This window comes from Crocuta crocuta, unplaced genomic scaffold (genome assembly GCF_008692635.1).
Source record: "Crocuta crocuta isolate KB4526 unplaced genomic scaffold, BGI_CrCroc_1.0 scaffold666, whole genome shotgun sequence".
Classification (NCBI taxonomy): domain Eukaryota; kingdom Metazoa; phylum Chordata; class Mammalia; order Carnivora; family Hyaenidae; genus Crocuta; species Crocuta crocuta.
Genome location: NW_027528879.1, coordinates 21265 through 93353, shown reverse-complemented (window position 1 = coordinate 93353; position 72089 = coordinate 21265). Strand labels below are relative to the sequence as shown.

Below are 72089 nucleotides of genomic sequence, written 5' to 3'. Positions count from 1 at the left end.
TGAAATAATCAAATGACGCTCAAATGCACAATTACACTGGATACTAAGGGCTGTCTAGTAGAAACAAAGATTTCTACAAGTGCACATAACATGGGATTTTGCTCTAATCTAGAGGAGTCAGGGAAAGTTTCCTTAAAAAAAAAAAGGGACCATTGTCACTGCAGTGAGGAAAATGTATTGAGACAAAGAATAGAAGAAATAAATGCAAAAGACCTTTTAGGACATTATAAAAGTTTCTAGGACAGTATGGTAATAATTTGATCCAAATTGGTAGCAATCATGATATAATTAACTTGATTTGAGTACCTTGAATATACTTTAGGCTAGGAGACTATGGCTTCATGAAGACTCTGACAAGCTCACAGGTTACCCCTCAGGTGTTAATATAGGCCTAGAGTCTGGAGTGGAGACCTGTTGGTAAGGACAGAGTATGTGTATTTATTCATCTGGATATATTGGAAGGCCTGTAACTCACTAGGCACTGGGGAAATAACAGTGAACAGACAAGGCCCAGTCACTATTACTAGGACGTTTACATTTGATCACCAGCAAAACAGTTAACAGATTTTCCCCCTCTTTACCATTTATTCTCAAACTGAGCTTCTGACTTCCACCGAAGGTCTCTCTGAAACTCAGGCTCTCCTCAACCCAGTATTGTACAGTTCTTTTAAAAATATAGAGCTCCATTCTTCTTATTTTAATCTTACTCCTTTATGTTTCTTTTTATATATCTTACTTATCAAACAAGGGTTTTATTTAGTCGCTTAGATATTTTTCAGTGGATACATTTTTTAAGCATAATTAACATACAGTTATATTAGTTTTTGGTGTACAGCATAATGATTCAAAAGTTCTGGGGGCGGCTGGGTGGCTCAGTTGGTTAAGCGTCCGACTTCAACTCAGGTCGTGATCGCATATTTAATGGATTTGAGCCCCGAATCAGACCCCCTGCTATAAGCAAAAAGCCCAATTTGGATCCTCTGTCCCCCTCTGTCTCTGCCCCTCCCGTGCTTGGGCTCTCCTTCTCTCTGTCTCTCTCAAAAATAAAAAATAAACTTAAAAAATTCTCTACAGATCTCAAGGCTCATCAAGATAAGTGTGCTCTTCATCCCCCTCCCTTTTTTTCCAGCATTTTGTGGATTTTAATTGTATCTAGGAAATCAAGACTCCTAATTTTAGTTTAAGTTTTACTTTGGGAGGCCCCAAAATCACTGGAAATGAAAATGATTTAAACTGTTGGTTTGGAAGCAAGCTGTAGCAATTTATTTATATTTATAGCTGCACGCAGCTCTGCCTTCTGTTACTCCAAGTGTGCTTTAATTCCCATCCTAAATGATTCCCCAGCTCTTACTCTTTCTCTCAAGGATTTCTAAACCATACCGACAGATTTACAGTGCTCCTCGATATCTGCTCTTATCCCTATATGGTATCGTTTGTGATTGACTCTAGGATTTGTTTTCCAGAATATCCAGGCTAAGTACGGCACTTTGCCCAAGAGAGAGGCCAGCCACTAGGGATCCAGAGGGACCAGAACAAAGAGCATACATCTGCCTCTAGCTCAGACACTCCATCATATTCTGGTCATCAGCAGATCTTCCCCCACAGTAAATGAATGCTTTGCTGATCTCAGTCCCATTGTGACCAGACCCACAACTATCTACAGGTATTGCTATAAGAAAAGGGAGGAAAGGGAGGGAAAGGAGTAGAAAATCCTGGGATACAAGGTCATGTAGGAAAAAAGAGATTCTCTTTTAATCCACATACCACCATCACCAACTCTTATAAGGCCATGGTTGGAATCTAGAATCTTTTGAATTCCCAGTGACATTCTTTAGAAGATAAGTATATTTCTAATTTTTATGTCTTATTGGGTGGTATCTTTAATTATAATTAATGTTGATACAGTTGTTTCTAGCAACAGTTCCTGATTGCTCAGACAAAACTTTACAATGTTGTTAAAACTCAAGTGTCCTAATGTCCCCATAACGTGGAGATTTTTCATGTACATTATTCCTCATGGATCACCATTCAGTTTCTACCTGAAAACTCCCACTGATAGTGAGCTTCTGGTGTCACAGGACTGTCTTTTCTATTTGAATTTGTGATAGGGTCATTTCCTCTATTGGACTAAAAGGTATCTTTTAAAAATTTTTAGCATCCTTTTTTTGGCCAGATGTCTATTTCTTGTGTCACTGGTTTTTTGTTGTTTTTTTTTTCCTCTTTAGTATTTGAGGATAAAGTTATTTAGGACCATCAAATATTCCTTTGTATGGTGTCAGTTAAGGCTATTCTTTATCCTAGTTAAAATTCTTTCCAAGAAACAACCAAAAAGAACATTACTTTTTCCATATCTTACTTAAACTTTGTACTTAAAGAAAATGAAGAAAATTTGCATTTGTAGAATATCAAAACATTCAAAGAATTATGCCATGAACATTGCATGTTTTATACAATATTGAAATTTAATGATGGATTTAATCTTCCCTGCAAGCTTTGAAAGGTAAGCCTCATCCCGATTTTCAGAAAAGAAAATGAAGCTTTGTCTTAAACAGGTTGAGCAAGTCACTTAAGAGGCAGGACTGAGATTGTATCCCTAACATGTGTTATCTCAAAGACTTTGCTATTTTAACTATACCAAGTTACCTTCCAGGAAGTCTACCTACCCTGTGGCTCTGGTATGCTTTTTGCCAAATGCAATTGATAAATGAAATACTTAGATTTCAGTTTATGATGTATAAATGCAACAGTAGTATGTTAGCAGATATGCCACTCTACTTGGGGCTCCTAAACATTTGACATTTATACCTGAGACTGCTTCTCCCTTCTACAGTGAGAGTAGTCTTGGATTATTTCCCTCCACACCTTAAGTAACTGAAGCATTTGATCATGAGTTTAAGCAATATAATTATAATTATCACTATAAGCTACTAGGATACCCAGCATTTTAGGTGCAAATGATGCAGTGATTTCAAAATGTCCGTTGTTTCTTTCTCTCTAGGAATCAGACTTTGAGGATTTCAGATTAGGGATGTCCTCTTGCAACAACTCCATTCCTCCACCCTTGATATTTGTCCTGGCTGGAATTCCTGGCTTGGAATCTTCCCATAGCTGGTTCTCTGTGCCTTTTTTCGTGGTATTTGTCATTACAGTGATTGGGAATGCCATCATCTTATGTATCATCAGGGTGGAGAAGAGTCTTCATGAGCCCATGTTTCTCCTCCTGGCCATGCTATCTGTTGTTGACCTGTTCCTGGTCAGTGTCACTGTGCCCCGCATGCTAGGAATCTTCTGGATGAATGCCAAAGACATCAGCTTTAATGCATGCCTCACACAGATGTTTTTCATCCCTTCCTTTTATGTCATGGAGTCTGGAATCCTCCTAGCCATGGCTTTTGACAGATTTGTGGCTATCTGGTACCCTCTAAGATATACAACCATTCTTGCTAACAACATACTTATGAAGATGGCACTGGCTGTCTTGGCAAGGGCTGTAGCAGTGCTGACCCCAGCACCCATCCTGGCAAAAAGACTGGAAAGCTTCCAAACCCATGTCATCTCTTACTCCTACTGTGCGTACATGGCTGTGGTGCAGATAGCCTGTGGAGACATCTCCAACCATATTGTCTATGGTCTCATGGTTATTGTAACATCTGTGGGATTTGATTTGCTTTTTATCATTCTGTCATATGGGCTGATCCTTCATGCTGTCTTTCGGATTCCCGCTTGGGAGGCACGGGGCAAAGCTCTCAGTACATGTGGCTCCCATCTTTGTGTCATAGCTCTCTTTTATTCTCCTGTTGTCTTCTCTGTCCTGGCCCAGGTTTTAGGCTACCATATGGCTCCCCATCTCCAGATTATCATTGACAATCTCTACTTCCTAGTGCCTCCCATGGCCAACCCCTTGATTTATGGGGCCCGGACTAAGCAAATGCAGAAGCGGGTACTGCGGATCCTCTGCTGTCATAGAAACTGAGGATGATATCTGAGGTGGACAGGAAACCTGTGATATGGAGCTGGAAATCTTGTTAGGTTGAAGGTGGAGATAACGGCTGCCTGATTTCAGGCTACATGGGAAAAGGAATAGCTAAGGCAAGAGAAGGACCCAGTGAGTGTGGGCACGTAACTGAGGCATATTCTCTCCATCAGAATGTAGTTTTTACGAAACTCTCATGACCGGAACCCTCCCCAAATGTTTAAGTAAGTGATAAATAGGAGATATTTTGTTGTTAATTCTATTATTTAATCCCATAAGAGAACATAAATTGTAAACTCATTTTTCCAAATGATGTAAAAAATGAATTTAGTTATACATTCTCAAGATCTATGGGCAAAAATAATTATCTAGAATTTTTGTTGATTCCATGATTTTTCTTCCACAGCTATGTTTCAGATATTTTACCAACATAAAATTATATATCATGAAAAATAGTCCTAATGGGAATAAGCATGTATAAATACCTATAATCATGTCTAAGAGTATTGAGCTCGTTTTTGTCTGAATGGTTTTAATAAATAAGAGTCATCTTTAGAGAGTTACTATTAGTATGTAAATATGGAACCAATATACAGGACTTGGTAGGTAAGTTTGTTTGTTTGTTTTGGGTTTTTATTTTTGGTAGGTAAGTATTTTACAAAGGGGAAAAGAAAAGACCTTTAACAAAGTTATTTTTTTCACTAGCTTTGTTTTTTCCCTTCCACCTACCTGACCTCATATACTTTCACACATTCAAGACACCCAAATCTGTATCATAAACCATGAATTATGTCTGTGTTCCACAAAACAAAAACCCATTGTAATAGCCTTGTGAACCACTTTTCATATACACCTTTAATTTAAATCTTCCCAACCTAAACTCTCAGTCGCCTTCCCAGCTTGATTGCCCCTCTGCATTCCCCAATTTTGTTCTTTTAACTTGAGTTAAATTAAATAAAAAGCTTGAAATTACTTAGTTGTTTTTACTTCTTTTCCTTCATCCAACCAGTGACCAAAATGTCCCTGCACATTTCCAGTCTCTTTTTCTCTACCTCATACTTTCATCAAAGTACTGCAGATTCTCCTAACTTTCCTATACCCAGTGTCTCTCATAAGTTGTTATTAGCACTGCAACACTATTGTCTTTCCCAAGCAAATATCTCATTTTGTCCACTTAAATCTCAGCAGTCTATTCCTCAAGACAAAGTGTTAACTCCCCAGCAACCAAGTTATTGCATGACGTGACTCCAACCTGCCTTGCCAGGTGCTTTACTTTCACTAAATCATAGTATAAAAATCAATCCAGCTAAAGATGACTGCTTTATTTGTGAAGAAATGACACATTCCTTGCTAGTTTAGCACCTTCTTTATGGCAATTTCCCTTGGTCTTTCTTACTCGAAATTCTTCCCATCTCACACTTCAATTTGTTTTCCTTAATGCCTGCCTTAAGATGATATCAACCAGTCATTTTCTGTATTGCCAGACACTACATTTCCTTGATCTGTCCTATACTTCAGATGCAAGTCTACATACCTTGCCATTATCCTTAATTTCCTTAAGGGATATGCCCAGAAACTGAATTTTGCAATGCAGATAGTAATCTTCTTTGTCTTAGTCTTAGTTCTTCAAAAACAGTATTGAATATCAGCTCATAAACCAAGGGATGACCTTACATGTAAATCATACCCATCTTCCCATCTCCAGTGTTCACAATTTAGATATCCCTTGGTCTAACTGGATCACATATCAGACAGACGACATTTATGTCACACAAATGTATACAAATATGCATGCTTTTTCTTTCATATATATGCTTCCAATCATCTTATTTGTCTATAAACATCACTTTCTCTCAGTCTTTCTCTGAAATGTGCTATCATATTCATATTTATACGTTTGTACACCACACCTGAGAAACACAAGCATTCATAAGAACATGTATGTGCACGTGTATCTGATGTACATGTTAATTACAACCATAAATATGCAAAACCACTATTAAACTCCTCGCAGTTTGCCTGAACAAGTTTTCAGAGACCTAAGTTTGCTCAGATAAATTAATGACTCCTCTCAGAATGCCACTACCACATGCTGTTTATCATCTTTTGGGATTTATTTTATGCAATACTTCCTGTATAAGCCTTCCTTGACCTCCCCCTTCTTCTTTTTCTCTATTCGGGTTCTTTTTGTTTTCTCCAATGTCACTTAATCCTTCCTTGATTGTACCACATATTACTTAATATGATAATTTCCTCTTTACATGATCTTTTTCTATACTAAAATGAATGTTTTCTCTTTACTTGTTTTCATAGTATCTAGAATTTCTGTGTTATAGAATATTAGTTTAATAAATACCTACTGAATAAATTGTCTCATTTCAAATAACTTCTTTGAGGAAGAAACAAGATCATAAAAGAATTCACAGACTTATATATTCAGCCCATACCCTGAAAATAAAATAAAGGAAGGAAAGATAAAAAGAGGTAGAGAAAGGAGACAGGGGGTGGGGAGTGATAGAAGAAAGAAGGGAAGGAGAGAAGGAGGGAAGAAGGAAAGAAGCATTTTGTTTGGCCAGAATTCTTCTACATAGAAGATCTTTTTATAGTGAAATCTCTTCGACTCACTGAATATTACGGCATGTTCTTTCACCTTCAGTGTACCATTGGTGTTCCCTCAAATATAATTCCCCTTCTCAATTATTACAATTATACTTTGCTAAACTATAAACAACTCCCAAATTAAGAGTTTTGGTCTCTCTGCCCCTTCTCCCCCTCAAAAATAAATAAACACTAAAACATATATGTGTGTGTGTGTTTTATATATATATATATAGTTTATATATTTTTTCTCCATGTATATGTTTTATATATATGTTTACATGTATTTATATGTTTTATATGTGTATATATATACACACACACACATATATGAAAAAAATGATGTTAACACCTAGATTCTGCAATAACAGAAACCCCTAGAACATGAAGCACTGGCTTTTGAGTGGATGGACAGAATCTTGAAGGGTACCAATAAGACTGTTAACGAAGGCATTAAATAGAATGACAAAATTGTTATTTTGTACCAGAGAATAAAGGGGTCTGTGGATTGTGGAACAACTTTTTTGAAGGTAGAAAATAAAAAATATGCCTAATGTATTGGTGGGTTTGATGAAGAAATGTCCAGATAATGTTGAAAGCACCACTTGTAATAAAATATGTATAGAGAGAAATGAGTTAAAGAAGTAAGTGTTTAACTTTCAAACACTATTCATAACAACCACAAAAGCCTCAGGTATTTCTGAGTTTGAACACAAAATTGTTTCTCATTCACTTTTTCTCTAGACATATACTCTTAAAGTATGAGCTAGCTTCTGGATAAAAGTATGCATTTTCAAGATCCTTTACTAGTCAGAAGAACTGCATGGTTAGATTGAAAAGAACGGGCATCTCAGAATGAAAAGAATGACTGGAGTCCCCAACCTACAGGCTTAGTAAGATAAAATTAAAATGTGGCCCACTTCTTCAAGAAAATGAATGACGATGCAAAGTACGGGGCCTAAGTCTCAGAAGGTAAAGTCAAGAACCACAAAGAAACAGAATTATCCTCATGGAGCAGGACAAGAACTTAATAAAGAAGCTGAGAATGTATGCTTTAGATTTTAGGATACTAGGGACCAGCAACTCCCATGCTCCATCCTTCTTCCTCTTTTGGAATGGGAATGTTTTTGCAGTTTTCCTATTGCTGTACTAACATTATATGTTGGCAGTATAAGAGGCAGAAGACTTATCTCTTTGGTTAATAGATATTCAGAGAAAGAGGAAACGTAATCAAAGAACTATATCTAAGGAACCAAATACTGAAAGTCTCACCTACATCTGGATATGATTTAGATGATGAAATTCTGGATACATATCATAATAGGATGAGACTTGAAATTTTAGAGGAGGTGTTAAATATACGTTGCATATATAGGGATGTGAACTATTGTAAACAAAGAAGAAACTATGCCAGACTGGCTCTGTTTAAAGATGGCTATAACAGTATTTCCTGGTCTATAACAGCAACATCATTGCTCACCAATGATGATTTTCTAGTGCTTCCCACATTAGGTTTCATACGTATAATCAGTCCACTCTCAGTTTTTTGAATTAGTTTTATTCTCTAGAAATTCCAAGGCCGCCAAAGTGTTTTGGATACAGAGATTTATAGAGATTTGTGAGAGCTGGGACACACAGGCACACATCTCTTCCTTTCCAAGACCACATGCCTAATAATGCTATACAATAACAATCTTCTTCCCATTACTCAAAAAGTTAACTTCCCTTCTGGTCCCTGCTCCACTGTGAAAAGACTCTCAATCAACTCTAGTTTCTATTACAGGAAAAAAAAAAAGTTGGATTGAGTACAGTTACGGAATGTAAAGGCATATGGAAGAAAGAAACACTCAGATATTCTCACTGATTAAATACACCAACAACCATTTGTTCACTAGTTCATATTCTTACCTACTGAAAATAATGATCATTCCTTACAGCTCTGACTCAACCAGTGTTACTTACAGCTGCTGTGATTTTCTTTTAATTCCTTCTGCCACATGAAGAATGTCCATCCATGTAGAGGATTGCTCAATTGCTATTTGAAAATCTCTGATAGAGAGCTTCCACCCCCACACACACACAATGGCACTATGTGGTGTAATTTACATAATTCTCACTATGGCAGTGTCTTTCCCTAGAGTTCTTAGCAATAGTGAGCTAAAATTTACCTTCTTTTTATCACCCACTCCTGAAATATACAAAATCTGTGGTCACTAAACAAATATTTTGTCTAGCATATTCTTCTTACAATTGAAGCGACAGTTAGCAGAGCTTTCAAATTCTTCTTTCATAAAGGTAAAAATTCAAAGTTCCTTAACAACACTAGTCACTTTCAATTCAAGTGTGTTTAGTTGTTTAGTTCGTAGATGACTTACAAGGTTTTCTACCCCATAGGGAAGAAATAATATTCTTCCTTTTTAAAAAAAATGTAAATTAAAGAAAGGGAGGATGAGCACTGGGTGTTATATGGAAACCAACTTGACAATAAACATTAAAAAAAGAAAAGAGAGGGAGAGTGTGAGCTGGGGAGAGGGGCAAAGCAAAAGAGAGAATCTTTCTGCACTCAGTTTGGAGCCTGATGTGGGGCTTACTCTCATGACTCTGGGATCATGACCTGAGCCAAAATCAAGAGTCAGATGCTCAACGAAGTGAGCCACGCAGGTGCCCAAATGCTTTTTTAGTACCAATTAGGCAAGAGATTAAATTATGGCATTTAACTATTTTATCACCTTTGTAAGATTTGTATTATTATTTTTTCATCAGTTGAAGACACTAAAGCATAAACTTAAAGCAATGTGTCCAAGGTCACTTCTAATAAGCTCTGAATGTATCTCAGATATGCAGTACTTCAAAGCCTTTGATCTTTGGGTTATACCAGCTTACCTTCTTACATGCCATTGTCATTTAACTGTGTTTTCCCTTGTACCAAACACAGCTAGCATTTAAAGCTCCTTGATCTGACTAATGTCATCAGCCAAGAACAGTACTGTATTAATCTTTAAAAATCTGGGACACATAAAGTTTGACTCAAGCAGTTTGAAATCAACAAGAGAGAAGAAATATTTTTTCCAAAATATGGAAAATACGGAAAATTTGGCTGCCTAATATTTCATTTTAAAATGAAAACTGGGACTGTTGGTGGAAATTGGTATAGCCACTATAGAAAAGAGTATGGAGGTTCCTCAAAACACTAAAAATAGACTACCATATAATTCAATACTTAATTATACTTAATACTACCATATAATTCAGTATAATTCATACTTCAGGATATATATCCAAGGGAAATGAAAATACAATCCCAAAGAGATATCTCTACTCCCATGTTTATTACAGCAATATTAACAATAGCCATAATATGGAGACAATCTAAGTGTCAATCACTGGATGAATGAACAAACACACATATACAATGGAAGACCATTCAACTATGAGAAAGAAGAACATCTTATTGTCTGCCACAGCATGGATGGACCTTGAGGGCATTATGTTAAGTGAAATAAATCAGGCAAAGACAAATACTGTATGATATCACCTATATGTGGTATCTAAAAAGAACAAACTCATAGAAGCAGAGAGTAGAATGATGGGCTGGGGGATGGTGGAAAGGGGAGATGTTGGTCAAAGAGTACAAGCTTTCTGTTATAAGATGAATAAGTTCTGGGGGTCTAATGCATATTATAGTGATTATACCTAGGAATACTGTATTATATACTTGAAAGTTGTTAATATAGTACATCTTAAATGTTCTCACAACAGAAAAGACATGATAATTATGTGACATGATGCTGGTGTTAGCTAACACTATGGTGGTATCATTTTGCTATATATGTGTATTGAACCAACATATTGTACATCTTAAACCTCAACAGTATTATTATGTCAATTATATTTCCACAAAGCTGGAAAATAAATAAATACAATATAGAATTTAATTCTGCTGTGATTATGAAGTAGGTGCTTGAGTCAGATTACACATAGGAATTTCTGTCTAACTGACCTCACTTGGTCATTGGTCCAATGGCAATCTTATGATTTGAAAGGCATGGACATTGATTGGAAGTTTTATAGAATTTAACTTCAGGTTTTCCCTAAAATTAATTTCAATTAGAAGTAATAATCTGTCCACGTATCAAAGATTTCCTTTAGGATGTTTCAAATTTATATTACTTTTTTAAATAGGTATTTTTATTTCCATTCAGAGCAAGAAGCTATATATCAAGAGGAGTAGAAAGGGAATATAAATTTTATTATAGCAAGATTTTCTTTAAAATATTAAAATTTTATAGTAGAAGCAACAAAAAATACACCACTAGTGTTTCCTTACTTCTAGTTTTCCTTATATCAGGTGGCTATCATAACAATGACTTCATTGCATTTAATGCCTGTCTTTGCTATTACTGTTAACAATTTTAATAATGATAATAACTATCTTTTAAGCACTTTATCATTATGTGCTATGCTTAAAACATTTTAAATTGTTATGTTCATACAATAGTCCTTTAAGGGAATTATTATTATCCCAATTATAAAGATGAGGAAAACCAGGTTTAGATAATTAAAACATTTTTAAGTTTTCTTTTTATAATGCACAGCTATTAGATGGTAGAGTCAAAAGTCAAGTTTACATCTGTCTGATTAAAATATCCATGTTTTTAATCTTTTTACAATATTGTTTTCCTTGAGAGAATTTCCTGGGGGCAGGGACTGCATGAACATTATTTAAATCTTTCATAGCCTTTCATACTATGTACACAATATAGATACTGGGTTTAAACAAAATGAATGAATTAATAAATGGATAAATAGATGAATAGCTCTCGTACCTGTTTCAAATTTTGGTCAGATAGTGGCAGGAGGATTGAAAGTTTCCTTCACTAATATATTCCATACTTTTTTTGAAGACAGCTAGTTTACTTTATTTGGCGATCTCACTCTTTTGGTCTGCCTTTTGTATATCTTTCTTTTAAAAGGGTCTTAGATGGAATTCTAGTCCCACAAACATATAACAGAATCTTTCTTACTACAAAAAATTATTTTAGGATAAGAATTCAATTCACTGTGTCTCAATATTTCTTGTCTGAAGACAGGCAAGATAATACCGAAAAAAAAAAAAGTCACCTAGTGAGCCTTATCTTGTCTGCCCGGGAAACTAAGGGTGCCCCCTCCTTCCCAGTAGAAAGGCTATATGAACAAATTCAATTTTCCATTGGCTCAGGTAACAGGGAAATTCTCCACATATTGGAAATCTAGTGTTTCCATTTGCTCTTCTAAACAGCTGGTACTTTAGAATTCTTCCCATAAATGTCTGACTGCTTAGTACCTGAGGCCTATGTATCAATTCTTCTACAGATATATTTGATGGAGATTCTTTCTCTGGAGTACAGTCCATGAAGCATCCAGCATTGTTCCATACCTTGTCTACCTCTGAAATCATGAAGCAACTTAGACTATGTCTTCTGTGGTTTGTTTTTTGCATGTTTACCCAATAAAACATTTTCTTAGCTCTATTTTAAAAGACAGCCCATTTACCCTCAACCTGCTTCATATATTGCCTGTAGATTGTGTCCTCATTTCAGTGGATTCCCATGATTCTCTCTCGGAGACATTTTTCTCACCTCACATGCACTGTCCATAAATGGTACATGTGAGAAGTGTTGGGAAGGTGATATTTTAGTAGTTACCATCTAACAAGAGATGGAGATTTCTAGATAACTATGCTGTTTCTAGCCCCTCATGGGGACAGTTTCAAGATGTGATCCTTAACATTTCCAAGTAATCTCAACAGGAAAGAGCTCTGGCAATCCATAGCAGTACCTGCTCAGTCATGCACACATTAACGTCTTACTTCCCTTCACTGTCTTACTTGCTCAGTCCCTTGCAAAATATTTTTTCTTGAATCGAGTCCCAAATATACTACATACACTAAAATTATTGTTTTGGTTTGCTTTTGGTGAAACCTTTGATAGACACTCTTATGCCATACTCACCTGTTTATGTACTGGGATCATCATAGAGTAAACTTTAGTCTTCTTTTCTTACTGTAAGAAATAGTATAAGTCATTAGCTTGACCATCAAGAGGAGGACAAACCACTGTGGTAAATAGAGAAACCAACTGAGTTAAGATTATTGGTGTCCTTATGTTGATAATAATGGTAGTGTATATGCTCTCAAGCCACAGAGAAGGACAAGACAGTCTGGCATGAAAAGGAACTAAGGGAGATATATGGCTTAACTTCAAAGTTTTTGGATTTTCTTCACTAGCTTCTAAGCCCTTGTGAGCAGTTTTATATCTCTCATCTGAGAATTTGCTCAAATTGATGGATTACATCTCAAAAATCTTCAAAGTACCTCTTAATAACATTTGGTGGGGGGGAGTTCATAGTGAGTTGCCACACCATTCAGAGAATTAACTCCTTCCAACGCCATCACAATCTAGTCAATGGCAACTCTGAAAAGTTGAATTGTGTATTTATCCACTAAAAGGACTATAGTTCTACAATAGAATAAAACCATGTGTCAGATTTTGATATACTAATACATAATTCCCTACGTCACAGTTCTTTGTATAGTTTGATCACTGAGGAAGACACAGATGAGCCTGCTTTTTCCTAATCAAGTGCTCAAGGACGTTAGATTCACAGACACTGGCATATACTTCTCCAGCTTTTTATGAGTTATGATGATGGTGTTTTAAAAATGTGAAATCTTGGTTAATAACATTTCATCATTTTAAGTAAAATGTGTTAGTCAAAGCTCACTTTTGCCTTGACCTCCTGTATGAGGTCTTCTCTGATTCCTTCTAAAATCTAAATAAGTTGCTTCTCACATGTGAAAGTAGATCTTTTCTTATTCTCTTACCATGGCCTAAATAACATTAAATTATATTTGCTCAGTATTTTATATTGTAACTATACTCTCAGCTTTTGAAATCATAGAATATGTCTTTGTCACTGTTACACATCAGAGGATAAACTGCCTCTTGGTATTGAAGAAAGATACAAAAGATGTGCAAATGAGGAAGGAAAGAAAAAACAAGAAAGAAATGATAGAAGGAAGGAAAGCAAAGAGAAAAAATGAAGGAAGAAAGGAATAGAGAGATGGGAGAGATGATAGGAATTTGAGATGTTTATATACTTGTTACTCAAGTTTATCTCACCTTCTGATTTCTCTTGTTTGGGGAATATAAATTATTTAGGGAGATCCTTATAACATAAAAGTATCACCAACATAAATATAGTACAAGTAGTTTCTATCTTAAATGGGTAAATATATATTTTCCTGGTATCATACTATACTTGAATCACTTCTGGGTGTCAGGCTTAAGAATATAAATCTGAGCAATCCGCATGCGGATCTCCTTGGTCTTCACACCATAGATAATGGGGTTAAGGGCAGGGGGCACAAGGAGATAGATGGTAGATAAGAGGATATGAACATAGGGTGATACATGTCCAAAACGGTGACTGAAGAAGGAAAAAAACGCAAGGATATAAAACTCCAGGAAGACAACAATATGGGCAGTACAAGTATTGAATGCTTTGAGTCGTGCCTCCTTTTGGGGAAGACGAAAAACAGCCTGGAATATCAGAATGTAGGAGATCAAGACAAAGATCATGTCAAAACCTAGAATTGCAAAGGCCACAAAAAGCCCATATGATTTACTAATATGGACATCTTCTGCAGCCAGCTTGACCACAGCCATGTGTTCACAGTAGGAATGGACAATGACCACAGATTGGAAAAGTTGTAGGCGTTTAAGCAGAATGGGTAAAATTCCAACAAGCACCGTTGCCCGGATTGCCACCATCAGTACGATTCGAACTATAAAGAGAGGTGTGAGGATGGATGTGTGCCGTAAAGGATCACAGATGGCAACATAGCGATCAAAGGCCATGGCCAGCAGGGTACCAGATTCCATGCCCTGCAAGGCGTGGATAAAGAAGAGCTGAGTGAGGCAAGCATCAAAAGCCATGGAGCACGAGCCAAACCAGAAGATGGCCAACATCTTGGGAGCAATGGTTACACAGAGCCCTAGGTCAGTGGCAGCCAGCACTGCCAGAAAGATGTACATGGGTTGGTGAAGACTGCGTTCTGTATGGATGATGATTAACAAGAAAATGTTCCCCAGCAGAGCCACCAGGCACACTCCAAGGAAGGGAAATCCAATCCAAAACTGCACATGCTCTAGTCCAGGAATCCCAATCAGGGTCACTGTCTTTGGGTTCAGATATGACATGTTGGTAGATCCCATCAAGCTGATAAATCCTTTTCTCTCCACTGACTGTGATACCTATTCAGAGAAAAATTATGGATGAAAAGGAAGGGAATTCTGAACATTTCTTCTATAATATGAAAAACATGGATGGAAATATGGTCACTGCTTTGACTTTTGGGGAATCAACAAGTCAGTATTAGAATAAGATTGTTGAATATCTTTTCCCAAAGCCAGTGTGTGTGTCTGCATAAAGCAATTGTAGAAATGGAATTTATGATTCCAAGATCATTGATCTTGCTAGGTTCTGAAGTGTTCTCAGATGATGCTACAGAGGACGCTATGAGCTCTTTTGTCTATATTCATCTTCAAACTCCAGACACCTTTCAGATTAGATGAAATCCCTCTGTGGCACTTGATGTCATAGAATAGATTCTCAGTCCTGTAGCCCTGTCCATTTTTTCCAAAGCTCAGAATCTCCAGAAAGTGGAAACCTTTCCCAGTCTTCTCATTTTCTGTGGTTTAGGGAGTAAAATACCTTCCCACAAATCTTAGAAATTGACTCTCAGAGTGGGAAATAAGGAGATTTGTTCCTTGTGCAAATACTGGTTGAGCTGACTATGTGCAGACCCATTATCCAGGTTCTTGGAAATGATATGGAGGAGTTGTTCTTTTATCAGCAGAGGTAGAATGTATTTGACTCACTGAGATAATTCTGTTTGGTTAACTTTCAAAGTGGATATGTAAGCAGAATGGGGTGGATGGTGATGTAAGTACTCACAGATCCTAGAGAAGACAAAAAGTTGTGAAGATTGATAGGAAGTCAATTGAATAAAGAGGCACCATAAATTAGGATAGAATGGTAACCTACAGAAATAGATCTATTGGAAAATCAGTGTAGCTTAAATATTTTTATGATATTAGTGTTTTTCAGAGGCAAAAAGGCAGGGTTGGCTGTGAGCCACTCTACTGTCCTTAAGGGAGCTGGAGGTATCCAAGGTGCTTTCATTCATTTTACTGGTGTTAATTTTGGTCAAGAAAATAATTGCTCCTTTTGATTGTGCTCTCCCACTTCACACCCACCTCAAACTTCTGGAATATTTATAATTTGCTCTCTTTCCTTATAAATTTATTCAGTAAATCTTAAGATAACTTTATGTACTCTTTTTTACTTTTTCATTAACCATTCTACAAGCTTAAAATCATCCAAAAGTTTCATTGTGTTTTCTTTATGATTTTGTTATAGCTAAATCATTGAATAGGGAATACCACTCTGAATGAGATTTTGTACATTTTTCTTTGAAGGGAAACTGGAAGGATTACTGCTACAACATCATAGGAAAAAAAAAAAAGACCAGATCACAATCAGTAGGAATACAGATGTGGCTATAACTAAGAAGTCCCTAATGCAATAAAATCTAAAATACTTTACTAGCTAATGCAGAGTAGGAGATAATTATATGACCTTCTATAGCTATATATCAATAGACTATGACCAAGGCAATAAAAAACTATATATTAAAATAGTTAGAAATTTTGTGAAAGGAAATTACCTATGATGGGGCGCCTGGGTGGCTCAGTTGGTTGAATGTTTGACTTCAGCTCAGGTTATGATCTCATAGTTCATGAGTTTGAGCCCTGCATTGGGCTCTGTTCTGACTGCTCAGAGCATGGAGTCTGCTTCCGATTGGATGTCCCCCTCTCTCACTGCCCCTCCCCTGCTCATGCTCTCTCTCTCTTAAAAATAAGTAAACATTTTTAAAAAGTTTTTTAAAAAAAGGATATTCTGTATGATGTTCAAATAAATGAGGTTAGGTGAGGAAGCAGTGGATTCTCTAGAAGCGATTGCTGATAAACATGAATATATCTTTTAAGGTGACATGAGTAGACAAAGGCAGAGCCTAAAGGAACAGTAAAAGGCAATATATCCTAGATATATTTATAAGTGCCTGACAGTGTAAGGATAAAATGCTAAATAATATAGCATATATTACATGTAAAAATATAAAAATATATTATATATAAATATATAAATACAAACATATGTTTGCATTATTTGTATATTTATAATACATAAAATAATTATAATAATAAATAATGATACAAGCAAAATAAATATGTATTATATAAAATAAATTTATATTAGACAAATACATATTTATATAAACATTTGTATATGTAATTTATATTATATAAATATGTAAGAAAATATGAAATATGTAAATGTAAATAAAATAAGCATCAGTAACAAAAATTAAATTTGTATATGATAAAATATACATTATATACAATGTTTTATATATGATATTATATATATGTAATTTTTTGTATATTATGATGCTTTGATAGCTTACAAAAAATTTCTGGCTGACGGAGACCCACCCCTTTCTGGCTGAGTTAGTTAATTCTTAGAGATAACAAAAGGCCGAGCTAGAATCATACCTTTGATATGCAAACTAACCAGTCCATAGTTCCTTTATCTGGTCCACTCCTGTCCAGAAGCCTTATTCCTCTGCCTTAATCATCCTGGCGCCAAGTACAGGAAACTAGACACTGCATCTCTAACCCAAAATCTGCCAAATTTATTCAAACTACCCAATTCTAAACTGTTCACATTTCCCTTCCTTCCTTTCCTATGGAAATACCAACAAAAGCCACAGCTTAAGTACTTAAATGCTCTGCCTTCCCCCATCTCTCCTCCTCCTCCTTTCCTCTGTCTTCTGATCACCCTGGTGGTTTTCTGTTCAGCCCTGGAGGGCCTGTGTCTCCTGTCTCTAGGACCTATTGGTATGATGACTTCTGTTTTCCTGAGCCTCTCCACTGTTTCTTCTTGAAGCTGTACCAGACTGATAATCTGATAAAAAGATAAAAAATAGTATGAAAATAACAAGATAAGAATTTAGAAATATATCGACTATTGCTGGCTCTATGATATGTTACATGGAATCTTGCCCAGTTCCTTAATTTCACTCAATTGTAAATGGGAGTAATAATAGCACTTAACTCATTGAACTATTGGGAGAACTGTTTTAGTTTATAAGTGAAGAACTCAGTACAAAGCACGGAAGAAAGTAAGCGCTCAGTGTTGGGAAGTTAGTGCTTATCAGAACCTGTATAGAACTTCTTAGAAGACAGACACATCACTGCCTTCTTGAGAAAGACAAAACAAAAGGTAAAACAAAAATAGAGAAATGAGAGCGTCTGGGGGCTCAGTCGTTGGGAATCTAACTCTTGATTTTGACTCAGGTCAGGTCATCATCTCACAGTTGGTGAGATTGAGCCCCACATCAGGCTTGTGCTGACACATCCCCCACTTGTGCACATGCTGTCTCTGAAAATAAATAAACATTAAAAAATATATAGAAATGAGAAACTTACTGAAAATAAGAGTTGATTAAAACTTTATGAGATGTTGAATAAACTCCCTCAATTTGATCTATGGGATTGGACATTCATGTAAGCAGATGAAATGATCCTTGTTACAACAAAAAATGGCTTCTTAGTCATGGGCAGACCATGGTGGAGTCAATATATTTCACTGATTTAAATTAATTCGACCACTTCACCTGAGAAATAATCATGTCCTCTTTTAAAGTCTTACTAGGTAGGGGCACCAGGGTGGCTTAGTCAGTTGTGTTGGACTCTTGATTTTGGATCAGGTCATGGTTTGTGAGTTTGAGTCCTACATTAGGCTTCGCATTTACAGTGTGGAGCCTGCTTGGAATTCTCTCTCTCTCCCTCTCTCTGCCCATCACCACTGCTCAAAATAAATAAAAATTAAAAAAAAAAACTAAAAAATAAATATAAAGTCTTAGTAGGTAGATGGAAAACCCATGAATAGGAAAACTAGTTTCTAGTAGTTTCTAAGACCATAAAGGCATGCATCTTATGCAATCTTTCTGTATTAATCAGATCAGAAAAATGTTCGTTCCTGGTCCCTGAGTAAAAGAGAAGGAGAGAAGAGTAAGAAGAAATGGAGGCAGGGTAAAGTATAAGAAATAAGAGACAAAAACACTAGATTTTTGATGTCCTAGATAAAGAGAAAACTGTATTTCAGGGGATGGGTTATGAGCTATACTTAGAGTGGCAACAAGCCCAGATAGTGAAACTAGTAAAGGCAATAAATAGGACGTTCCCATCTTTGACTTTCTCTTCATATCTTATAAGCTTTCCTGCTCAGACTGCAAACACACACACACACCATTCAAAAACACAGATTATCTTCATATTTCTGGTAAACCAAGCAAAGCTAGAACTTCTTCATACTGAACATTAGTGAAGGGGCTTGAAAACCTTATTTTTTTTGCCCTGCCACTAATTAACTGGGATGAAAGCTCATAATTGTCTTCACATGGGATTAAGAAGATGGTACTTAGATTACCTTTGTATCTCTTCCATCTCTCATATTATTATTGACAAATATACTTGGGTCTGAGAAAATGTCAAAGAAAAGTATGTTACTGAAAGATGCAGGATTAAGATAATCTAACTCACTATCCTTTCCATTTCCTCTTAAAATTTGCTACAATTGGAAAGATTGAGCCATACTCAGGTCCCAGTTCATGGAATAGAAACTCACCAAGAGAAAAAGAGAGTTAGATGGATGAAACAGCTTTCTCTTTTTCTTTCTTTCTTTCTTTCTTTCTTTCTTTCTTTCTTTCTTTCTTTCTTTCTTTCTTTCTTTCTTTCTTTCTTTCTTTCCTCTCTCTCTCTCTCTCTCTCTCTCTCTTTCTTTCACTAGGCTTAAGATTTGGAAAGGAACTAATAGCTAAGTATCTTTTATCATCTGTATTTAGCTGTTGCTTTTCTTGGCCTTTGAATTTGAGATGATCCCAGGGCAATTTTCAGACCTGCCCTAGAGAGCTCATCACTTGTCTGAAACTCAGCCCCATTTTGAAGGAGAAAGGTATCCCTTGCCTGAGAGATAGCCAGAAAGCACTATTACTGCATAAGAAGTTATTTTCAAAGAATTAGAATCAGGAAGTCTCAAATTATGGTTCAGATCATGGTGAATCTGAGATCATTAGAAACCTGTGCGGGGGGGAACATCTAGGAAATAGAAAATTTGTAGATGGAAAAGAGGGAATACAACAGTTTAGTTCACTCTCTGGCCTGTGGCCAGACTTGTGGCTTAAGGGAACAGAAAAGATACTTATCTTTATATATACAACTCAGCATGCAAAATTATGTTGGAGACTTAAAATTGAAGCTAAAGGACCTCTACAGAAATTATCTCACTCTTTTTGCTAAAACAAACGTTTCATTTCCCAGTTACTCTTGTTTTCATCACAGCATTATATTGTTTCCTTTGTCTCTATTAAGTATCAGACTCATTTTGTTGAGGCCACTCACGCTTATAATTAGCAACCTGAGCGAGTGCTTTCTAGTCTCCATGGAAGTTATTACCATGTTCATAACTCCTTTACATGACTAACACCTAACTTTGAAATTATTTACTATATTTATTTTATGCCAACATTGTCAAATGCTTCACTTTTTAATTCTCTCACTATTCTTTCCTTGTGGATTAATTTTAAAAATGGATATTAGGTTCCCCTAGTGATGAGGATTAAAACCCTAGAAACAAGCCTCTCAGTCTCTCTCTTTCTGAATGTGTGTGGGTGTGGGTGTATACACACGTGTGTATAAGGGTACACAGAAGGATCGGAGAGCAGGTGAACTGCAATAGTGTGTTCCAGTGTAGGGTAAGTGTGGGCTTCATGGATACTGGGGGAGTGGTGTTGACGTCAACGAAAACAGAAAATGCAAAGACATTGAAGTTGAACATACAATGCATGTTTGGTAGCTAGCTGTAAGGAGACCTAGGGAACTGGAAAGTAATAAGCAAGGGGGATTCACTTATAAAAGACAATTTCGAGGGGTGCCTGGGTGACTCAGTCAGCTGAGCATCTGACTCTTGATTTTGGCTCTGGTCTGACCTCACAGTTCCTGATCCAGCCGCACATCGGGCTCTGGCCATGACACCATGGAGCCTACTTGGAATTTCTCTTCTCTATCTCTCTCTGCCCTTCCTCCACTCCCCACTCAGACTCTTTTTTTCTCTCTCAAAATAAATAAACATTTGAAAACTAAAATAAAAGATAATTTTGAGAGGTAAGAGTGATGCAATTGTAACACCTAGGCTCTCATTTACAAAAGAAAAAAGAAAAAAAGCGAGAAATCGAGTTTGGTTTTATGGGAGGGAAGTGTTACTGTTATGAACTGTATTTAAGTAAGATCCTTGGCTATTTCTTTGGTAATTGATCAAATAGAAAATGGTTGAGTCAGGGAACCATTTAAAATCTGTATCAATCAACACAGACTAAATAATGTTGTAGTAAAATAAATTCCCTAAATCTCAGGAACTTGTAACAGCAAAGGTCAGCTTTGTGTCAGTTTTGCTGCTTTGATCCAGGGCTCAGGCTGAAGGTGGAGTCCCTTTGTTAACCACTGCTATTGTTGTGTCATGGGAGAAACAGACACTGTGAAAGTAAATGATGAACTTTAAAGTTTATTTTTGAGAGAGAGAGAGTGCTTGTGCTAGCAGGGCAGGGTTAGTGAAGGAGGGAGACACAGAATCCGAAACAGGCTCCAGGCTCAGAACTGTCAGCACAGAGCTTGACACGAGGCTCGAACGCACCAACAGTGAGATCATGACCTGATCTGAAGGTGGACACTTAATCAACTGAGCCACTCAAGCGCCCCAGTAAATGATGAATTTTAAATCATTAGTTCATAAGTGATATAAGTCTCTCTGTTTATATTTCATTGGCAAAAGGAAGTCACATGATGGATACTGATGTGATTAATACGGAAAAATGCTCATGTAATGATATGAGTGATATTATTTTAAAAGTTTGGTAAATATCAGGAACTAAGAATACAATCTACTACATTGTGACTATAACGTGCAGAAAAAATTAATATTTTGTACTAGGTAGTTACTTAGTAAATGAGGTAGAAAGAAGTGCTTGTTCTAGATATATAGTTTTTTATTTTGTATTATTATTTTCTATTTATTTTATTTTATTTTTTTCATAAGTATTGCCTTTATTTTTTTTCCTTAAATAGTTTATTGTAAAGTTGGTTTCCATATAACACCCAGTGCTCATCCCCACAAGTACCCTCCTCCATGCCCATCACCTCCCTTCCCCTCTCCCCCACCCCCACTCACTCAGTTTGTTCTCAGCATTCAAGAGTCTCTCATGGTTTGCCTCGCTCCCTCTCCCCAACCATTTTTCCCCTGCTTCTCCTGCTTTGCCCTTTGTTAAGTTCCTCCTAATCCTCCTATATGTGCAAACATATGGTATTTGTCCTTCTCTGCCTGACTTATTTAGCTCAGCATAACACCCTCAAGTTCCATCCACATTGCTACAAATGGCCAGATTTCATTCTTTCTCATTGCTATGTGATATTCCATTGTATAGAGAAACCACATCTTCTTGATCTATTTGTAAGTTGATGGACATTTAGGTTCTTTATATGTTTTGGCTATTGTTGAGAGTGCTGCTATTGAGGAGCCTGAAATGAAGTCCTCCATTAGAAACAACCTCAGGCTGCATGTAGTCCCAGTTCCAGGAAAAGCCTCAGCTGAAGCCACCCTCAGACCGCCCTCGGATCTGCCAATCAAAAGAAACATGTAACATTCCTGTAGTCTTGGAGACAAGTCAGGGCTGGGAACTGCAGGTAGTTACTTTGTGTAAAATAGCCAATCATTCATCGCTTGCATAAGCCCCACATAGATCCTCTGAGCCCACCTCATAATTGGTCATTTTCAAAAGATTCTCAAAGGTCATGATTGGGTCCCGCCCAAAGTAATGGATGCCTCGCAGATACTAAATGGTCAAAACTGTTACTATGGGTATTGTACAATTATGATTGGTGCTTATGTAATGATGCAAAATGTACAACGTGTGCACGGTAACACTCCCGCCCTTACCCCATAAAAACGTTGCTCGCAACTGTTCAGGGCTCCACTTCGCTGCCAGGAAGACAGGTGAGCCCCTGCTCAAGCTTGTAATGAAGACCCTTTTGTACTTGCATCAGTGTGGGCTCCTTGGAGGTCTCTGGGGACTCGCGATTCAGGCATAACATTATGAACATTGGGGCACATGTGCCCCTATGCATCAGCACTCCTGTATCCCTTGGGTAAATTCCAGCAGTGCTACTGCTGAGTCATAGGGGAGTTCTATTGTTAATTTTTTGAGAAACCTCTATACAGTTTTCCAGAGGGGCTGCACCAGCTTACATTCCCACCAACAGTGTAGGAGGGTACCCGTTTCTCCACATCCTCACCAGCATCTAGAGTCCCCTGATTTGTTCATTTTAGCCACTCTGACTGGCGTGAGATGGTATCTCAGTGTGGTTTTGATTTGTATTTCTCTGATGATGAGGGATGCTGCGCATCGTTTCATGTGTCTGTTGGCCATCTGGATGTCCTCCTTGGAGAAGTGTCTGCTCATGTCTTCTGCCCATTTCTTCACTGGATTATTTTTTTTTTGGGTGTGGAGTTTGAGGAGTTCCTTATAGATTTTGAATACTAGTCCTTTATATAATATGTCATTTGCAACTGTCTATTCCCATTCCGTTGGTTGCCTATTAGTTTTATGGGATGTTTCCTTTGCTGTGAAGAAGATATTAATCTTGATGAGGTCCCAATAGTTTATTTTTGCTCTTGATTCCCTTGCCTTTGGGGATGTGTCAAGTAAGAAACTGCTGCGATGGAGGTCAAGGAGATTTTTCCTGCTTTCTCTTCCAGGATTTTGATGGTGTCCTGTGTCACGTTCAGGTCCTTTATCCATTTTGAGTTTATTTTTGTGCATGGTGTGAGAAAATGATCTAGTTTCATTCTTCTGCATGTTGCTGTCCAGTTCTCCCAACACCATCTGTTAAAAAGGCTGTCTTTTTTCCATTGGATATTCTTCCCTGCTTTGTCAAAGATTAGTTGGCTGTATACTTTTGGGTCCACTTCTGAGTTCTCAATTCTGTTCCATTGGTCTATGTGTCTGTTTTTGTGCCAATACCATACTGTCTTGATGATGACAGCTTTGTAGTACAGGCTAAAGTCCGGGATGATGATGCCTCCCGTTTTCGTTTTCTTTTTCACTATTACTTTGGCTATTCAGGGTCTTTTGTGGTTCCCTACAAATTTTAGGATAGTTTGTTCTAGTTTTGAGAAGAATGCTGGTGGCANGATTCGATTTGCAAGTATCTTGTTGAAGATTTTTTTCATCTATATTCATCAAGGATATTGGCCTGTAGCTCTCTTTTTTTTTGCTAGGTCTCTGTGTGGCTTGGGAATCAAAGTGATGCTAGCTAAAATGAATCTGGAAGTTTTCCTTCGATTTCTATTTTTTGGGATAGCTTGAGAAGAATGGGTATTAATTCTGTTTAAATGTCTGTTAGAATTCCCCAGGGTAGCCATCTGGCCCAGGACTCTTATTTGTTGCGAGATTTTTGATAACTGATTCGATTTCCTCACTAGTTATGGGTCTGTTCAGATTTTCTACCTCTTCCCTTATGAATTTCAGTAGTGTCTGTGTTTAGGAATTTGTTCATTTCTTCTAAGTTGTCTAGTTTGTTTGCATATAATTTTTCATAGTATTCTCTGATAATTTCTTNTTTTTTTTTGCTAGGTCTCTGTGTGGCTTGGGAATCAAAGTGATGCTAGCTAAAATGAATCTGGAAGTTTTCCTTCGATTTCTATTTTTTGGGATAGCTTGAGAAGAATGGGTATTAATTCTGTTTAAATGTCTGTTAGAATTCCCCAGGGTAGCCATCTGGCCCAGGACTCTTATTTGTTGCGAGATTTTTGATAACTGATTCGATTTCCTCACTAGTTATGGGTCTGTTCAGATTTTCTACCTCTTCCCTTATGAATTTCAGTAGTGTCTGTGTTTAGGAATTTGTTCATTTCTTCTAAGTTGTCTAGTTTGTTTGCATATAATTTTTCATAGTATTCTCTGATAATTTCTTGTATTTCTGAGGGGTTGGTTGTTATAAGTCCTTTTTCATTCACGGTTTTGTTTATTTGAGTGCTCTCTCTTTTCTTTTTGAGAAGCCTGGCTAGAGGTTTGTCAATTTTATTTTTTCATAAAATCAACTCTTGGATTAGTTGATCTGTTCAACTGGTTTTTTTTTTTTCTATATTGTTTATTTCTGCCCTGATTTTTATAATTTCTCTTCTCCTACTGGGTTTGGGGTGCTCCTGTTGTTCTCCCTTAGTTCCTTTAGGTGCTCTGTTAGATTTTGTACTTGTGCTTTTTCTAATTTCTTGAAATAGGCTTGGAGTGCAATGTACTTTCCTCTTAGGACTGACTTTGCAGCATCCCATAGAGTTTGGATTGTTATATTTTCATTTTCATTTATTTCCGTTTTTAAAATTTCTTCTCTAATTGTGTGATTGGCCCATTCATTCTTTTTTTTTTTAATATTTTTTATTTATTTCTAGGAGAGAGAGAGAGAGAGAGAGAGAGAGACAGCGTGAGCAGGGGAGGGTCAGAGAGAGAGAGGGAGATACAGACTCTGAAATTGGCTCCAGGCTCTGAGCCCTGACCTGGGGCTCGAACCCACGAGCTAGGAGATCATGACCTAAGTAAAAGTCGGACTCTTAACCGACTAAGCCACCCAGGCGCCCCATGGCCCATTCATTATTTAGTAGAGTGTTCTTTAACCTCATGTTTGTGGAGGTTCTCCAGACTTCTTCCTGTGATTGATTTCAAGTTTTATAGCATTGTGATCTGAAAGTGTGCATGGTATGATCTCAATTCTTTAATATTTATTGATAGCTGCTTTATGTCCCAGTATGTGATCTACCTTGGAGAATGTGCCATACACACCTGAGAAGAAAGTGAATTCCATAGTCTTAGAATGTAGACTTCTAAATATATCTGTCAAATCCATCTGGTCCAGTGTGTCATTCAAGTCCATTATTTCTCTAGTGATTCTCTGTCTAGTTGGCCTATCCATTGCTGTAAGTGGAGTAGTAAGGTCCCCTGCTATTAGCACATTCTGATCCATAAGATTGTTTCTGTTTGTGATTAATTGTTTTATATATTTAGGTGCTCCCATTTTCAGTGCGTAGACATTTATAATTGCTAGTTCTTCCTGATGGATAGACCCTGTAATTATTATATAATGCCCTTCTTCATCTCTTGTTACTGTTTTTACTTTAAAGTCCATTTTGTCTGATGTAAGTATAGCTACTCCAGCTTTCTTTTGACTTCCAGTAATGTGATAGATATTTCTCCATCCCCTTACTTTCAATCTGAGGGTATCTTCCAGTCTAAAATGAGTTTCTTGTAGACAGCAAATAGATGGATTTTGTTTTTTTTAATCCATTCTGCTACCTTATGTCTTTTGATTGGAATATTCAGCCCATTTATATTCAGTGTTATTATTGAAATATATGGGTTTAGAGTCATTGTGTCCTTTGTGGGATTCATGCTTGTGGTGATGTCTCTGATATCTTGTGTTCCTTGCAACATTTCCCTCAGAGAGTAACCCTCAGGATTTCTTGTAGGGTTGGTTTAGTGGTGACAAATTCTATCAATTTTTGTTTATTTGGAAAGACTTATCTCTCATTGTATTCTGAATGACAGGCTTGCTGGATAGAAGATTCTTGGGTGTATTTTTTTTTTTTTCTGTTCATCACATTGAAGATCTCCTGCCATTCCTTTCTGGCCTGCCAAGTTTCAGTAGATAGGTCTGTCACCACTCTGATAGGTTTCCCTTTGTATGGTAGGGCCCTTTTCTCCCTAGCTGCTTTCAAAATTCTCTCTTTGTCCTTATATTTTGCCAGTTTCACTATGATATGCCATGCAGAAAATCGATTCAAATTACATCTGAGGGGAGTTCTCTGTGCCTCTTGAGTTTCAACGTCTACTTCCCTCCCCAGGTTGGGGAAGTTTTCTATTATAATTTGTTCAAGGACTCCTTCAGCACCTTTTCCCCTCTCTTCCTCTTCTGGGATTCCTATGATACGGATATTGTTCTGTTTGATTATATCGCTGAGCTCTTGAACTGTCCTTTCATGTTCCTGGATCAGTTTGTCTCTCTTTTTCTCAGCTTCCTCTTTTTCTATATTTGTGTCTTCTAAATCACTTATTCTCCTTTCTGCCTCTTTAATCCATGCATTGTATGCCTCCATTTTATTATGTATCTCATTTATACCATTTTTTAATTAATCACAACTATTTTTAAGCTCCATAGTCTTTGTAACAATAGTTTCTCTGATGTCTTCCATGTTTTTTTCAAGCCCAGAGATTAATTTTATGACGATTGTTCTAAATTCTTGTTCAGTTATGTTGCTTATATCTGTTTTGAGCAATTCTTTAGCTGCCATTTCTTTCTGGAATTTCTTTGGAGGAGAGTTCTTCTGTTTTGTCATTTTGGTTAGCTTTCTATCTCTTGTTAATTTTAAAAGCTTATTATGCCCTCTGCCCCTGAAGGTACTGCTATATTAAAGAAGGATCTTTGACTGTCCAGGGCCTGCCCATTCAGGAAGTGTTCTTTGAATGGTGTCTCTTGGTTTGTGTTGTTGAGACTTTGGTTATTTTGCTTCCCTACTCATAGTGTTATTTGGGACTCTCCACCATGTGTGCTTTGGCTTTTGTCTTGAGGTAACCCTGGAAAAGAAAAGAGACAGACAACAACACAGGGAACAAAGGCACACAAACGCATGGACAGATCCAATAAACACACAAAGCACTTATGAAGTTTCCTTCCCAGTGTATTCTGTCTCTTTCTCTTCCCAAACTCCTGTGGTTCAGTATCCTATTACTTCAGGCCTTCTCTGTTTGAGAGATGAGTGCAAGCGAATGCATGGAGCTCCCTACTTCTCTTGCCAACACTTCTATTTGTATTATTATTTTTTAATGTGAATTTATTTTTGAGATAGAGACAGAGCATGAGAAGGGTAGGGGTAGAGAGAGAGAAGGAGACACAGAATCTGAAGCAAGCTCCAGGCTCTGAGCTGTCAGCACAGAGCCCGTCCTGGGGCTAGAATTCACGAAAGACAAGATCATGACCTGAACCGAAGTCTGAGGTTTAACCAACTGAGCCACCCAGGCACACCTGGGTATTTATTTTTTCAAATGAAGATCTCATGTAGAACTTTTAAAGATTTTTTTTTTCTCTATGTATTGATATGAACTTTTGTTTCTGGTTAAAATTTAGTGTGCTGGGTTCCTATTAACATATCCAGAATAGGGGCACTTGGGTGGCTCAATCAGTGTAGTGTCGGACTTTGGCTCAGGTCATGATATCACAGCTCATGAGTTTTAGTGCCACAGCATGCTCTGTGCTGATAGCTCAGATCATGGAAGCTGCTTCAGATTTGCGTTTCCTTCTCTCTCTGCCCCTTCCCCGCTTGTATCTGTCTCTCTCTGTCTTAAAAATAAATAAAAACATTTTAAAAGTTTTTAAATAAATAAGTAAATATCCAGGGTTACCTAGGTAGCTCAGTTGGTTAAGCATATGACTTCAGCTCTGGTCATAATCTCAGGGTTTGTGAGTTTAAGTCTCACATCAGGCTCACTGCTACCAGCTTATGAGCTCAAAGCCTGCTTTGGATCATCTGACCCCCTCTCATTGCCCCTCCCTTGTNTGACTGAGCCCCATGTTGGGCTCTGTGTGGACAGTGCAGAGCCTACTTGGGAGTCTCACTCTCTTCTCTCTCTGCCCCTCCCCACCTCTATTGAAATAAATACATAAATATTTTTAAAAAATAAATAAATAATAAAATATAAATATCCAGTCATGAGCAAAATAGGAATATCATTCACATGAGCCCATATGTTGAACCTTCATAGTGGATAGCCAACTAGAAAACATAGCTGGCCTATAGCCTCTTCCAATCCATCTCTTAAAAATACCCTCACCTTTGATTTCAGGAGAGCTGAGTATTAACACTTGGTCTGTGCTTTCTTATCCAATTTTTTTTGCTTGTTTGTTTAGCAGATGTCAAAGAGAACATTTGATTGTCGTCTATATAGATGAGGACTGCTGTGAGCACTATACTCACTGAAGATAAATGGCCGACTGGCCCTACTGGCATATTGTGTTCCCAGTACATGTACCAACAACTTTGTTATTTTCCATGAAGCTTGTGCTGGTTAACGATTCATTGCCTCTCAGCTCCAAATTCACTTTTTGCCTTCTCTGTGAAAATGTACCTTGGCCCTCTGAGTACTTTCTTTCAGAGCTGATGCAATGCTACAGTTTGTCAGTGATGGGCACTGGCAAGGAACTGAGGAGGAGAGGGTTTTGCTTCTTGGTTCCTAGGTGGTCACTCCACAGACTCAGTGCAGTTTGTTTGCCACTTCTAGTCTACAGTAGGCTCCTGCAGCTTTTGCAACTCTTCCAGGGCCCAAATTCTGCAGTAAAAGTGAAGCAGGCAGCACCCAGCAGCCAGCAGTTTCCTCATAAACCTTGGCATCCTACAAGGTGGATTTGTGGAAAGTTTTACTGGAGCAGTATCACAGCCACTTTTCTGTCTCTCAGTGACCCAATGCTGTTCCTTCTCTAATGAGGTCTGGTTTACAGACCAGAGCTTTATAGTTTTTTCCTCAATGCTTAGGTCTATGATTCACCTTTAGTTAATTTTGCTATGTGATATGAGGTAGATGTCAAAGTTCATTTTCTCATATAATTATTTACTTGCCTCAGCTCTCCATTTCAGGAAGACTCTCTAATCCTTATTACTCACTTAGACATATTCTTTAAAAAACAAATGACCCTACATGTATGAGTATATTGCATATTTCAAGGGATAACAGAAGTCACAATAAATATATATTTTTATTTGTAATTGAACAAATCAAAATACAGAATATCAAAATGTGTGGTATGCAAAAAAGCAATGGTTAAAATAAATCCCTACTTGAAAATGCATAAATTCCAAAATAAAAAGTTTGAAAAACAATAATCAAGCTTCCTTATGAAGAAGTAAACAGAACTGTAAATTAAACCCAAAGAAAGTAAAAAGAAGGACATGTTAAAGATTAGATTAGAAGTCAAATGCATTACATGCAGAAAGTACCATTGTAAATCTGGATACTTTTTATGTCAACCTAGCTGTGGTTTGGGAAACTAAAACCTTTAAGATCGAGCCTAATGATGTGAATCCCCAACAGTGAACACACAGAGTCCAAACTGTGTCCATCTCTAGGAAATAAAAGTGTTCTCTATCTGACCACAAACATTTGATAGATCACTGGTGGGATCCATGACTCAGAAGAAAAATCTGTGTTACACGCTTACGAATTACCTTATTTTTTACACCATAAACAATAGGGTTGAGTGCAGGTGGCACAAGGAGATAGATGGTAGACAGGAGAATGTGGGTAGAGGGAGCAACATGTCCAAAACGGTGGCTGAAGAAGGAGAAGAAGGCAAGAATATAAAACTCCAGGAAAACAAAAATATGGGCTGTGCATGTGTTAAATGCTTTGAGCCGTGCCTCCTTTTGGCATAGACGAAAAACAGCCTGGAAAATAAGGATATAGGAAATGAGGATAAAAATCATGTCAAATCCCAGTATGGTAAAACCCACAAAAAGACCACAAGCTTTATTGACTCGGATGTCTTCTGCTGCTAGCTTGACCACAGCCATGTGCTCACAGTAAGAGTGGGCAATCAGAATAGAATGAAAAACATGTAATCTTTTGATTAGAATGGGTAACAGACCAACCAGCACTGTAGCCCGGATTGCCACTGTTACTATCATCTGACCCAGAATGGAAGGCGTGAGGATGGATGTGTGTCTCAGTGGATCACAGATGGCAATGTAGCGGTCAAAAGCCATGGCCAACAGAATGCCAGACTCCATGCACTGCAAGGCATGAATGAAGAACAACTGAGCCAGGCAGGTGTCAAAGGCCATGGAGCTAGATCTGAACCAGAAGATAGCCAACATCTTGGGAGCAATGGCTGCACAGAGTCCCAGGTCAGTGGCCGCCAGCACTGCCAGGAAAATGTACATGGGCTGATGCAGGCTGCGTTCTGTAGGAATGATGATTAGTAAAATAATATTTCCCAGAAGAGCCACTAGGCACACAGCAAAGAAGGGAAACCCAATCCAAAACTGCACGTGTTCTAGTCCGGGAATCCCAATCAAGAATATGGTTCCGGGGTTCAAATAGGATGTATTGATGGATGCCATAGATGTTGGTATTTGTCTTCTTGAGGCTGATTCTGATACCTGCAGAAGGAAACTTGGATGAGGAATGAAGACTTCATCCCTCACTATCATTCAACCATTATCATCAACCAGATTGAGCATTGAGCAAGTTAGTTCAGATCTGTGGATGACAGTGTAGCCAGAACGTTCTGATGAAGTTCTATAATAACATATGTCAGAGTGGTAGAAGCAACCAATCCTGCAGACTTTAACCTGAGCTAAAAAATGGGAACACTTCAGTAGTCCTGCCTTAATTTTTGTGGAAATGGAAACCATGAGATGGAAAAACATTGCTTGCCATCTGTCATGAGCTCTAGTCTACTTTGCCTGAAAAGCCATCATTAAGTGTTCCTTCTTTATCTACCGAGATGCCAACCCAGTTTCACTGCAGTTGTAAATTTTCCTGGCAGTCTTTATGTCCTAAAAGAAATCTTGTTTCTGTCACTGTTTGTGCATTAATATATGATCTTATGAAAGCCTTCAATATTAACCACATGCTTCCTGGTGGCAGAGAAGGAGTTGTTTATCTCAGAGTTGTTAGCATTGGTTCTCAAAGGGATTTGTTAGAAGAAGAGTTTATCTTTCTTATATTAACTCATTTGTTTATCAAAATATTGAACAAACTACTGTTTTCCAGGTACTAAATGTGGTCCTTAGAAGAAATTTGAAGAGGGGGTTCATCTTGCAGATACAGCCAGATGAAATTAGTTCTCTAAAATAAATATGGCTCACTTGTTTAGGGTAGATTTGTAGAATAAGGAGTGTGAAATAGGCTGGTTATACTGGGGCTTAGGAAAAGGAAGGAGAAGAAGAAAGAGAAGGAAAACTAAAGAAAAATAATGCAGAAGTACCAAATTCAAGAAGAATGGACAATTTAAAATAAGATAGTATATTTAAAAAAAAAAAAAAAAGCAGGAGTCCCTGGGTGGCTCAGTCAATTAAGCCTCTAACTTTGGCTCAGGTCATAAACTCATGGTTCATGAGTTTGAGCCCCGTTTCCAGGTCTCTGCTGTCAGCACAGAGCCCACTTCAGATCCTCTCCTCCTCTCTCTCTGTGCTTACTTTATTCACTCTCTCTCTCTCAAAAATAAATAAACATTTAAAAGTTTTTAAAAAACAGAATCTGGCTACTTTAGACACACTCTAAACCTAGGTTAATGTAATTGTGTTTTCTTCCCTGTTAAAGATCAGTGGATCACTAGCTTCTTGAGCTCTGGTTAAGATTGCAAATCCTGTTTCCTGTGGTAAACTCCCTACTTTTGCCTCTTAATATCTTTACGCTCTATTGTGATTATGTGTGATAAGCTGTGGTTTGAATCCTGAAGCACCTGTAACTATGATGCCTAGCTCTTCATTTTTCCTTAGTTCTATGGTCTTTTCAGATTTGGACTCATTTTCCTTTTAGGAGAATTCAAATCAATTGGACAAAATCTTTATTCTCTTTTTAGTCTTAGTTTCATTAATCCTTCTCTAATATTTTAACCATTTCACACTTTACTCCAATCTGTCCTGCCTAAACACTGATCCCAATCGCTCTTACAGAGATTTTCTCAGATCTGAACCTCTTTACACGCTGGAAAAGGGAACTCTTTATGAAGCAGATGTCTCTATTTCTGTTGTTCTCTGAATGCCAATTTTTTGAGAAACGTCACCTAAGTAGCTGTTTCATGGCCACATGAAATCTTGTGTAGGGGTATAAAAAGGAGTTTTTGGTGCAATAATTCTTTTATGAAAGAAAAAATGGTGGAAGGATGCTGACATCTCTTTGCCTGTGATTCTGCAACAATACAAATGAGTGGACTGTAGTTACAATAGTCATAAATATGGATTAAGGCAATAAGCATTGTTGTAAAAAAAATTTCCTTTGACAATTCTATATAGTATCTGGGGGGTATGCGGAAAGGGAAATAGTAATATGTGTAAACTGTTGCTAATACATATGTGTACAAGTTGCCAGAAAAGATAGAAGCTAAAAGAGAAAGAGAATTCCTAAGTTAGAAATATCAGTATTTCCTTAAAAACCATTCAGTAACTGGGTCGCCTGGGTGGCCCAGTCAGTTAAGCATCTGATTTCCACTTGAGGTCAACTTCAGCTTTGGGCTCTGTGTTAGCAGGCTGGCAGCTCAGAGCCTGGAGCCTGCTTAGCATTCTGTCTCCTTCAGTCTGTGCCCCTCCTCCACTTGCAGGCTCTCTCACTCTCTCTCACAAATAAATAAATAAACTTTTAAAAAAAATTCATCAACTGATAGAGGGCAAATATAAATAGTATACTGAACCCCACCTACTTAATAATAATGTCTTTATCATATTATTTGCCTAGCAAGATATTGTGATTTATAATAAATATATATTTTGTCTTCATCCTCTTTCCTGGCACAGACCCAAAACTCTCATAATTTTCTAAGCAATAAGAGCAATAGGAACATCTTTTGTTATTATAGTTGGCCTTTTGTCCTCAGTTCTTGAAATAGCTCCAGAGCAAGAATAAAAAGAGTGTCTTTTGTTATTCCTTATAAACACCTTTCAACCACACCTGAGTTTATGTAAATGAGGAGGCTTTTAGAAAGCTCTTGGTTGCCAGGAGATTGCAACCTTGTGATTAGAGGGTTGGAACTTTCAGTCCTATCCCCAACTTCTGCAGAAAAAGAGGGGTTGAGATTGAATTAATCACCAGTGACCCATATTTAATCAATCGCACATGTTTTGAGGCTTCGATAAAAATCCCTAAAGTATGGGGTTTGGGAGTTCCAGTTTGCTGAACATGTATTGTTGATGAGAGTGTAGCTGCCTGGAAGAGTTATGTAAGCTCTATACTCCTTTCCATACCTTGTTCTGTGCTTTTCTCCCATCTGGCTGTTAAGCAAACTGTTTTCCAGAGTTCTGCAAGCCATGCTAACAAATTATCAAACTCAAGAAGGAGGTTGTGGGAACCCCTCATTTTGTAGTTGTAGGTAGGCTGAGAATCCACTACATTCGGGTAACTTGAGGACCCACTACTTGCAGTTAGCTAGCCTCTGAGGTTGGGTACAGTCTTATGGGATGGAAACCTTAACGTGAGAAATCCAATAATAATTTCAGATAGATAGTGTCAGAATTGAAATGAATATTAGGACACCCAGTTGTTGTCTGGAGAAAATTGGAAAATGCTTATGTGGAGCCCCCTACCACCACCACCACATCCATGCATATCTTGTGTGAGAAGTGCTGGTATGAATGTAAGGAAGAAAACAATGTGTATGCTTTACCTTTCACCTAGTGTTCAGCAAGTAGTTAAAATCAAGGACCTGGAAATTAGAAAAATGACTTCTCTACTAATTCTGGATCCCTCACCTTTTGTTGAAGAGCCATACCTAGGACTCACAGTTTACTCATCTGTAAATTAAGGACAGTATCCTTGCTTGACTCAGTGTTAAATGAGCTCACATATAGAAGATATCATTGTCTGGAACAACTCGAATATTCAACACACGGTAGCTTATAAAATGCCTAGCGTATTTGTCAAGGCAGCAACAGGCTGTGGGACGTTGAAAAGATATAAAACACAGGAGTAAAATACTTCTCATGATAGCGATGAAGAAAACTCCATGAAAAGAGAAAGTTTCTGGAGCCTGAAAGTTTTCCTCCACCACCTCATATATAAGATTGTCCATTCCTGGGGCGCCTGGGTGGCTTAGTCGGTTAAGCGTCTGACTTTCGCTTAGGTCATGATCTCGCGGTTCGTGGGTTCGAGCCCCGCGTCGGGCTCTGTGCTGACTGCCAGCTCGGAGCCTGGAGCCTATTTCAGATTCTGTGTCTCCCTCTCTCTCTGACCCTCCCCTGCTCACGCTGTGTCTGTCTCTCTCTCTCTCCTAGAAATAAATAAAAAAAATATTAGGAAAAAAAAAAGATTGCCCATTCCTTCAACTAGTCATCAAATAGGCCCAGTTGAAATGATAAAATGATATCCTAACTAGTTTATAGACTTTTTTTGCAGTTAAAAAAGTCATATGATTTAAGAGGAAGAATATTTGTAATAATTACTCATCCTTCACTGGATTTGAGTACATTGAACAGAAGTGGGAAAACAAATGCATCTAGAATTTCATTTAATTCAATTTCTATGAAAGACAACAAAGCATGAGCTTGATTACACTTAACTACTAAAAAGTAATTCTACTCTCATCATATAAGGAGTTGTCTCATTCTTATTTACTGAGTGGAAGAAGAAGAAAAGGTGACAATAGGTGATCTCCAAGAGGCAAGATGGTAAAAAGGAGGTTAGGGTGTCCTTTGCCCTGACAGAGAAGCCTGAGCTGCTGGGATCAGATACTAAATATTTTCAAGGCATATAATTATCCTATCTTTCCTCTACTTTCTACATTACTCATATACCCACCACATGGCAGGTTACTTCTAAATTATCCTTTTTTCATTTTCAATAAATCAGGAAACATTAGAATTAATAAGGAGTTAGCCAATTAGAGCCCAGAGAGCTTGGGAACAACCTTGCTTATGTCTTTGATTGTCTGAGATTCAGACATACAAAATATGACTTAATAACCTATGAAAATCTTTTAACTATAAATTGTATTAGCCTTGCCTCTCATCTTTTTTAATAAAATATTTTAACCACAGGGGAAATGTGGACAGAGAAATTATTGAATAAGACCAGATTAAAAAAACCCTATTCTATCAATTTTCCCCCCAAAAAACTGCCATCAGCACCCCTTATCAGCTACTAGTTCCCAGTCATAGGTATAAAAACTTACCTGGAATGAGTCAATGGTTGACCTGGCATGTGAATGGACTGGTTGAATCAATGTGTTTCCATTAGAATTTCCACCACATATTAAAAGGAGAGTGACTGGGTATTCCTGTGCCTGGGCTGATCACAAAGCATCATTATCCTTCTGATGCCCCTCGAGTATGAGTATGATTAATCTTCTCATCCCAGTTGGCCAGTTGGTGTCCAACCTGGAAAACAGAGTCAAAAAGTGCTATTATTCCTAGAGAAAGGAATCTCCAGGAGTGAGAACTGAAGAATATCTGGTCTTGGATCACATTTAGAGCAAGCTGATTCTGAGTTTATTAGGAGTTATACAATACAATTGTTTATGCTTGTAAATACAGGTATATCATGACCACCACTACTATTATTACTATCACTCTTCTAAATCCCCAAAATTTATAGTAACTTTCAAATCTGAATGAAATTTTCTTTTCAGAAACAAAATTTTCCAAGTTTTCTCTGTTATTTGACACATCAGATAATTTACCATTATCACTTCTATCTCCTGATAGCACTTTGGATTCATTGCAATGACAATGCTTATGCAGTCTCATTAGTGATCTACTCAAAACTCCCAGATAATAAGTTGTATAGAATATTATCCATAATATGTTTTCCATCCTGAGCATTTTTTAATGTAAGCTGTTCTTCTAACTTCAGAGTTTTAGTAGTGCACTCCTTTGCCATAAAAAATCACTAATTCACTGATTGTAATATAAGGCTGGCAAACTGGTTTCCTATAGCAGACTCCCAGAGAACAGCATTTTAGATCGTAATGACCAAAATCTCAGCATAATTTGCACATAGAGCTTTTTTCCTCTGTATGTGGCTCAACTGCCAGAGACTGTCCAGTTTCATGTGAGAACATCACTAGCTGGTTTATGTTCAGTACTTCTAAGCTGTTAGCCTGCTGTCCAGCCTTAGTCTATGTATGATAATTTATTTGACTGGAGAAGAAAATATTCTAGCAGTCTCAGTTCTTTTCTTTTTTCCTGTCAGTTTCACCAAGAATTAGTTTCTTGGTTGTTTATTTATTTATTTAGTCTATCTCAAATTCTTCAACATTGAGTCTCATCAGTTCTCTACATTTTCTAGTACATTAATTTAACCCCTGTCATTTCTCCTATATGCATATACAAATGTTAAATTATTATGAAAATAATTCCACCTCTCTTTTCCCCAGAAATATTCAAGAGCTTTTCCCACTATATTTTATGGCTAAGTTCTTCAGATAATAGTTTATATTCATTTATTCTTTCTCATACATCACATTAATATGGATTCATTTTCATCATTTTATCTCTACTCAAAGCTTACCTGCAAAGAAACACCTCTGCTTCTTGGCCAAGCAGTTTCACTATTTGGTATTTACTCAAGAGAAACAAGTACATGTTTTTACTTACATGTATTGTAAGGTATTGAAAATTTCTACTAGCCCAGAAAAGTCACTTAGACCTCATTCTAGTCATTCTCCAATTATGTTCTTTCTCTCTAGGAAAATATTTCTTGATTTTTATCAAAGATAAGTTTTATTTTTTTCTTAATTACTTTTAAATTGATTCTCAAAGTATAATTTGGATCCAATTATGTGAAAAATGTAATGAAGAATTTTAAGTAGAAGAACAGAATTAACAAAAGAAGGAAGTCATGAAACAATTTATGGAGATGTTATTACAGTTCAAATATAGGGTGGAAAATTGTGGGAAATGCATTCCAAAAAAGAGATTGATGTTAGAGTGTGAAATTATTATATATATATATGTGTGTGTGTGTGTGTGTATAAGTGTATACGTGTGTACCTATAATGATATTAGACCTTATTCTTTATAAAGAGATACCCTTTGACTATAGTGAAATCTAGTCAGACTTTTAATTGCATTGTATTTTATTTAATTTTTCCTAACTATTTTGAGGAATAATTGGGAAATATAACTGTTTATATTTAAAGTACACAATGTGATGATTTTATACATATATATGCTGTGGAATGTTTACCAAGATCAAGATGATTAATACATCCATTGCTTCTCAGTTAAGTGTGTATGTTGTGAGAATGTTTAAATTCTACTTATAACAAACTTCAAATATAAATACCATATTATTAACTAGCCACCATGTTGTACATTAGATTCTGTGGACTTATTTATCTGAAAGTTTCTGCCCATCAACATACATCTACCATTTTTCCCTCCCCCTAAACCCTGATTTCCACCATTCTATGTTTCCATGAAAAATTATTTTTAAGATTCTAAATATAAATGATACCACACAATATTTATTTCCTCTGGCTTCATTTAGCCTAATGCCATCCATATTCATTCATGTTGTTGCAAATGACAATATTTCTTTTATGGATGTATAATATTCTTTTACACATATTTTCATCAAATCGTGCATTGACAGACACTTAGACTGTTTCCATAGCTTGGCTATTGTAAATAATGCTATAGTACACTTGGGAGTTCAGATATCTATTTGAGATACTTACTTTTGGTTCTTTGAACATATACCCATGAGTGGGATTGCTTGATCAAAAGGCAGTTCTATTTTTAATGTATTGCAACTTCCATACTGTTTTCAACAGTGGCTATACTGATTTACATTTCCACCAACAGAACACAAGAGTTCCCTTTTTCCTGCATCCTCACCAACATTTGTTATCTCATACCTTTTTGATACTAGCCATGCTAACAGGTATAAAGTAATATGTCATCATAGTTCTTGTTTGCATTTCACTGATGATGAATGATGTTGAGCACCTTTTCATGTTCTGTTGGCCATTTGTATGTCTTCTTTGGGAAAATGACTCTTCAGGTCTTTTGCCCATTTTTAATTAGATTACTTGAGTTTTTGCTGTTGAGTTGTATGAGTACGTTATATACTTTGGGTATTAAACCCTTAGCTGATGTATGGTTGCAAATATTTGTCCCACTCTGTAGGTTGTCTTTCAAATTCATTGATTGATTCCAGCACTATGCAGAAGGTTTTCTGTATGATGTAGTCCCATTTACTTTTTTTGGCTTTGGTTGCCCGTGCTTATGGTGACTTATCCAAAAACACTGCCAAGACCAATGTCAAAATTTTTTTCTTTGTTTTTTCTTCTAGAAGTTTTATGAGTTAAGGCCTTCTATTTAAATTTTTAATCCATTTCAAGTTAATTTTTGTCAGAGGTGTAAGACAGGGGTCCAATTTCATTCTTTTGCATGCATGTATCAGTTTCCTCTGAACTATTTATTGAAGAGATTATCCTTTCCCCATTGCATGTTCTAAGAGCCCTGTCAAAGATTATTTGATGGAATATGACTAGACTTAATTTCTGTGCTCTATTTTCTGTTTCATTATACAAATGAAATAAAATACTATTTCAGTATTCCAGTACCATACTATTTTGATTACTATAGCTTTGTAACATAATTTGAAATTAGGAAGCAGAAGCAACAAAAGCAAATGCAAAAAAAAAAGGCACAAAAGCAAAAATAAACAGAAGGGACTTATTCTGCACAGCAAAGGAAACAATCAACAAAATGAAAAAGCTACCTATGGAATTAGAGGGTACATTTATAAACTATATATTTGATAAATGATTAATATCTAAAATATATTTTTTAAAAATTCATGCAATTTAGCTGTGAATGCCCAATTTATTGAATTAAAAAATGGGCAAAATATCTGAAAATGTATTTTTCTAAAGAAGATATATAAATGACCTAGATGTATGTGAAAAGGTCCTCAATATCACTAGTCATAAGGGAAATGCAAATCAAAACTACAATGAGATATCACCTCATACCTGTTAGAATGGCTATTATCAAAACAGCAAGAGATAACAAGTGTTGCTGAAGGTGTGGAGAAAAGGGAACACGTGTACACTGTTGGTGGGCTTGTAAACCTTACCACCATTATAGAAAACAATATCGAGTTTCCTCTAAAATCTAAAAATCGAACTATCACGTGATCTATCAATACCACTTCTGGAAATAAATCCAGAGAAAGTCAAATCATCATCTCAAAGAGATATCTGCACTTCCATGCTTATTGCATCATTTTTCCCAATAGCTCATATATAGAAACAACCTAAGTGTCCATTGAAGAATGAATGGATAAAGAAGTTGTGGTATGTATATACAATGGAATGTTTTCCAGTCATAAAATAAAGCAAATCCTGCCATTTGCAAAAATGTGAATGGATTTGGTGGACATTTTGCTAAGTAAGGTAAACCAGATAAAAAACTACAAAGAGTTTATGGTATCAGTTACATGTGGAATCTAAAAAAAAAGAAAAAAAGTTGAACTGAAAAACAGAGTGTGATGTGTTTGTCAGGGCCTAGAGGGAAATGAGGAGATATCGGTCAAGAACTACAAACTTTAAGTTATAAAATTAATAAGTTCTGAGGATCTAATGTATTGCATGATGACTACAGAGAATGGTATTGTAATACACTTGAGAAGTTTTTTATGACAGTACACCCTAGGTATTCTCGTGAAACAAACAAAAAATCATTTGCCCAAATCCAACATATTTTCATGATTAAAAACAAAACTAAAAACATAATATGAATAGAAGGAAGTTTGTTCAAGCTGATAAAATTCATATATGAATACCTAGCCTTAAGTGTTGTATTTTACAATCAACAATTGAAAAATGCCCCCTTAAGATTAGGAACAAGATAAGTATGTCCCTTCTTGCCACTTTTATTCAACAATATAGTAGTAATTCTAGCCAGTGCAATTAGGCAAGAAAAACACACAAAAGGTAAGCATCCGGATTAGAAAGAAAGAAGTAATATTATATCTATTCATATGGCATAGTTTTGTATATAAAAACTACTATGGGATCCACAAAAAAATTGTTGTATCTAATAAATGATATTTTCAAGGTTTCAGGATAAAAATTCCACATATAAATATTTTTATTCACATGCAACAACGAGAAACCTAAAAATTAACCTAATAAACAGTTTCACTTACAATAAAATCAGAAAATAAAATAATAAAAAATAACAGCACAAGGCTTTTACACTCAGATTTTAAACTATTACCCAAAAAAGTTGAAAGTGTATGTCCACACAGAAACTTGCACAAGAATGTATAGCAGCTTTATTCATAATTGCCAAAGCTTAGAAGCAACCAAGGTATATGAATGGATAAACTGATATATCCAGACAATGCAATATTGCTTAGTACTGCTTGGGGAAAAAGAAAGAATATCAAGCCATGGAAAGACATAGGGAAATCTTAAATACGTATTAGTAAGTGAAAGAATCTAAAACAGCTACACTTTGTATGAATCCAACTACATGACTTTCTGGAAAGGGCAAAACTATGGAAAAAATAAAAAGATAAGTGGTTGCCAGGCAAGTATACTCTGGGAAGAAATGAATAGCCAGAACACAGGGGGTTTTGTTGCAGTGAAAATACTTTCTGATATCATAAAAAAGGATGCAAGTCATTCTAAATTTCTCCAAACCCAAGGGCACCTGGGTGGCTCAGTTAAGCATTCAATACTTGATCTTGGCTCAAGTCATGATGTCATGGTTCTTCGAGCCTGGAGTCTGGCTCTGTGCTGTTAGCCAGGAAATCTGTCTTTCCTTCTCTCTGATCCTCCTTCACCCTCTCTTTCTCACTCTATGCCTCGAAATAAATAAATAAACTTTAAAACAAAATAAAAAAAAATAAATTTGTCCAAAATAAATTATTTTGTCCAAACTAAATGTGCAACACCAAGAGTGATTCCTAAAGTAAACTATAGACTTTGAATAATTATGATGTGTCAATATAGGTTCCTAACTGTAATAAATGTAGCACTCTTGTGGGGGGTATTGATAATAAGAAAGGCTATGTGTGTGGGAGGGGCAAGGAGTCTGGGAAATATCTGTACTTGCCTCTAAATTTTATTATCTGCTTTAAAAAAATAAAGTCTTTAGAAATGAAAAAGAAAAACAAAGTGGGAGGACTTACATTTCCTCCAGATTTTAAAATTGCCTGCAAAGCTACAGCAATCAACACAGGGTGGCGATGATGTAAGGATAGACACATTAATGGAATGTCATTGAGAGTCCATAAATAAACCTTACATCTATGGTCAATTGATTTTTGCCAAAGATGGCAAGATATTTCAATGAGGAAAAGTGTTTTCAACAGATGGTAGTGGGGCAACTGGATATCCACATACAAAAGAATGTAGTAGGAGTGTACCTCATATAATATATGGTCACCAAGGCCTAGCCCCAAGTGTGTATGCTGTGTGAGCCTGCAGCTGGAACAGAGACCCCAGAAACGCTGATGACACCCCAGTGCTTTCTTTCATGCTGGGCCTCGACACAGCCCAGTGCCTCCAGGATTAACTTATTATCCAGGAAGCAGCCTCAGGAAACTCAAACTGGCCTCAGGAAGCCTTGGAGGAAGGGGTCATAAATGATCCCAGACCCAACCTTTATGAAAGCCTGGGCTGCAGTCTGGTGTTAGCCTTAGTTAGAACCTGTCAGCAGCACCCCACAGAGGGTGTCCTGTGGCTGAGTAAACACCCAAGAAATGAATTATCCTAAAAGAAATGAGGTGTGCTTCCAGGAACACTGAAGGAGGAAGCACTTGACCTTTTAAGAGAAAAAGTGGTTGGAAGTGATTGGAAAAGGGTGACCCTGAGAAAAGTAAATTACAGATCACATAGCAGAAGATTATGACAGAGGAAAGGGAGGACTTTGGGGACCACCATGAATTGCCACTCTGAAAACACCATGCCCAAAGCCTCTGCCCTAAGGTGACAGACAAGAGGAGGCCACAAGCAGGCACGTTAGAGCCTATGTGCCACACTCACCTTTTCACTGCTGGTACCCAGGCCCTGCCTTCAGTTGTGTGCTTTAACAGGAGGGACGAGAAGGCCCTCAGGTAGCTGATCTTTTTGCCTCCCATGGTGAATGTTCTTTAGTCAGCTGTGAACCTGGTCCTCAGGCATGTTGCACAGGGTCCTTGGCCTGTCTAAAAGGTTGGCAGGACTGCACGTGGTGCCCTGTGTTCTTCCCTGAGTGTCTGATCATTTGCAGAGCAAAGAAGGCACGGAGATGTATTCTAGGTAACTTCCCCCACCTTCCCCAAGTCTGAACAGGGCTGAGGCCTCTCTTTGTGTGAGCAAGGGAACTGAACTGCTCTAGCTTTTGAAATATGGGCTCTAGCTCAAGACTCCAATTGGCTAGAAACTCACCCAGATCAAAGCACTATCAAGTAAAACTGTCCTGGCTCTCAGGCAAGACTTCTGAGGTAGGTCTGGGCATGGCCCCACCCACACAGCCCATTGTCAGCCCAATGCAGGAGTCAGCTTGACCAGGCTCAGGATCTGAGGAGGCTGTCTCAACACCAGCATGGCATACAGGCCGTCACCAAAACCTTGTAGGTCCTGGGTGCCATACACTTAATGAGCAGTCTCAGATCCTGTCTCCCTTGTCTGGTAAAGCCCCTCCAAGTCTCCCACAGAGTCAGATCAGTTCACCACTCCATAGCCCAGTAAACTGACCACCCTCTTGGGTTTCAATCTCCTGTTAGGTGTTTGATGTTAGTTTCTTGTTTTCTCTGGTGTCTTTGTTTATCTTCCTTACCATTCTACCTCCTGTCCAGGTCTTTCTGCTTATCTGTCCCAGTGTGGTGTGTTTTCAAACCTTCCAGTCACACTCCTCAGTCTGGGAAGCTGAGGGGTGACAGGGCTTTGTTCTCTTCCTGCAAACCCCAGGTGGGCCTATCTCATAGGCTTCTGTCTTTCCCAGGTAAATAAATTCAATAAGGCAGAAGTGGGTTGTGATTATGTAGTCTATAAAATATTTGAAGGTGTTTGGACTTTGTTCTATAAATAATGAGAAATATTAAAGAGAATTACAAGCAAAGTGCTGTGGATTGACTTGAGTTAGATGCATAATTTATACTTAAAGAATAAAAATAGGTATAATTTTCAGGACAGGTATTTATAGAGATAAGAAAAGAAGGCTAGGATGGAATGTTGAAGGAACTATATTCTAAGGGTTAGAGGAAAATGAACAAAAGAGCAATGGGAAGAAATGGTAGAGCAGTTGGAGGAGACAGAATACAGTTGGTATAGATGCTGTTGTTTAAAAAGATGGTATATACTGTCAAAGGACTGATTAGGGCAACAGCGGTGAGATTGGTGTTAAGTAGGAAAACATAAATTTTTCCATTATAACAAGAGGGAGGAAAGAATGAAGGAAACGATGGCTAAAGATACAATCCATATATGAATTTGGTAATCAATTGAGATTCCAAGCAGATGACTTTTATTTTTCTCAAATTGTAAGAAGTTAGGCCATATGCTGAATGTTTGGAAGTGTTGTAACCATGGAAAATGAGGAATGCATGCCACAGGCACATAGTTTCCATTTGTAGTGATGAACTTAAATTTTGGGGGTGGCTGCAAAACTTTGTAAACATAGTAAAAACCATAGTAAAAATAGTAAAAAGATGAATGTTGTCTAATGATAAATGGGATGTAAATTATATCTAAAGACTTAAAAGAATAATGTTCTTTAAAGAAATACAAGGTAAAAAAGTGCTTCAAACTTTCAGTCCATGTTTATAGCAAGTATTTAATGAAATGTTGATTGTGTTAGGCCCCATATTTTCTAGTGATTGAATCAGTCCCCCCATTAATTAATCTTTTACTTCCTGTCTTCTGAGAAATCAATGTGTTCTCTTCATTTTCTTTTTCTCTTATTTAAGGGTTTTCCTAAATTACTGTTTGGAGGATAACTCTGTATTCCTTTAATTAATTCATTTCTCATATTTGTGTATAGACTTACGTCCCTTAATTCTCATCCCCTCTACTATTATTATGTTCCATGAAGATAAGAGCCATGCTGGCCATGTTTACTTTTTGTGGTGGTTGTTATTATGTATCAACTTGGCTAGGCTGTGTACCCAGATGTTTGGTCACCAGTCCAGAGGTTGCTGGACTGGCACTTTTTAGATGGAATTAGCAAATCAGTAGATGTTGGGTAAAGCAGATTATCCTTCATAATGTGGGAAGGCCTCATCCAATCAATGGAAGGCCTTCAGAGAAAAGAACTGAGGTTCCCCCAAGGGAGAAGGTACTCTACACCCAGATTGCCTTGGACTTGACACTGCAACGTCAACTCTTCCCTCAGTCTCCAGCCTGCTATTCTGCTTGCAGATTTCAGTTTTGCCAGTCTCCACAATCACATGAGCCAGTTCCTCTCAGGATAGATAATGATAGATAGATAGATAGATGATAGATAGATAGATAGATAGATAGATAGATAGATAGATAGATAGAGTTTGTCCTATTATATTCATATATATATTCTATTAGTTCTGTTTCTACGGAGAATTCTAATATAGATTTTGATACTGAGAGTGGGGTCTTGAGGAAAATAATCCTAAAGATAACATTTCTAAATTGGTTCTAAGTTTTCTTGAATTGGTTTTATGATATGATTAGATGTAAAGACATCAGTGACTCCATCCATAGGGAAAATAAGTGAGAGAGAGAGACTGGAGGAGGGACAGAGAGACAGGGAGACAGAATCCAAAGCAGTCTCCAGGCTCTGAGCTGTCAGCAAAGAGTCTGAGGTATGTTCAGACTCATGAACCATGAGATCATGATCATGACCTAAGCTGCAGTCATTCAGGCATCCCAACTGATTTACATTTTAAAACTGCCACTAATGTAGGTATGAAGATAGACTAGAGAATGAGAATGACAGCAGGGCCACCAGTTAGGGGCCACTTTGGTGATCTAGGGAAAAATGATGGTGGCTTGGTCTGGGGTAAAGATGGAGAGAGGTGGGCAGATTTGGGTTATGTCTTAAAGTCTCAGGTGATGGCAACTCCATCTTCCTAATTGCTTAGTCCAGAAAACTTAGAGTCATCCTTAAATTTTTTTTTTGGTCACACCTGACATCCAATATCCAATTCATTAACAAAACCTGCTAGCTCTTTTTCAAACATATCCAGAAATCAGTCCTTTTTTCCACCTCCAATACCATCACCCTGGTCTGAGTCACAAAAGAAAAAAAAAAAAAATTATTGCTATGACGTGGCAATAAAAATACAAAATATATCACCATTGGAATCTCTTAATCAAATATATATAAGAGGCAATTTTCTGGGTGAACCATATAATTGATACTATTTTGTTAAACTGACAAAATCCATATATGATTTTGTTAATGAAATTGACTGGAAAAACCAAAATGGAAAAGAAGATCTTGGGGGTTTTCATTCCTAGCTCAGTGCTGCATACATGACCTGAAAGTTTGTAAATCTGTCTTGAAAGAAATAACTAGGTTACATGAATAAAAGCCTACTTTGAATCATGAAAACAGAGAATGTTTCATTCAGTTGTTGGACCTAAAACTTTTTTTTTTACTGTTTATTTATTTATATATTTATTTATTTAGAGACAGAGAAAGAGCGTGTATGCATGAGCAGTTGGTAGGGGGTTGTACTATATTGAACTGTTAAGTTTAAAAATTGAAATATATCACTTAATAATGTAAAAAATTACCCTATATTATGTGTATTTTACCTTCATATATTGTTATAAACTCATTTTTCTTAAACTATTCTAAATTCATTTTACTTAAAGTGAAATCGACATAACAAAGAAGTGAATATTATTTACTCTCGCAAACACATTGAAAGGTACATTAAATGCTTTTGTCAAAGTATTTAGAAGGAGCTGGGGACAATGAAACTTTAAAATATTTAAGAAAATGGGTAGTTAAAGATTCCCTACACTTATGTGCATCACCATATTATTAGATAACTGATTCCCATTTTTGAATTTTAATAATGGATAAACTACATGGACCCTGCAGTTATGTAAATCACATTGTATCTATAGTTTCTATTCACTTGGAGACTGAAACTGTAGTACTCTCTAAAATAGGAGATCAAACAGAACATTGAGATAGCCCCTTGGCAATTAGTTCAAGATATCTTATATCATCTACTTAGATTAGTACCACAGTAGCAAAAAAAAGAAAACAAACTGATTCCTGTTTACTAGTCTTCATTGGAAAAGAAAGGGTAGGTTTACCCTAAACTCTGCCAAAAATTCCATCAAAACACTAATCAAAGATGACTCTAAAAATTTATCTTCCAGGTTCTTTATCTACCATGGTTTGACATTCACTTCTATTAGAAACCCAACTTGCTCACAGCAAAATGGTGTTGATAAACTCCAAGAATGAAGGCTCATGAGACCCCTGCACAGATGACTGCCAAAAGTTAATATAACTCCAATTGATGATGGCAGATTTGAATTTATAACATAAGTTGTCCTTTATTAGGAATAAAAATTGTACTCTCAAATCTATTTATTTAATTCTAATTTATTGTAAATTTACATGTACTAAATTTGCTTGTAAATTAAAAACTAATTTACTTGGAATAGGCTTAGACTTACCAGTAAACATTTCACACAGAATTCTATTATGTCATATCAATACCAGGTGTAATCAAAGAAACTTCCAGGCATTAAATTATAAGGGACCGTCTGCAAGTCTCCTGATTTCTCTTTTCCTCAGAATAATGAACTACCACAGTCAGAGACTGCAATCCTTCAGCAAAACTAATGAGAACTTAATGACAGACTTAAATTAGAAATTAGTTCTCAAAGCCTGGATAATCTGATTATGTCATACCATTTTGAGACTTTGGTTAACATTTTCTCATATGGACAAATAAACTGGCAACTGCTTGTCAAGTATAAAATGGAGGTGGAGTTAATATGGTTATTGAACAAAGGTCTTCATCCCTAAAGATCAATGATATAGTATTCCTCACTTGTTAGTATATACTTGGATCATACAGTCTCTGATTTGCTTCGTCCTTACCCCATAGATGATAGGGTTGAAGGCAGGTGGAAGGACCACATAGATGTTGGCAACAAGAATGTGGACAGAAAGAGGTATTTTTTGGCCAAATCAGTGAGTGAGGAAGGAGAAGAGAGAGGGTGTGTAGGAAACAAACATGACTGCAGCATGGGAGCTACAAGTGCTCAGGGTCTTGTGACATGCCTCTAGTGACTTCAGGTGGAATACACCACTGAGGATGTAGCCATAGGAGATTCTAACCAGTACCAGGGCAAGAACAAGGAAGGAAGCCACAAAGAGACCATAGATAGTATTGATTTAAATGTTGGCACAAGCCAACTTGGCAATGCCCATGTGCTCACAGTAGGTATGGGCAATAATGCAGGCATTGCAAAAAGGAAGACGGTAGATTAGGTAGACTGTGGGCACTGTGAGCACAACCACACTGAGTGCAACCGAAGTCTAATTCTTGACAGCACCCAGACTGTCAGAATGGTCATATAGTAGAGTGGGTCACAGATGGCTACACAGCAGTCAAAGGCCATTGCCAACAAAATAGCAGACTTCATTTCTATGAAGGTGTGTATGAGAAACATCTGGGCCACGCAAGCTCCAAAGCCAATTTTATGAGCGTTAAACCAAAAGATACCCAACATACGTGGAACAGAGGTTGTGGAGAGGGCCAGATCTATGGCAGATAGAATGGCAAGGAAGAAGAACATTGGATCCTGCAGGGTTCTTTCTGTCCTTAGGACAATCAAGATTGTGACATTGCCCATAAGATCCATAAGGTAAATGCAACAGAAGGGCAATGAAATCTAGGCATGTGTAGTCTCAAGCCCTGGGATGCCTAAAAGAAAAAATCTGGATGGATGGAACACGGTTATATTTTGATGTGCCATTCTGGATTTGGCTAGAGTAGGAGATATGTATGGCCCATTCCTAGAAGAAAAAAAAGCACAAGAATGGTTTCAAATAATTTCAAATTATTTTTTGTTTTATTACAGTGCAAGGGAAGGCAGTGGGATTGTTTCTTACCTATCTGCATATACTGGATTAACCAAAAGGAAGATTTCTGGTATTGGACACAATTGAATTCAAGGAACAGATCATTTATAATTATTATGAGCATAGTCAATGCTTAGAGGTTATATAACATCTTATGAAGTTCTGAACCAAAACTTCAGAGTAAAGAGTAAAGATAGTTTCTGAATTAATACATACTATAATGACTTCCCAGATTGAAGATGTTGAAGACAAACATAATAAATTAAGGCAAAGACAAAAATGTGCAGATACATACACATGGTCACACAGAAATATAGAAACACAGGTTAAAAGCTATACAGATATAATGATACCTTATATGCCAAATGCCTTCAGTATGTTTTATTTAATATGAATTTTCACATGAATTCAAATTCAAAACGTCACCTTCTGAGCCAACAGGTATTCTTCACTCACTGAAGTATTCAATAAACACTTATAGATAAACACCATTAAACAAAGCTTAAACAGAGACAGGTACAGGTATTCAACAAGCCGAGAACCTTTAGACCTTGGGGTCTACATTTCTTACTAGAACGATGTGAATCCCTTTGTTGCTTAGATCATAGTGAAGCATAAGGCAACAAAGGGTTTTGCCCTATTGTGTGGAAGAGGAACATCCAAGAGAGTGGTCAGATAAGTTGAAATAAAGGTGTTTGAGGGAAGAACTGATCACGGACATAGCTCTCCCAAGTCAGGAATAATTAATGAAGTTTTACCTTACTCTAAGCAATATCCAAGGCATCTTACCCCATCATTTGATCATTCATTTTGAACAGAGAAAGTCAAACAAAATAAGGAAAGAGGTGAAAACTTGAAGGAAGCAATAAGGCATGAAGGAAAAAGAAGGAGAAAGAAACATGGGAAGCTAGATGGAAAGAAGGAAAGAGGGAATGAAGGAAAGAATGATAAAAACAATTAGCCCCTCTCTAAGTTTAGAGTAATACTGACAAATTGGCTAATTGAGATCCTCTGACAGTAGTGAGACGATACCTAAGTCCTTCTTCCAGGACTCTTAGTTCCCTGTTGCCTCCTTTTGTGCTTGTTTTTTGAGCCTACTTTCAGCTATGGTCCTATCCTAACTTGAATTTTTCTACTGCCATGAAAAGCCATTGTCTTAACTATCCTGCAGGTATCAGAAAAAACAGGGATTACTAAATACTTAAAACAATCCCCACTTTTCCTACTACTGAGTACTGAGTGAAGAATGTGGTAGAAATTGTCATCTAAGACCCCACTCTTGACTTGTAGCCTATGGAGCAGAGTCCTGGCAGATGCATAATATTCCCTTACAAAAATTAATCAAAGCCTCCCCCGTTACCTTCTTATTAGGCTTTCTTAGATTTCTTGGTCAATATATAACCTATCCCAGCAGGAGTGGGAACTAGATTCCCTGTTGTGGCCACCTCAGAGAATGGAGTTTGAAACTTCTGGCCCTTCATCTCCTGAGGGACAGCTCTGCAAATAAACCCAAACCGTAATCCCTCTCTGGCCATTGACTCTGATCTCAAAGTCTCCTTAGAAAGGGCTGACATTGTGCTGCAGGTAGGAGGGAGTGTAAAAGAAGCAGACATAAGAGAAACACACAGGTCAGAGGTAGACCTTACCATCAAAATATATATGCATATACATGTACATAGAATATAAACACAAGAACTACTCACTACATTTGAGGAATCTGGGTGGCTCAGTCAGTTAAGTGTCTGACTCTTGGTTTCAGCTCAGGTCATGATCTCACAATTTCTGGGAGCAAGCCCCACATCGGGCTTGAGATTCTCTTTCCCTTTCTCTTTCTGCCCCTCCAACCTTCTTCAAAATAAATAAACTTAAAAGAAATAGTACATTCAAATGATTGTAAATTTGCATGTGGTCTTTTCAGACATTACTCTAATATTAGGACAAGNAGGGGAGTTCTATTGTTAGTTTCCTGAGGAACCTCCACACTGTTTTCCAGAGGGTTGGTGGGAATGTAAACTAGGACAAGATATTTCTGATGCATATGCTTCCCTTTCACACATGCTTCTCTTTGTGTCGAAAAAGAAAGTTCTAGATTTCCCAAGTTATTGTCATTATTGTTCTTAAGAAGTTATCTTGCTTTATTTTTGGTGCTTCTATCTTACGCATCCAAGGGTTTTAGATGGTTTAAAGTAGTTTCTGTTACATGACATTCACAGAGCATCCTATTTCCAAATTATGATCACCCTCCACTTTGCCATACTTAAATTTCTTGTATCTCCTTGCTGTTTCACATATAAACATTGTGTTTGTGTGAATGATATTCCTTTATTATGGTTCCATAATAGCGGAACTCTACTTGTTCTTTCCCTCTCCTCTCCTTCTTCCCCCTTTGTACCCCCCAACGCCTCCCCCCTTTAAAAAATAACAGACATTGTAATGGGTGTGAAGTCCTCCCACTGTGGTTTTGATTAGAGATGTTGAGCATCTTTTTGTAGATCTTCCTCAGAGAGGTGTCATATAGACACCTTAACAATATCAAGACTTCTAACCCATGACCTGGGATGTCCTCTTATTTACTGATTTCTTCTTTAATTTCCCTCAGCAAAGTTTTACAGATTTCAGTGTGCACATCTTCCACTTCCTTGGTTAAGTTTATTCCTAAATACTTTATTCTTTTTGTTCCTATCTCCAAACTGTTACAACCATCTATTTTACTGCACTATTTGGGTATTTTGTTTTATTGTACATTGCATCATTTTCTTAATTTCCCTTTTGGAATGTTTGTTGTTAGTGTACAAAAATGCAACTGATGTTTGCTTATTGATTTTGTATGCTGAATTTTTATTGACTTTGTTTATTATTTCTACGTTTTTTGGCAGGATATTCAAGATTCGCTACATATAAGATCACGTCATCTGAGAACAGAGATGCTTTTTACATTTTCCTTTCCAACCTGGATGCCTTTTACTTCTTCCATTTCTAACTGATATGGCTAGAACTTCCAGTATTATGTTGAACAGAAGAAGTGGTGAGATCAGGCATCTTGGTCCTGATCTTAGAAGAACTTTCATTTTTTACCCTTAAGCATGATTTATCTGTATAAACATGTAAATTTCAGTTTTTCTTTTTTAATATAAGGGTTTATGGCTATACATTTCACTGTCCTAAGTGTTGTTTGGAATATAGTGTTTTCATTTTATTTCTGCAATATTTTCTAATTGTTCTTGTGATTTCCTTCTTGATCCATTGATTGTTTGTGTGAGTTGTTTAAATTTTTGTTTGTTTTTTTTAAATTAAAAAATTTTTTTCAATGCTTATTTATTTTTTAGAGAGAGAGAGAGAGAGAGAAAGAATTTAAGTGGGGGAGGAGCAGAGAGAGAGGAAGACACAGAATCCCAAGCAAGCTCTAGGCTCTGAGCTGTCAGCACAGACAGGGCTTGAACTAGGAGGTCATGACCCGAGCCAAAGTCGATGCTTAACCAATTGAGACCCCAAGCACCCTTTTTCTACATATTTATCGATTTTCTGGTTCTTCGTCTGTTGAGTTTAGTTTCAATCTATTATAATAGAAAAATATACTGTATGATTTCAATCTTTTTATGTTTGTTAAATCTTGTTTTGTGCTCTAGCATATGGTCTCTTCTGCAGAATATTCCATGTGTATTTGAGAAATATATTCTGCAATCATTGTAAGGAATGTTCTGAATACATTATGTTCAATTGTTCTATAGTATTCAAGTCCTCTGTTGATGTGATAGATTACAATCACTGACTTTATGTAGATCTGAGTGTTTGGCCTATATCATTTCCTTCTCTCTAAAGAATCATTTAACATTTCTTCTAAACTGGTGTACTTGTAATAAATTCTCTCAGTTTTTGTTTGAGAAAGTCTTTATTTCTCCTTCACTTCCGAAGAATTATTTTGCAGGGCAAAGAATCCTCAAGATTTTTTCCTCAAGATTTCATTCACTCCACTTTTCTTGCTTACATGATTTCTGAGGATAAATCAGATGTAATTTTTATCTTTGTTCCTTTATAACTTGTTTTTTTTAATTTTTTTATTTTTTTTTAACTCTGGCTTCTTTTAGGATTTTTCCCCTCATCTTTAATTCTCTGCTGTTTGAAGATGATAGGCTTAGATGTAATTTTTTTTTTTGTTTATCCTACTTGGTATAATCTGAGCTTCCTTGATATGTAGCTAGGTGTCTGGCATTAATTTGAGAAAATTCTCCATCGTTATCATTTCAAATATTTCTTATGTTCCTATCTCTTCTTTTCATCCCTCTAGCATTCCCATTACTCATATGTTCCACCTCTTGTAGGTTGTCCCACCGTCCTTGGATATTGCTTTTATTCTTTTCTTTTTTTTAGTCTTATTCTCTGTGCTTCTCAATTTTGGAGGTTTCTATTGAGGTATTCTCATAATCACACATCTTCCTTCACCTATGCCGAGTCTACTAATAATCCCATGAAAAGCTTTCTTCTTTTCTGTTACTGGTTTTGACCTTTAGCATTTCTATTTGGTTCTTTCTTAGGATTTCTATCTTTGTACTTACATTGCCCATTTGTTTTTGCATGTTGTGTGTTTTGTTCATTAAAGTTCTTAGTATATTAATATAGTTTTTAAAATTCATGATCTGATAACTCCAACATCCCTGCCACATATCTAAATTTGGTTCTGAATTTCACTCTTTCTCTTCAAGCTGTATTTTTTTGCCTTTTTGTATGTCTTGTAATTCTTTCTTGATACTCAGACATGATGTCTTCAGTGAAAAAACTTCCATAAATAGGTCTTAATAATGTGACAGTAAAATGTAGGCTAAAGGGAAATTCTCTATTTTTCTATGATTAGATCTCATCTTTTAGTGAATTTTACATCTTTTGCATCTGAACTATAAAGTCCTTGTATTATACTTAGTTTCTCCCTCATTCCCCTTAGGAGGGATCATGTGTCTAAGGTGGATTGAAGTTGGTTATTTCCCTTTCCTACATGGAAGGCTAGTGGCAGCTGGGATTGAGTATTTCCCTTCTTCCAGGCCAGTTAGACTCTGATAAAATCCTAGCAGGTTAGGGTTTGGTTAACTAGTTTTTCCTACAGGCAGACATTGTTAAGAACAGAATGCTCTGGTGTATTTCAAAATGGTTCACTTTCTCATCCCCCTGCCAATCATGAGAGGATTTTTCTTTCATAACACTGTGAGGACCTGATGAGCTCCCAGAGGTAAAACTCACAAAAGTGTAGGGACCCTTCAATGACTGAGATGCCCTGGAGATTGTCTCTCAGGCTTGCCTAGACTAAGCCTCCAGCAACTTGTCAATTATGGTTTGTATTGCCTTATCCTGGAACTGCTTCTCATGGAGATTTCTGCTCTGGCAAATTATAATTTTTCTCCACTTACTGGTTTCTCCAGTTTTGGGGGCAGAAATTTGCCCTGTGACCTTACTTCTCTTATGAGTCTAAAAAGAATTGCTGACTTCTCAGTTGGTTCAGCTTTTTACTTGTTGTTAGGGTAGAGTGTGAACTTCCAGCTTCTCACATACCAGATTGGAAAACTGAAGTCTGATTCCTGTTGTTTTTGTCCATTCTACCACTCTTCGTTTTGACTGGGGATTTTATTTTATTTTGTTTTTAATGTTTTATTTATTTCTGAGAGAAAGAGAGAGAGGCAGCATGAGCAGGAGAGGGTCAGAGAGAGAGGGAGATACAGAATCCGAAGCAGGCTCCAGGTTCTGAGCTGTCAACACACAGCCTGACGCGGGGCTCGAACCCATGAACTGTGAGATCATGACCTGAGCTAAAGTCGGATGCTTAACTGACTGAGCCACTCATGTGCCCCTTGACTGGGGATTTTAAAACACTTACATTTAAAATAATGATTCATGAGAAGGATTTACCATTACCATTTTGTTATTTGTTTTCACTATTTCTTATAACTTTTTTTGTCCCTCATTTCTTCTTTTATTGCCTGTCTTTGTGTTTGCTTAATTTTTGTAATGACACTTTTTGATTCCTTGATATTTCCTTTTGTATATATTTTACAAATATTTTCTTTGTGATTTTATACTGATAACAACTAGACTTCAGTCAAAACAAAAGCTCTACTCCTCTCTTTAGAGCTCCACCACCCACATAATGACATTAGTTATTAATGTTACAGAGTACATCCTTATATATTGTGTACCCATTAACTTAGATTTATAATTTTTTTGTCTTTCATATCCTGTAAAAGAATAAAAAGTTGAGTTATGAACCAAATATGATAATACTGGTTTTTATACTTGTGTATGTGTTTATCTTTGCTGAAGATAACTTCAGCAAAGGTTTTGAGTTACTCTCTAACTTCTTGTAATTTCAACAGAAAGGACTCTCTTTAGCATCCCTTGAAGAACAGGTCTGGAGATAATGAACTCTCTCAGCTTTTGTGTGTCTTGGAATATCATATTTTCTCCCTCATTTATGAAGGGCAGTTTTGCTAGATAAGGAATTCTTGAATATTTTTTTTCTAACAATTTACATATACCATCCCTTCCCCTCTGTTCTGGCCTGCGAAGTTTATGCCCTACGTTTCAATGGAATGAAGTTGATGTGTTAAAGGAACAAAGAATGTGTTCTCTATTTCTTCAGTTCCCTTCGGGCCCTGTTAATTGGTTGACAGATTATATCAAAATACTAAGAGATGGCTACATCTGCAACTGGAAACCTAAGGGAATGTATAGGTAAACTACTATTCCTGCAGTTAGAGAGATTATCAAATCTTTACCAATGATACAAATATTCCCTCTCTCCCAATGATTCCATGAGGACCTGTTTGTGCCACTTGTTATTCTTACTTATCCTCTGAGATTATCATGTTGAAGCTGCTATATATAGAAACTACATGTTTAGGTTGCTTCTTGGTTCTGAGTACATTTCCTTGTGAGATAATTAAGGTTATGAAACTAAAGAAGGATGGAGAGAAGGATAGTCTGGTCAATCTAAGGAAAACTTTAAAGGACATGGGATTTTCTTAACATCTTTTTATTTTCCAAATGTCCTAGTTTCAAGAAAGAAGATATAATTCTTTGAAATAGAGGGAATACACATTCTTTATTGATGAAATGAAGAAAAAAAAAGATTGTAGGAAACAAAGATCTTTTTTAAGGATTTCATAGAAATGAACATTATCTCTCATTTTGACCATATTTCATATTGTGTGAATCTATTGAAGGAACAAAATACCTCATGACCTTCGTACTCAACCTCAGGTTGGCAGATGTCACAGAGATTATATCATGTGTGTTTGTACCAAAAAAAGTGTTTTTGGAAACTAGTGTGTGTATCTCTGAGTGTGTGTGTTTTCTAGTTCTGTTCTTACAATGATCTGCATTGTATCTGGAACTCCAACAGTTACTAATGAGCACCTAACAACCACTGCATTCATTTAGATTATGAAATTTCCTGCTGGTTATGTGCTTACATATGAATGTGTAGGGACCTTTGTTTACCCATAGAATTTTATCTCACCTTAATCTCTTTGTAATCATTTTTTAAAAATTTTTAATATTTATTTTTGAGAGAGAGAGAAGGACAGAGCCAGCAAGGGAGGAGTTGAGACAAAGGAAGATACAGAATCCAAATCAGGCTCCAGGCTCCATGATATCAGCACAGAGGATGATGCAGGGCTTGAATCCACAAACTATGAGATAATGATCTGAGCTGAAGTGGAATCCTCAACCAACTGAGCCACCCAGGTACCCCATCTCTTTGTAATCTTTGAGTCTCAACTACACTAGATTTAATTAATTACATCATGATTGTCTTTCCCAATGGAACTTTGTTTATACCCTTTCCTCTCCTTTGTTTATGTGTGTGTGCATGTGGGTGAAGATAGATAGATATGTACTACCTTTATCTGTAACTAAATATCTATATTCAGATTCCATGGGACAAAGTCATATAATCTTCATATTCCAGCCTAAGTTCCATTTACTTAAGAAGACTTTTCTTGACTCACTAAGCTTAATCTGATCCCTTGCTGTCATTTCTGTATAACTCATCCTTCCTTTAACTTTGGGATAATTTTTTGCCATATAAATTATGTGTTTAAAAGTTATACTACCATTATTTGTTTAAAGCTAAATCATAAAAAAGACATATTTGTGTTTTTCACTATAATAAAGCCAGGTTCTAGTACATATAAGAGCCTAGAAAAAATTATTTGGTTAGTAATATGTGGAGGATATAATAAGTATTCTGGCATGATTCAGGAAAGCATATGTATTGGTACCTCTGTGTAAGTTCTTATTAGTACATATTATATTTATAAGGATTTGTTTGGGACTTAAGGAAAACAGATTATCTTTAACTGATGGCAGTTCTACATAAGTACTATGTACTGCCTTGATGGAAGCCAGGAGAAGCAGGAAACTAGTAACCAAGGGTTACTCTACAACTGAAGCATTTGTGGTGACTTAAATGTTAGTTCTTCTCTTTAACCTTCTCAACTCCTGCTTCATGCTCACCCACTTCATCCTGGACTTCTCTGCCTTGGAAATTTGATTGTTGCTCAGAATTATAGGAAGAAGTATTAAGAAACCTACTATAGTCAGTAGCTGATATCTCAAGCATCATCAGTAATTTACCAATCCAATCAGTAAACTGTTGTGTATGTTTGAGAATCTGGGTTTCTGGATCAACAAATGAGGGAGCACAATTAGTATCCATCTGCACAGTGAAATAATCTAAATCTGAAAAAAAAAAGAGAATAAAAGGGTAGTGAGCAGGGTTACTGTTAAGAAATATCTTATCCTTACCAATAGACAATCTGTTGGTTCAAAATAACATAATATGTGCATACTTAAACAGTACATGATAGAAACAAACAGTAGGAAAAAAGCAAGTTGTAATCTTGCCAGATTAGTCACATATGCACAGTGGGAAATTAAAGACTAAAGATAGAGACTGAGTTGATTCTACTTCAAAAGCTGTGTCAAGACCTCAATATCACGTCCAGAGAGGAACAAAGACCATTTTATTTCTATTCCCCATGTGAACGCCAGATTGGATTGTAAGAGTCCTTTCAATATCTCCTTGATACTTTCATGGTGCCTCTGCTTGGTCACTTCCAGTTACAGGAAACCCATTGATATAAGGGAAATACTGAATGGGAACTCAAAGAAGAAAATCACTAAATATTAGTTGAATTAAGTACAAGTATGACTACAGATGGAATCTTTTACTGGAAATGAAGGGGCAAGGTGATTTATAGGTCCCTGGGATAATATGATATAAATATTATCTTTCTGTACTTCTAAACATGATCATTTGGTTCGTTATTACTAATTTTGGTGTTATGGTCCTAATGAATATAAATACACCTGATTATGAATTTGAATTGTTTTTTAGCAACAGATCATTAAGGGTCTTCCTGAACAGAATCTCCATGTTTTCAGCATCTGCTGGTGATCATTGTCATAGCAACTTTCATTTTAGAAGTACTGATAAGCACAGGAAAAGCGTCATGCCTCCTCTCAACACCTCTCGCCCCTCTCCTGTCACCTTCTTGCTGATGGGCATCCCAGGACTAGAGCACCTTCATATCTGGATTGGGATTCCCTTCTGCTCCATGTATGTGGTGGCTGTGGTGGGGAATGTGACCATCCTGGCCGTGGTCAGGGCAGAGCGAAGTCTCCATGAGCCGATGTTCCTCTTTCTGTGCATGCTGTCCGTCACTGACCTGGTCCTCTCCACATCTACGCTGCCACGCATGCTCTGTCTCTTCTGGCTTGGAGCCCATGACATTGCTTTTGATGCCTGTCTAGCCCAAATGTTCTTCATCCATAGTTTTACTGCTATGGAATCGGGATTTTTCCTGGCCATGGCCATTGACCGTTACGTGGCCATTTGTCATCCACTGCATCATACTACCATTCTCACCCATGCACGCATCACCATAATGGGTATTGTTGTGGTGATTCGGGGTGTAGCCTTCTTTTCTCCACATCCCATCCTGCTCAAACAACTTCCTTACTGCAGATCACGAATCATTGCCCACACCTACTGTGAGTTCATGGCCGTGGTGAAGCTGGCATGTATGGACATAGGGGCCACCAAGAGTTACAGCCTCAGTATGGCTTCTATCATTGGTTCATGTGATGCGATTCTCATTGCTGTATCCTATGCCTTCATTCTGCGCTCTGTATTCTGCCTGCCATCCCGAAAAGCTAGCTTTAAGGCTCTGGGAACATGTGGCTCACATGTCTGTGTTATTCTTGTCTTCTATTCCACAGCCGGTTTTTCCATTTTTACTCACCGTTTTGGGAAGAACGTGCCTGCCCACGTCCATATTTTTATTGCAAATATATACCTTTTGGTGCCCCCTTTTCTCAACCCTATTGTATATGGAATAAGGACCAAGAAAATACGGGAATATGTTCTTAGGACATTAATGATCAAAGTTGCTTGATTTTAGTTTACTTGATAACATAAATGGAAACAAAAGAGATGATATAAGTAAAATAACTGGCTGCTCTCACTCCCACAAGCTGAATTGCATTTACAACCTGAAAGTTCTTTTATTTACTCTACGTCTGTGAATTCCCAAAATTCTAATCCAAGTTATTTCAGCTTTTTTACTTATTAAATATTGGAGAACAAATTGTAATCTCCTTCCAACTGCATATCTTTTGGAGGATAATTACAAACAAAAAGTGAACAGTGGAAGGAGATAAAGGATAAATAAACAATATAGAAAAAAAGAAAAGATTTCTCTTGAGAGCTAAATGATGGACAGTTTCCCACTCTTATTTATGGATCAGCTCAGTGTACAAAAGCAAGAAGCTTCTCTTGATGTTTCTCTTTGTTAATATATATTTGTACATTGGTAATAAAGAAAGGTCATGAAGACTGATCTATCATCTATTCATGTATCCTTGTATCTATGTATGTATCTATCTATCCAATTTCATCACTCATGCTTTTTGTATTAAGATAGAATGTAATTAAAGGACATTTACTGGCAGCTTTTTTATTATTGTGGGAAAATATACATAACATAATAGTTGTTGTTTTAACCATTTTTAATTGTCCAGCTCAGTGTAATTCGTGCAGTCCAATTGGTGTGCAATCATCATCACCATTCTTCTTCAGAGATTTTTACCTTTCCCATCTGCAACTCTATCCATTAATATTAACTCCCCACATTCCCTGGGAACTACCATTGTACTGTCTTTGTGAATTTGGCTACTCTAGGTACTTTATATACGTGGAATGTATGATTGGTCTTTATTTTATTTATTTATTTTTTTTTACAAATAGTTTATTGTCAAATTAGTTTCCTTATAACACTCAGTGCTCATCGCCCGAAGTGCCCTCCTCCATGCCCATCCTTCCCTACCCCCCACATCCATCAGTCCTCAGTTTTTGTCAGCATTCAAGAGTCTCTCATGGTTTCCCTCTCTCCCTTTCCCCCACCATTTCCCCCCTTCTTCTCCCCCTTGTTCCTCAGTTAAGTTCTTCCTAGTCCTCCTATACGTGCAAACATATGATATTTGTCCTTCTCTGCCTGACTTATTTCGCTCAGCATAACACCCTCAAGGTCCATCCATGTTGCTACACATGGCCAGATTTCATTGTTTCTCATTGCCATGTAGTATTCCATGGTATAGATAAACCACATCTTCTAGATCCATTCGTCCATTGATGGACACTTAGGCTCTTTCCATGTTTTAGCTATTGTGGAGAGTGCTGCTATGAACATTGGGGTACATGTGCTCCTATGCATCAGCATTTCTGTATCCCTTGGGTAAATTCCTAGCAGTGCTATTGCTGGGTCATAGGGGAGTTCTATTGTTAGTTTCCTGAGGAACCTCCACACTGTTTTCCAGAGGGGCTGCACCAGTTTACATTCCCACCAACAGTGTAGGAGGGTGCCCGTTTCTCCACATCCTCGCCAGCATCTAGAGTTCTCTGATTTGCTCATTTTAGCCACTCTGACTGGTGTGAGGTGGTATCTCAGTGTGGTTTTGATTTGTATTTCCCTGATGAGGAGGGATGCTGAGCAGTATGATTGGTCTTTTTGTGAGTGGCTTATTTCACTCAACATAATATCTTCAAGATTCATTCATATGTAGAATGCGTCAGCATTTTCTTCCTTTTTAATGTGGAATAATAGTCCCATATATAATATAGTGGACTATAGATACATAGATAAAACCGACATATATCTAGATATAGATTCCTATCTATCTATCTCTCTTTCATGTATCCATTTATCTATGTATAGACACTTGGGTTGCTTCCACCTTTTGGCTCTTATGAGTAATGCTATTGTGAATATAGTTATATAGATATGTGTCTGAGTCTCTGTTTTCATTTCTTTTGGATATATACCCAATACTGGAATAGTGAAAAGGATTACATTTTTTTCATATCCACACCAATAGTTTTTTAAAATAATAGCCATCCTAATAAACCTGTGGTTTCTCATTTTGGTTTTGATATGTATTTCCCTAAAAATTAGTGATGCTGAGCATCTTTTCATGTGTATATTTGCCATTTGTACACATTCTCTGGAAAAATGTTTATTCAAGTCATTTGCTCATTTTCTAATCCATCATGTTTTTGTGGTCATTGCTATTGAGTTTGGAAATTCTTTATATATTCTGGCTATTAATTTCTTATCAGATATATGGTTTGTAAATACTTTCTCCTATTCTGTGGGTTGTCTTTTCACTCTGTCGATAGTGTCCTTTGGTGCACAAAAGTATTTTTTCCTGCTCATTTTTTAGTTTTATTGAAGTATAATTAACATGCAATGCTATATTAGTTTCAGGTGTAGAATATGATGATTCAACATTCTATACATTACTCTGTGCTGATCACAATAAGTTGACCTTTAATCCCCTTCACCTATTTCACCCTTTCCCCAGCCCTACTTCCCCTCTGGCACCAAGTAGTTTGTTCTTTGTGCTTAAATGCACAAAAGTTTTAATTTTGGTGCAGTCCAGCTTATTTATTTTTATTTTTCTTCCATATGTTTTGGTGTCTTATCCAAGAAATTGTCAAATACAATTTCATGAGGGTTTTCTCTTTCTTTTTTTTTTTCTAAGTATTTGATAGTTTTACCTCTCCTATTTGGGTCTTAAATCCATTTTCAGTATCTTTTTTTATGATAGGATGTTAAGATCTAGTTTTTTCATTGCAATTTGTTGAAAAACAAACAAACAAACAAAAACAAACAAACAAAACCCTGTTCTTTCTGCATTGAATGACCTGGGCTTTCTTGTAGAAATTACCTGACCATATACATGAGAGCTTTTTGGGAGTTCTCCTTTTTCTTGTATAGATCTATATGTCTATCTTTAGGCCAGTGCCATATCGATTTGATTACTGTAGCTTCGTAGTAAGTTGTGAAATCAGGAAGTAAGAGACCTCAACTTTGTTCTTAGTTTCAAGATTTTTTGTGTGTGGCTATTTTGAGTTCCTTGAGATTTTATATGAATTTTAGATTGGATTTTTCTGTTTTTACAAAAATGCCATTGCAACTTTAGTAGGGATTGCATTGAATCCGTAGACCACTTTGACTAGCTTTGGCATATTAACAACATTATGTCCTTTAATCCATGAGCATGGAATATCTTTCTATTTATTTTGTCTTTGTTAATATCTTCCAACAATGTTTTTTTACTTTTTAGGTACAAGTATTCATCTCTTTGCTTAAATTTATTACTATTTTATTCTTTTGATTTTATTGTAAGTGGAATTATCTATGTAATTTCCTTTTCAGATTGATCATTTTTAGTGTATAGAAATGCAATTTTTGTTTTTTTATGTTGATTTTGAATACTGCAATTTTTCTTGTCTAATTTCTGTAGCTCAGACTTTCAGAACTATGTTGCATACAAGTGATAGAAATGGGCATTCCTGTCTTGTTCCTGATCATAAAGAAAAAACTTTCAGTATTTCACCATTGAATTCAATGTTAGTACAAGGGTCCATCATATATGGCCTTTATTACGTTGGAGTTGAGGTTGCTGGTCATTTTTTATTGTCCCCTTTCTAATATTTAATAAGAGTTAACTAAGAAATACTGTCAGTTTTCAAATCACCCTATTACCAAAGCCCTGTAGAATTATTAAAGGTATCTGTATTAGTCAGAATCTAACCAGGACACAAAGATATGAGTCTCCCAGTGGAAGCCAAACCATGGAAGTCCCCTCTGGCAGGATCTGGAGCCCTGGAGTAGATGCAGTAGAAGAGAGTGAGAAATAGGGAGAAATAACCTGATTTTCCTTTCCTCTTCCCTAATATTTTCCTGTAAGTGCCTCCATGGAACAAACCCTGCATAAGTACGCATGACCTGTGATCCTGGGAAATATAGCTTGTAATGTTCAATGCTCCTGAAATACAGAAATAGGAATAGAAGTTGAAAAAGGACAAGTTTATAAGGAAAATATCCTATTTGCATAACATTGCAACCAAAATGCACATAATGATTCTTTTGTGTATAGGAATAATGAATACACTGTACTTGATGAAACAAGTAAAATTCAAGGGGATTCAGGGATGGAAACATGACTAGACAGTATCCCGGAGCCTTAGTTGTTTTTCAGAACTAGATAAGACTCAAGTAAGTTACTTAATATCTGGAGACATATGGGGATGTTAATATGGACACCCTAATTAATTCATAACCATGTGCCTCTGATATTCTACACTCTGTCTAGGTCTTATCACATATGTTGTAAGAAGGCATTAATTCACAGCACCTGCATGTGCTTAAGCCCAAGAATGTAATAAATCAGTATCTCAAGAAACTTGGAATCCAGAGACCATCTCCTACTGGTTTCTGAGTTCAGAACATAGGTGGCAATGACACTACAATATTGATTCCCTTCCAGAGATCAAACTGTGCCTGGAGAGACTGGGAGAGATTAATGAAATTGCTTGCAATCAGATAGCATTCTCACGAGGTGATAGGCGGGATATTCCTTGCAGGGCTCTGGTCCCCCAGGAAAAGAAGTATAATGGAACCTTTTGTAGTATAGCCAATATTAGGCTGACCTTCAGGGTGAGCAATGAGACCATCTCATCATAGAGGTAAGATAACCTGGTTATAGGCTTCAGAGTTATAGTAGAGTTGGGATGGAAAAAGTCAGTGTTTCCATAAGAAGGGAATGATGGAACCTAGGATGAGGTTCTAGGTCCAGTCTAAAGTAGTGAAGACAGCACTTGTGGCTCTCTGAAAGATGGTTAAACTTATTGACAAAAAATAAGGTAGAAGAAGATGAACTCAATATTTAAGCTGAGATGTACACTTTGTTCATAATTTTTGTTAATCTACTTCTAGGATTTAGTCGTGAACTACATTGGTCAAAAGTATTTTTTTAAAAAATTCATGCTTAGTTTTATTCAGAATGAAAGGATACCTCATGTTATAAAATCTTGCCATATACCAATATTTGAACCAAAATAATGACTTAACAATTAAAAATTTAGTACTGTGAGGATACCCTTCCAAAATAATTGTTCACAAACTCTAAGGCATCATTTTTAGTAAGCTGATTTCTGGAAATCAAGGGTTGCATTTAAAAGTTTGCTTCAGACATCAGACCTGTAAACACAGACAGCAAACTGAAGGTTGCTAGAGGGAAGGAGGGTGGGAGATAGATAAAATGGATAAAGAAGAGTGGAAGATAGAGGCTTCCAGTTATGGAATGAATAATTTATAGGAATAAAAGGCACATCATTGGGTATAGAGGGACAAAAAAGTTTGCTTTGGAAAAAAAAGTCAGTGCGAAGTGTATTGTGTGATTAAAGAATGTATTATTCACCTTCTGGAAGAAAACAATATAAATACCTGGTAATGTGAATACCCATGTTTTCCAGACTTAGTCATTTTTGTATTGGATAGTCCTTTGCTAAGTGATATTCTTATTGTTCAGTTGAGCTGATTTTATGAAGAATCCTTCATTTATTAGCTCAATGACTTGTCTTTAAAAATAGGACTTGTTTGGTTCATACTTCTTCATTCTATTTTTTTAGCTAATTTCCCCAATTGTTCTTTAGTATTTCCCAAGTCACCTTTTCATTATATGTATAAGCCCTATCATTGGGAAGGGGGGTAAGAGAGGTTAAATACCGCAAATCACTGATCTCAATCATGATGGTTAGACTTAGCCTTTTTTGCTTGTCTCAAACTGTAGAAAATTGTATCTTCACACTCAGCATTATATCAACTGTTGCCTCTGTAACTGTAATACTACTGATAAGCATCTGGCTAACAGAGCAACACTTTCTGAAAAAAGGGCAAGGAGATAGATAGATGATAGATAGATAGATAGATAGATGATAGATAGATAGATACTTTTCTACTAATTTTTCTTACCCCCAAAAGCACAGTCCATGTATTTAATGCATTGCAAGATTATACTACTAAAGAAATAACTCAATAACCGGCATCTCTCCCAACCCATAGTAATGGAAAAAAATAGTATTCATATATTTATAATCTTTGTGATTTTTAATTTGGACAGGGTCATGGAATATCTACTGTTTGCATAATGTTAAATTACAACAGAACCAATCTTCACCCTACCACCTTCCTACTGCTTGGCATTCCAGGATTGGAGGCTGTCCACATATGGATCTCTATCCCTTTTTGTCTTGTCTACATAGTGTCACTAATGGGAAATGTTGCCCTTCTATTAATTGTCAAGACAGACCACAAGCTGCATGAACCTATGTACCTCTTTCTATGCATGCTTTCTGTGGCTGATTTGATTCTTACATCGTCTACAATTCCCAAGATACTTAGCCTCTTCTGGTTCAATTACAGAGAGATCCACTTTGAAGTCTGCCTTACTCAGATGTATCTTATTCATTCTCTGTCTACTATGGAATCTGGATTTATCTTGGCCATGGCTTTTGACCGCTACATAGCCATTTGCCACCCACTAAGACATTCCACTATCCTTACACCTGGAGTGATTGTAGGCTTCGGTTTGGGCATCGTCTTTCGAGGAGCTGTACTCCTCAGTCCACATCCCTTTCTACTGAGGTGGCTTTCATACTGCAGAACTAATGTCATCTCCCATACCTACTGTGAGTTCATGGCCCTGATAAAGCTGGTTTGCACTGAAACCAAGATTCGTAGAGCTTACAGCCTGATTGTGGCATTCCTGACAGGGGGATTGGATTTCATATTGATCATCTGTTCTTATGTCCTTATTCTTTTCACTGTCTTTAATCTGCCTTCGAAAGCTGCCCGCCTCAAGACCCTAAGTACGTGTGTCTCCCATGTATGGGTCATCTTAGTGTTTTATACACCAGCTTTTTTCTCTTTTCTCACTCATAGGTTTGGTCACCGCATTGCTCCACATATCCATATTTTTATAGCCAATATATATCTTCTTATTCCACCTATGATGAACCCTGTTATTTATGGTGTAAAAACCAAGAGAATCAGGGAGGGACTCTTTAAATTCTTAGTAATCAAATGTGTTTGAAAGCATATCTTGCTGCTTTCAGGATTCTCCCTTTGTCTTTTTCTTTTAAACGTTTGACTGATACTTTAGATAAGGATATCTTGTTTATCTTGTTTTCATTCTACCTGTTTGTGAGTATTCAAGTGGTTTTTTTAATCAATTTTTGAAAATTTTCAGCCATTATTTCTTCAGATGTTATTTGTGTCTCTCTTGTTCTTCTAGGATTTCCTTTTTGGGTGTTTTGTTTTTTTTGTTTTTGTTTTTTTTTTTGCTTCTCAGGCTAGATCATCTCAATTGGTCTCTCTTCAAGCTTGCTTATTCATTTTTTTCTATAAGTTCAAATATGCTTTTGAGCACCTATAGTGAATTTTACATTCATTTATTGTACATTTACATTATATTTCATTCTTTTTAAAAACTTCCTGTCTTTATTTTCTCTATTTGGAGACACATGATTCTCAAACTTTTTTTTTCTCTTCTTTAGACTTGGTTTCTTTTAGTTCTTGGAACTTATTTATTATAGCTGATACCAAGTCTTTGATTAGTAAGCAAGGTTTTTACTTTGAGTGGGCTTTGTTTGTTTGTTTTTTGAAATCTTGTGAATGTACTATGCACACAGATATGTGGCCTTCTATATTCCTAAAAATATGTTGGAACTTTTCAAATCCTCTTATTGATATCTCGTTCTCTGTTTTTATTTATTTGTTTTGTTTGTTGATTTGTTTTGAGTTTTATAGTCAGTCTTTTGTTACCCCAATCATTAAGTTTGCTTAGGACACTTCAATGTTAAACAGTTGCTACTATAAATGCCTTTTTCTTATGGGTTGATTTCTGAGTCCTGTCAAATAAAAACAAGCCTTTTGAACAGAGCATTTTGTGAACTGCTTGTTGTGTTAGGAACACTATTTTGATGGTGATTTTGGGACTGCCAATCCAATTATTTCCCTTCTTTTGGATGCTAGGATGCTGTTTATCAAAGATATAGAATGCATTTATAAAAGCTTTAAATGTCTATGTCGATTAATTCTAGCATCTGTGTCATTTCTGAGTCAGTTTCAGTTGATTAATTTTTCTTACTTATGAATTTTGTTTTGCTATTTCTTTTCATGGCTAATAGGTTGGAATGGATTATATGTATAATATATATGATAATATGTAAAAATATAGATGTAAAATATATAAAACATATATAAACATATAAAATATTTAAAAAAACAATATATATTTTACCCTTTGGGATGCCAAATTCTTTTTTGTATCTCTTTGTTTACAGGCTTTGTTCTGGGACTTGATTAAATTGAAACTGGCCAACTTGTCAGGTTTTGTTTTCGGTTGTACTGTGTGAAGCCAGAGCAATATTTCATCTACTACTCATTTTGTCTCATTGTATCATTTCCCTCTGTATTCCTATATCACAATAAATTGTGAAAATCCCTTGATGACTGCACAAAAAGGGTTGGCTTCACATATTATCCCCATTTTGTGTGTGTGTGGTTTGGGTAGATTGGTTCACACATATTGTGTGTAAATATGCTCAAACTTATCTGAACTAATTAGCACAAGCATGAACTAATCAGCATTGAAGTGATTTTTAAAGCAAAGAAGTTCTCTCTCTGAAGATTTCTTCACTTTGGTATGCTGATTTACTGTTTCTGTTTTATCCTTCCAAGAATCCCAGATCCAGGGGTACCTGGGTGGCTCATTGGTTAAGCATTCAACTCTTGATTTCAGCTCATAGGTTCATGAGTTCAAGCCCCACATTAGGCTCTGTGATGACACCAGAATTCTGTCTCTGTCCCTCTCTCTCTGCTCCTTCCCCACTCACTCTTTCTCAAAATTAAACAAAAAACACATTTTTTTCAATTTTTAAAAACATTTTAAATGTATATTTATTTTTGGGAGACAGAAAGACAGAGCATGAGCAGGGGAGGGGCAGAGAGAAAGACACACACACACAGAATCCAAAGCAGGCTCCAGGCTCTGAACTGTCAACACAGAGCCCTATTGTGGGCTCAAACTCAATGAACTGAACATGAGGTCATGACCTGAGCTGAACTTGGAAGCTGGATGCTTAACCAACTGAGCCACCCAGGCACCCTAAACAAACAAATCTTGAAGAAGAACAAGAAGAAGAACAAGAAGAAGAAGAAGAAGACATTATTATTATTATTATTATTATTATTATTATTATTATTCCAGCTCCAGATCCTGAATTTAGGAATCATGTTGTACTCTGCCTGGGCTCTACCTTTCCCTAATGTGTTTTGGTAACTTTCTCTGTGCAGTAAGCTTGAGCAATTGTAGGGATGACCTCATGTGTTTCCCATCCCTCAGGTTCCATTGTCCTTTATTATCTGATGTCCAATATCTTGAGCGCCTTAACTTTATATATTTTATGGTACTTTAGTTCTTTCATGCACATTCCTGTTACTCCAGTTTGTCCAGAAACGAATGTCCTCACATATTCCTTTAAGTTCAAATTTAAAAATCCTTAACTACCTAAATTCTTGTATCTGAATCTTCACTATACAAATTGCAAAACATTTTCTCATACTATTCACTAATTGAGTAAATACACACAGACACACACATATGCACATACAAACACATACAATGTATCTGTATGGACTGACATAAAATACTTCAGTTGATAGGGAGCCTGAGTGGCTCAGTCGGTTAAGCATCCAGCTCTTGATTTTGGTTCAGGTCTTGTGAGTTCAAGCCCCAGGTCAGGCTCTGTGCTGACTGTGGGAAGCCTGCTTGGGATTCGTTCTCTTTCCCTCTCTCTCTGCCCCTCCCCTACTCTCTCTCTCTCTCAAAATAAATATATAAACTTAATAAAAATTACTAAAAATATTTACAAAAACAAAGCAAATACTTTGTTTTATGTATATCTTTATTAAAAGTAGAGCTGCTTTGGCTCAAACCCACAAATTGCAAGATCATGACCTGAGCTGAAGTTGGACGCTTAACCACTGAGCCACCCAGGAGCCCCTATTTATTCAAATCTTTAAAAAAAGATGAAAAGAAATAGGATATAGAATTAATGATATTTAACACCTTTCTTAGGATTTGGCTATCTGTGGGATAGACTCCCCTGTTATTAATAAGACTATGCTTTCCCTGCACTTCACACACCAAATAAGGGTCTTTTACATTATACTGACAGAGAAAAAGGAAACAGAGAATTCTGTTTTAAGAAGGAAAACTCAGATCCTGGGATAAAATATGTTATACAGCATTATAAGTTTTTTCCCCTTCCATTCAAGAGGACATATTAAATCCCTCAATTCTAAATGTGTTATTTTGAGATATCCTTACTTCTTTTTGTTTGATTTGGGCAAATCATTTATCCTATGAGCTTCAGTGAAGGTATCTCAATGGATAATGTAAACATCATATGCAAAATCTGCCCATGTGTGGCAACATGGATGGAACTTGAGGGTGTTATGCTGAGCTAAATAAGTCAGGCAGAGAAGGACAGCTACCATATGTTTGCACGTATAGGAAGATTAGGAGGAACTTACCAGAGGACCATGGGTGAGAAGGGGAAAAATAGTGGGGGAGAGGGATGGAGGCAAACCATGAGAGACTTGTAGATGCTGAGAACAAACTGAGGGCAGATGGGGTGGTGGGGAGGGGAAGGGGGGTGATGGGCATGGAGGAGGGCACTTATTGGGATGAGCACTGGGTGTTATATGGAAACCAACCTGACAATAAACTATTAAAATACATAAATTAAAAAAATAAACATTCATATGCAAAATAAATGGTACAGTTGATAGCAAGGGAATTATGCAAGTGCAGACTGGTAGAGAAGACTAATGATAGGAGAAGTGGTAGAAAAGGGGGACAAAATGACTCATTATGTTTTCTGTTTTGTCTCATGTCTGCTATATCTCCTCCATTGGTCATCAGTGTTTATTAGTTCTAATTTCACAGATTCTTTCCAATGCTAGCAATTAAAGAGCAGCAGGGAATTTAATTACATGCTTGACATTGTTACTTAGTTCCTCACATCCATTTGAAAATGGAAATCCCAGGTTTACATTTGAAAGGCAAAACTAAAATAACAAAAATAATAATAGATATAAAATAACTTATTTATCAATAGTAAATGGGTAATTTTTTCTAAACCTCATTAATTTTAATATTAAATTACTCCTGAAAAGAAGATATTATTATCCTCCTTTTTAAGATAAGGAGCTAACATCAGCTAAGCTGTTGCAACTTATGCAATATCTGGGGAAATATGAAATTTTAGGAAATATCTAGGTAAATATCATTTCAGGTGATTCTGAGACAGGTACCACATAGGTAATACTTTATTGACACTGCTTTAAACCATACTGACTTACAACTCTATGGTTTAAAAATGTGGGGCTATAGAAAATTTCATCAGCTTCATGCTGGGGTGACCATGTTTTCTCTCTACAATCTGTAAGGTTTAGTTCCACAAAAGTACAATTAAACAATCATCCTTGTGACCCTAATGACCACACACTCTTCTAATTATTGGTTCCTGAGGCCAGTCCTCTAGTGGGTCTCAGAAGGTTGTCATCACTCTGGTCATGGACTCTTCTAGAAGAACAAAGAGAGATGTTCTCATTCGTGATCATTGACAGCCATCCCCATGGGGCATTCATTTTGCATAACCCTCCTAAAACCTATGGGCACCAGAGCAAGAGGCAGGAGACAGCTGGCTTGTCTCATAGGCATCTGCAAGATGAGTACAACCCAGGCAAAACCCAGCCAGATGAGAAATAGGACTACGTGAGACAGGCAGTCTACTCAGAAAAACAGAAGAGGAATTAAAAATATTTAATAGCTTATATGGCAAGGATAGTGAGCAACAAATGGACTCCAGCCGTAAGACAGAAGCAGGATCAGGAAGGTCTCCTGCTGGACCAGTCTCTACTTCCGTGACGAAATTGTAGGGACATCTACAGGGTTTCCTATAGAGGCTAAGGTGACTAAGAGAAAGGCAGCACTTAGGGAGTTTAAAATGAAGACTATTTATCAACAAGAACAGAATTATTTAAACATACTATTTTATGGCCTTACTGGTGCCTGGAACTAAATGAAATGTTTTTGACGTTTGAAAGATATTGAAGACCAAAAATAATGGTAAATGAAGTAGTTAAACTGAAATAGTGCACTGGCTGCCACCGTGGCGATGCATCTGAGAGGTATGGCTGGATGCTTTCTTTGAACTTTATAAAGTGAGAGTAACACAAAGATCCAGTAAAACCATAAACCAAAGTCCGTTTAAATGGTCCAAATATTCATATTTGTCTTTGCATATCAATCTGATTACATTCACAGAAATTGATTTATACTAGGTTCGTGTTTTCAGTCTAAAATAACAATTTTCTCTGATAGACAGTTTCCAAATAAAAAGACAGTTTTCCAATGAAGAGAAAAAATAAGCCTGATAGGAGAAAAGATGTTTTGGAGATATAATCAGAAACTTTCTAGTTTTCACTTGAAAATCGGCCTCTTTTGTTCTTATTTATTTATTTAGTGAAAATGTAAGCAAAATAAGTCCATGCTGTTTCCAGCAATTACGAGGCAGTCTTTATGAAGTGAAGATATGGAGCACAATATCACAACTTTAGGTAGTGTGTTTTCTTTCCCTAGAGTAACATTTACTCTTCTTTCACTTCTTGAATTTTAAGATTAAAACAAATATTACTGGCTAATTCCAAATCCTCACCCTTCATACCTGAATCTGGCACAAAGTTTCCTTCCTTCTATAGATTATCATAAGATATGGATCACATATTTGAAGTACAAAAAGTATTTTTTTTAATGTTTATCTCTACTTTTGAGAGAGAGGGAGCACAAGCAAGGGGGGGGGGCAGAGAGAGAGAGAGAGAGGGAGACACAGAATCTGAAGCAGGCTCCAGGCTCTGAGCTGTCAGCACAGAGCCTGGTCCAGGGCTCAAACCCACCAGCTGTGAGATCATGACCTGATTTGAAGTCAGATGCTTAACCGACTGAGCCAACCAGGTGCCCCATGAAAAGTATTTTTTAAAGTTTTTTT

The 72089-nt window shown here is 36.8% G+C and overlaps 5 protein-coding genes and 1 pseudogene across 5 annotated transcripts; 3 read left to right on the top strand and 3 right to left on the bottom strand.

Annotated features, from left to right (window-relative positions):
• The first annotated feature begins 3028 nt into the window (after positions 1–3028).
• Positions 3029–3973, top strand: LOC144225565 (olfactory receptor 52B2-like). Its single transcript, XM_077756787.1, has one exon. The coding sequence runs from the start codon at positions 3029–3031 to the stop codon at positions 3971–3973; it is 945 nt and encodes a 314-aa protein (XP_077612913.1).
• A 9902-nt stretch (positions 3974–13875) lies between these two features.
• LOC144225564 (olfactory receptor 52A1-like) lies at positions 13876–14826 on the bottom strand. Its single transcript, XM_077756785.1, has one exon. It carries the CDS (start codon positions 14824–14826, stop codon positions 13876–13878), a length of 951 nt encoding a protein of 316 aa, XP_077612911.1.
• Positions 14827–29998: 15172 nt separating this feature from the next.
• On the bottom strand, positions 29999–30949 carry LOC144225563 (olfactory receptor 52A1-like). Its single transcript, XM_077756784.1, has one exon. The coding sequence runs from the start codon at positions 30947–30949 to the stop codon at positions 29999–30001; it is 951 nt and encodes a 316-aa protein (XP_077612910.1).
• Positions 30950–47539: 16590 nt separating this feature from the next.
• LOC144225562 (olfactory receptor 52J3-like) lies at positions 47540–48489 on the bottom strand (annotated as a pseudogene).
• Positions 48490–58077: 9588 nt separating this feature from the next.
• On the top strand, positions 58078–59022 carry LOC144225560 (olfactory receptor 52D1-like). The gene has a single exon (XM_077756783.1). The coding sequence runs from the start codon at positions 58078–58080 to the stop codon at positions 59020–59022; it is 945 nt and encodes a 314-aa protein (XP_077612909.1).
• A 3426-nt stretch (positions 59023–62448) lies between these two features.
• LOC144225571 (olfactory receptor 52K2-like) lies at positions 62449–66064 on the top strand. Its single transcript, XM_077756792.1, has 2 exons — positions 62449–62537; positions 65137–66064. Exons 1-2 carry the CDS (start codon positions 62449–62451, stop codon positions 66062–66064), a joined length of 1017 nt encoding a protein of 338 aa, XP_077612918.1.
• The last annotated feature ends 6025 nt before the right edge of the window (positions 66065–72089 follow it).

Excerpts from the sequence above, each read along its gene's own strand:
- LOC144225565 (XM_077756787.1), top strand. The coding sequence starts at position 3,029 with ATGTCCTCTTGCAACAACTCCATTCCTCCACCCTTGATATTTGTCCTG.
- LOC144225564 (XM_077756785.1), bottom strand. The coding sequence starts at position 14,826 with ATGGGATCTACCAACATGTCATATCTGAACCCAAAGACAGTGACCCTG.
- LOC144225563 (XM_077756784.1), bottom strand. The coding sequence starts at position 30,949 with ATGGCATCCATCAATACATCCTATTTGAACCCCGGAACCATATTCTTG.
- LOC144225560 (XM_077756783.1), top strand. The coding sequence starts at position 58,078 with ATGCCTCCTCTCAACACCTCTCGCCCCTCTCCTGTCACCTTCTTGCTG.
- LOC144225571 (XM_077756792.1), top strand. The coding sequence starts at position 62,449 with ATGTTGCATACAAGTGATAGAAATGGGCATTCCTGTCTTGTTCCTGAT. Across the intron at positions 62,538-65,136 it reads ATTTCACCATTGAATTCAAT|AACCAATCTTCACCCTACCA; the intron begins GTTAGTACAAGG and ends AAATTACAACAG.